At 48.8% G+C, this 70,958-nt stretch overlaps 2 protein-coding genes across 3 annotated transcripts; both read right to left on the minus strand.

Moving 5' to 3' along the window:
- Positions 1 to 19,595: 19,595 nt before the first annotated feature.
- KCNJ8 (potassium inwardly rectifying channel subfamily J member 8) lies at positions 19,596 to 32,258 on the minus strand. Its single transcript, XM_072132202.1, has 3 exons — positions 32,033 to 32,258; positions 25,001 to 25,421; positions 19,596 to 20,628 (listed from the first exon to the last, which is right to left on the minus strand). Exons 2-3 carry the CDS (start codon positions 25,351 to 25,353, stop codon positions 19,728 to 19,730), a joined length of 1,254 nt encoding a protein of 417 aa, XP_071988303.1. The 5' UTR covers positions 25,354 to 25,421; positions 32,033 to 32,258; the 3' UTR covers positions 19,596 to 19,727.
- A 25,026-nt stretch (positions 32,259 to 57,284) lies between these two features.
- On the minus strand, positions 57,285 to 59,742 carry LOC140110382 (ATP-binding cassette sub-family C member 8-like). 2 transcript variants are annotated; one of them, XM_072132203.1, is made up of 4 exons: positions 59,602 to 59,742; positions 59,458 to 59,520; positions 59,201 to 59,359; positions 57,285 to 57,525 (listed from the first exon to the last, which is right to left on the minus strand). In XM_072132203.1, the coding sequence occupies exons 1-3, from the start codon at positions 59,728 to 59,730 to the stop codon at positions 59,222 to 59,224; spliced, it is 330 nt and encodes a 109-aa protein (XP_071988304.1). In that variant the 5' UTR covers positions 59,731 to 59,742; the 3' UTR covers positions 57,285 to 57,525; positions 59,201 to 59,221. The 2 variants fall into 2 exon arrangements, with proteins under 2 accessions (XP_071988304.1, XP_071988305.1); XM_072132204.1 differs by lacking the exon at positions 59,201 to 59,359.
- Between the last annotated feature and the right edge of the window lie 11,216 nt (positions 59,743 to 70,958).

Raw genomic sequence — 70,958 nt, forward strand, 5'->3', positions numbered from 1 at the left:
CTTACCTCTTCTCTGCCCAAAATCTACTCCAGTCCTGAGACTTCACCATCACTGACATCTTGTAGTTTGTGTAAGGGTCGGGCGAGCGGTATTTCCCGTGTCTATCGTACTGACACCTCTTCAGCAAGGATTTCACTCTGGAGATGTCCTCACGACTACCTCCAGTCGAGACGAGATGCTGGAGTTTCCTCCTCAGGCCCTGATACAGGCGGTACCTGTCCAGGCTCCTGAGGCTCGAGAGCTGGCGGAAGAATCTCGCCACCCTTTTCTTGAGCATCTCCCACCACTCTGACTTACTGCTACAAAGGCCCAGCAATGGTACCTGGCTCTGAAGAAAGTCCTCAAAGGATTGTCTTATCTCTGCTTCTTCCAGGAGAGACGAATTGAGCTTCCAGTAGCCTCTTCCCATCCGGGGGGTCTCTGTAACATTCAGAGAAAACAAAATTAGACAGTGGTCGGAGAACTCCACCTCAACAACGGACACTGCTGAAGAAATGGCTTCCTCCTTTACATAAAACCTGTCTATTCTAGACCTGCAGCTACCCCTATAATAGGTGAACCCCGCGTGGCCTGGGGTGTGCCGGATGTGGACATCCACCAGGCGAGCCTCACTGGCTATGCTATTAAGAGCGACGCAATCATAAGTCAGCTTGTCTCTGGAACCTCCCCTATCCTGGGACCTCGTGACAGCATTGAAGTCCCCTCCAAAGACCACCTGCCGACTTGTAAAAAGGTAGGGCTTGATCCTCATAAAGAGACACTTCCTGTCCCACTTGGACTGGGGACCATAGATGTTAATTAGGCGAAGTTCTTGTCCCTTCATGAGGACATCCAGGATCAGGCACCTCCCCATTTCTAACTCAATAACTCGTCTGCATTCTACCGGTGCGGTAAATAGGACCGCCACTCCGCTATACGGCTCGGCCGCAAGAGACCAATAGGAAGGCCCGTGTCTCCATTCCCTCCTAGCTTTATACAGCCACTAGGGGGCAGCGCACAGGACCTGCCGGATCGCCCTCACTGTCCGGCCTTCCCTGCACCATCCTTGCTACTACAAGGAGCCTCCTCAGCGCCCCGCCAGCTTCCTTGTACTCACGGAGGTGCTCAGCAATCCGGGAGCCATAGATGGTAGCAGACTCCCAGGCCTTGAGATCACCCCATGCTTTTTGCACACCTCCGTGAGCACCCAGCTTTTCAGCTGAACCACCCAGCTTTCCCGCACAGACATCCAGCTTTCCAGGAGGAGCACTCAGGCTGATGTTACTTGCCTTGATCTTCTGTGTTCCGGAGACCTTGCGGCTTCCCTGGGTGGCAGCCGAGGTCACATCACTGCGTCCTTGGCTCCGGGCAGATCTTCTTACCCCCTCCACTTTGGCCGGTAACTGGCTTCTCCTGCCCCCCGCCGGCCTGGTCCGGGAGGCAGAAGCCTGGGACTTTCCTGCTTCACTCATCCCAGTAACCCCCTCCCTCCCTGGGGAGGAGAGAGCAGGCCTGGGTGGATTGGTCTTCCTCCAGGAGGTGCAGGAGTCAGTCACAGACAGCCGCACCCTCCAGTCCCAGCACACAATGGGGCTCATTTACTTACCCGACCCCTGCGCGAGCCCTGAGGTGTCTGACGAGGATGGAGTCTGCTGCGATGCAACAAGATCCTGCGCCTGATATCTCCTGCATGTGTCGCTTCCCCGAGTTCCGCCGGAGTTCACCTTCTTCTTCCCGCTGCATGTGAGGTCATTGTCTTGCGACACTAATTCAATTTTAAATCCCGCGCTCAGTCCGAATCAGTCGGGTTGTCTGCCGGCCGCGCCCCCCGGTTTGTGTCACATGAAAGTCGTTACAATTGCCCCAAAATCCGATCGTGCGCTCGAAAAACCTTTTAAATGTGGAGCAAAACGGAAATAGTTGGGAAATCCGCCGGAGATGAGCCATGCGGATCCTCAGGCCGGCGCTTTGTCTGTGCTTGCAAACGCAGACAAAGTCGCGCCCACCGGGGCAGGCCGCGGCCCGATCGCATCGGCGTTTAAATTAACGCAAAACACCGGCGGCTCGTTACCAATCGCAGGAGTTTCCATAGAAACGCTGATGTGATCGGTCCGAGGCCTGCCCCGGTGGGCGCAACAAATCGCTACGTGTGGCACCAGCCTTAGTTACGTGCAGGTTTCGGTCTTGTTGGGGGCGGAGCAGCCGCGTTACGTGCAGTTTTCGGTCTTGTTGGGGGCGGAGCGGCCGCGTTACGTTCAGGTTTCGGTCTTGTTGGGCGCAGAGCTGCCGCGTTACGTGCAGTTTTCGGTCTTGTTGGGGGCGGAGCAGCCGCGTTACCTGCAGGTTTCGGTCTTGTTGGGGGCGGAGCAGCCGTGTTACGTTCAGGTTTCGGTCTTGTTGGGGGCGGAGCAGCTGCGTTACCTGCAGGTTTCGGTCTTGTTGGGGGCGGAGCAGCCGCGTTACGTGCAGGTTTCGGTCTTGTTGGGCGCAGACACTGTATAATTACAGGCACCGGCCTTAGTTACATGCAGGTTTCTGTGTTGTTGGGGGCGGAGCAGCCGCGTTACGTGCAGGTTTCGGTCTTGTTGGGCGCAGACACTGTATAATTACAGGCAGCTGCAGATCCGCATGTTCTCCTGCAGAAGACGCTGCGGGACACGTGCAGTGCATATACTGTAGCCTTAGTCCTCGTATATTGCAGTATGCGGTTATTATGGATGCTGGGCAGCGAGGGGTTAAGCGGTGTGTTATAAATAGCCGGTGATAACGCGCGGCTCCATCACGTATAATAACACTAATGCAGAACATCTGGCGGCAGATCCTGCGAACCGCGAGGTCATGGGAAACATTTATCAAAAAGAGCAGAACATCCGCTCCTGCTGCAGCTCCTCAACCCGCAACGACGCTCCACTGCAACCACGCTCCCCTGCAACCACGCTCCCCCGCGACCAGGCTCCCCCGCAACCACTGCACCGCAACCACGCTCCCCCGCAACCACTGCACCGCAACCACGCTCCACCGCAACATCACTGCACCGCAACCACGCTCCACCGCAACCACTGCACCGCAACCACGCTCCCCCGCAACATCACTGCACCGCGACCACGCTCCCCCGCAACATCACTGCACCGCGACCACGCTCCACCGCAACATCACTGCACCGCGACCACGCTCCCCCGCAACATCACTGCACCGCGACCACGCTCCCCCGCAACATCACTGCACCGCGACCACGCTCCCCCGCAACATCACTGCACCGCGACCACGCTCCCCCGCAACATCACTGCACCGCGACCACGCTCCCCCGCAACATCACTGCACCGCGACCACGCTCCACCGCAACATCACTGCACCGCGACCACGCTCCACCGCAACATCACTGCACCGCGACCACGCTCCACCGCAACATCACTGCACCGCGACCACGCTCCACCGCAACATCACTCAACCGCAACCACGCTCCCCCGCAACCACTGCACCGCAACCACGCTCCACCGCAACATCACTGCACCGCAACCACGCTCCCCCGCAACATCACTGCACCGCGACCACGCTCCCCCGCAACATCACTGCACCGCGACCACGCTCCACCGCAACATCACTGCACCGCGACCACGCTCCCCCGCAACATCACTGCACCGCGACCACGCTCCACCGCAACATCACTGCACCGCGACCACGCTCCCCCGCAACATCACTGCACCGCGACCACGCTCCCCCGCAACATCACTGCACCGCGACCACGCTCCCCCGCAACATCACTGCACCGCGACCACGCTCCCCCGCAACATCACTGCACCGCGACCACGCTCCACCGCAACATCACTGCACCGCGACCACGCTCCACCGCAACATCACTCAACCGCAACCACGCTCCACCGCAACCACGTTCCACCGCAACATCACTCAACCGCAACTGCGCCCAAAACAGTGCGAAAAAAACTAAGAGCGACAGCGAGAAAGTTATAACTCACCCGGAGCAGCACAGGATTACCCGAGCGTAACACAGACACTGCATCTACTGCCACATGGAGCACCCGCTATAACCTGGGGATCTCCTGTATATAATGATATATGTACAGCCGGTATAACCTGGGGATCTCCTGTATATAATGATATATGTACAGCCGGTATAACCTGGGGATCTCCTGTATATAATGATATATGTACAGCCGGTATAACCTGGGGGTCTCCTGTATATAATGATATATGTACAGCCGGTATAACCTGGGGATCTCTTGTATATAATGATATATGTACAGCCGGTATAACCTGGGGATCTCCTGTATATAGTGATATATGTACAGCCGCTATAACCTGGGGATCTCCTGTATATAATGATATATGTACAGCCGGTATAACCTGGTGATCTCCTGTATATAGTGATATATGTACAGCCGGTATAACCTGGGGATCTCCTGTATATAATGATATATGTACAGCCGGTATAACCTGGGGATCTCCTGTATATAATGATATATGTACAGCCGCTATAACCTGGGGATCTCCTGTATATAATGATATATGTACAGCCGGTATAACCTGGGGATCTCCTGTATATAATGATATATGTACAGCCGGTATAACCTGGGGATCTCCTGTATATAATGATATATGTACAGCCGGTATAACCTGGGGATCTCCTGTATATAATGATATATGTACAGCCGCTATAACCTGGGGATCTCCTGTATATAATGATATATGTACAGCCGGTATAACCTGGGGATCTCCTGTATATAATGATATATGTACAGCTGGTATAACCTGGGGATCTCCTGTATATAATGATATATGTACAGCTGGTATAACCTGGGGATCTCCCTGTATATAATGATATATGTACAGCCGGTATAACCTGGGGATCTCCTGTATATAATGATATATGTACAGCTGGTATAACCTGGGGATCTCCTGTATATAATGATATATGTACAGCCGGTATAACCTGGGGATTTCCTGTATATAATGATATATGTACAGCCGGTATAACCTGGGGATCTCCTGTATATAATGATATATGTACAGCCGGTATAACCTGGGGATCTCCTGTATATAATGATATATGTACAGCCGGTATAACCTGGGGATGTCCTGTATATAATGATATATGTACAGCCGGTATAACCTGGGGATCTCCTGTATATAATGATATATGTACAGCCGGTATAACCTGGGGATCTCCTGTATATAGTGATATATGTACAGCTGGTATAACCTGGGGATCTCCTGTATATAATGATATATGTACAGCTGGTATAACCTGGGGATCTCCTGTATATAATGATATATGTACAGCCGGTATAACCTGGGGATCTCCTGTATATAATGATATATGTACAGCCGGTATAACCTGGGGATCTCCTGTATATAATGATATATGTACAGCCGGTATAACCTGGGGATCTCCTGTATATAATGATATATGTACAGCCGGTATAACCTGGGGATCTCCTGTATATAATGATATATGTACAGCCGGTATAACCTGGGGATCTCCTGTATATAATGATATATGTACAGCCGGTATAACCTGGGGATCTCCTGTATATAATGATATATGTACAGCCGGTATAACCTGGGGATCTCTTGTATATAATGATATATGTACAGCCGCTATAACCTGGGGATCTCCTGTATATAATGATATATGTACAGCCGCTATAACCTGGGGATCTCCTGTATATAATGATATATGTACAGCCGGTATAACCTGGGGATCTCCTGTATATAATGATATATGTACAGCCGCTATAACCTGGGGATCTCCTGTATATAATGATATATGTACAGCCGGTATAACCTGGGGATCTCCTGTATATAATGATATATGTACAGCCGGTATAACCTGGGGATCTCCTGTATATAATGATATATGTACAGCCGGTATAACCTGGGGATCTCCTGTATATAATGATATATGTACAGCCGGTATAACCTGGGGATCTCCTGTATATAATGATATATGTACAGCCGGTATAACCTGGGGATCTCCTGTATATAATGATATATGTATAGCCGGTATAACCTGGGGATCTCCTGTATATAATGATATATGTACAGCCGGTATAACCTGGGGATCTCCTGTATATAATGATATATGTACAGCCGCTATAACCTGGGGATCTCCTGTATATAGTGATATATGTACAGCCGCTATAACCTGGGGATCTCCTGTATATAATGATATATGTACAGCCGGTATAACCTGGGGATCTCCTGTATATAATGATATATGTACAGCTGGTATAACCTGGGGATCTCCTGTATATAATGATATATGTACAGCCGGTATAACCTGGGGATCTCCTGTATATAATGATATATGTACAGCCGGTATAACCTGGGGATCTCCTGTATATAATGATATATGTATAGCCGGTATAACCTGGGGATCTCCTGTATATAATGATATATGTACAGCCGGTATAACCTGGGGATCTCCTGTATATAATGATATATGTACAGCCGGTATAACCTGGGGATCTCCTGTATATAATGATATATGTACAGCCGCTATAACCTGGGGATCTCCTGTATATAATGATATATGTACAGCCGCTATAACCTGGGGATCTCCTGTATATAATGATATATGTACAGCCGGTATAACATGGGGATCTCCTGTATATAGTGATATATGTACAGCCGGTATAACCTGGGGATCTCCTGTATATAATGATATATGTACAGCCGCTATAACCTGGGGATCTCCTGTATATAATGATATATGTACAGCCGCTATAACCTGGGGATCTCCTGTATATAATGATATATGTACAGCCGGTATAACCTGGGGATCTCCTGTATATAGTGATATATGTACAGCCGGTATAACCTGGGGATCTCCTGTATATAATGATACATGTACAGCCGGTATAACCTGGGGATCTCCTGTATATAATGATATATGTACAGCCGGTACAACCTGGGCATCTTCTGTATATAATGATATATGTACAGCCGGTATAACCTGGGGATCTCCTGTATATAATGATATATGTACAGCCGGTATAACCTGGGGATCTCCTCTATATAATGATATATGTACAGCCGGTATAACCTGGTGATCTCCTGTATATAATGATATATGTACAGCAGGTATAACCCGGGGATCTCCTGTATATAATGATATATGTACAGCTGGTATAACCTGGGGATCTCCTGTATATAATGATATATGTACAGCCGGTATAACCTGGGGATCTCCTGTATATAATGATATATGTACAGCCGGTATAACCTGGGGATCTCCTGTATATAATGATATATGTACAGCTGGTATAACCTGGGGATCTCCTGTATATAATGATATATGTACAGCCGGTATAACCTGGGGATCTCCTGTATATAATGATATATGTACAGCCGCTATAACCTGGGAATCTCCTGTATATAATGATATATGTACAGCCGGTATAACCTGGGGATCTCCTGTATATAGTGATATATGTACAGCCGGTATAACCTGGGGATCTCCTGTATATAATGATATATGTACAGCCGGTATAACCTGGGGATCTCCTGTATATAATGATATATGTACAGCCGGTATAACCTGGGGATCTCCTGTATATAATGATATATGTACAGCCGGTATAACCTGGGGTCTCCTGTATATAATGATATATGTACAGCCGGTATAACCTGGGGATCTCCTGTATATAATGATATATGTACAGCCGGTATAACCTGGGGATCTCCTGTATATAATGATATATGTACAGCCGGTATAACCTGGGGATCTCCTGTATATAATGACATATGTACAGCAGGTATAACCTGGGGATCTCCTGTATATAGTGATATATGTACAGCTGGTATAACCTGGGGATCTCCTGTATATAATGATATATGTACATCCGGTATAACCTGGGGATCTCCTGTATATAATGATATATGTACAGCCGGTATAACCTGGGGATCTCCTGTATATAATGATATATGTACAGCCGGTATAACCTGGGGATCTCCTGTATATAATGATATATGTACAGCTGGTATAACCTGGGGATCTCCTGTATATAATGATATATGTACAGCTGGTATAACCTGGGGATCTCCTGTATATAGTGATATATGTACAGCCGGTATAACCCGGGGATCTCCTGTATATAATGATATATGTACAGCCGGTATAACCTGGGGATCTCCTGTATATAGTGATATATGTACAGCCGGTATAACCTGGGGATCTCCTGTATATAATGATATATGTACAGCCGGTATAACCTGGGGATCTCCTGTATATAATGATATATGTACAGCCGGTATAACCTGGGGATCTCCTGTATATAGTGATATATGTACAGCCGGTATAACCTGGGGATCTCCTGTATATAATGATATATGTACAGCCGGTATAACCTGGGGATCTCCTGTATATAATGATATATGTACAGCCGGTATAACCTGGGGATCTCCTGTATATAATGATATATGTACAGCCGGTATAACCTGGGGATCTCTTGTATATAATGATATATGTACAGCCGGTATAACCTGGGGATCTCCTGTATATAATGATATATGTACAGCCGCTATAACCTGGGGATCTCCTGTATATAATGATATATGTACAGCCGGTATAACCTGGGGATCTCCTGTATATAATGATATATGTACAGCCGGTATAACCTGGGGATCTCCTGTATATAATGATATATGTACAGCCGGTATAACCTGGGGATCTCCTGTATATAATGATATATGTACAGCCGGTATAACCTGGGGATCTCCTGTATATAATGATATATGTACAGCCGGTATAACCTGGGGATCTCCTGTATATAATGATATATGTACAGCCGGTATAACCTGGGGATCTCCTGTATATAATGATATATGTACAGCCGCTATAACCTGGGGATCTCCTGTATATAATGATATATGTACAGCCGCTATAACCTGGGGATCTCCTGTATATAATGATATATGTACAGCCGCTATAACCTGGGGATCTCCTGTATATAATGATATATGTACAGCCGCTATAACCTGGGGATCTCCTGTATATAATGATATATGTACAGCCGCTATAACCTGGAGATCTCCTGTATATAATGATATATGTACAGCCGGTATAACCTGGAGATCTCCTGTATATAATGATATATGTACAGCCGGTATAACCTGGGGATCTCCTGACGCTCTCTTCTTGGCGCGCTCCCGGTGACGCTCTTCTCTTGGCGCGCTCCCGGTGACGCTCTTCTCTTGGCGCGCTCCCGGTGACGCTCTCCTCTTGGCGCGCTCCCGGTGACGCTCTCCTCTTGGCGCGCTCCCGGTGACGCTCTCCTCTTGGCGCGCTCCCGGTGACGCTCTCCTCTTGGCGCGCTCCCGGTGACGCTCTCCTCTTGGCGCGCTCCCGGTGACGCTCTCCTCTTGGCGCGCTCCCGGTGACGCTCTCCTCTTGGCGCGCTCCCGGTGACGCTCTCCTCTTGGCGCGCTCCCGGTGACGCTCTCCTCTTGGCGCGCTCCCGGTGACGCTCTCCTCTTGGCGCGCTCCCGGTGACGCTCTCCTCTTGGCGCGCTCCCGGTGACGCTCTCCTCTTGGCGCGCTCCCGGTGACGCTCTCCTCTTGGCGCGCTCCCGGTGACGCTCTCCTCTTGGCGCGCTCCCGGTGACGCTCTCCTCTTGGCGCGCTCTCGGTGACGCTCTCCTCCTGGCACGCTCTCGGTGACGCTCTCCTCCTGGCACGCTCTCGGTGACGCTCTCCTCTTGGCACGCTCCCGGTGACGCTCTCCTCTTGGCACGCTCTCGGTGACGCTCTCCTCTTGGCACGCTCCCGGTGACGCTCTCCTCTTGGCACGTTCCCGGTGACGCTCTCCTCCTGGCACGCTCTCGGTGACGCTCTCCTCTTGGCACGCTCCCGGTGACGCTCTCCTCTTGGCACGCTCTCGGTGACGCTCTCCTCCTGGCACGCTCTCGGTGACGCTCTCCTCTTGGCACGCTCCCGGTGACGCTCTCCTCCTGGCACGCTCTCGGTGACGCTCTCCTCTTGGCACGCTCCCGGTGACGCTCTCCTCCTGGCACGCTCTCGGTGACGCTCTCCTCCTGGCACGCTCTCGGTGACGCTCTCCTCTTGGCACGCTCTCGGTGACGCTCTCCTCCTGGCACGCTCTCGGTGACGCTCTCCTCTTGGCACGTTCCCGGTGACGCTCTCCTCCTGGCACGCTCTCGGTGACGCTCTCCTCCTGGCACGCTCTCGGTGACGCTCTCCTCCTGGCACGCTCTCGGTGACGCTCTCCTCCTGGCACGCTCTCGGTGACGCTCTCCTCTTGGCACGCTCCCGGTGACGCTCTCCTCTTGGCACGCTCCCGGTGACGCTCTCCTCTTGGCACGCTCCCGGTGACGCTCTCCTCTTGGCACGCTCTCGGTGACGCTCTCCTCCTGGCACGCTCTCGGTGACGCTCTCCTCCTGGCACGCTCTCGGTGACGCTCTCCTCTTGGCACGCTCTCGGTGACGCTCTCCTCCTGGCACGCTCTCGGTGACGCTCTCCTCTTGGCACGTTCCCGGTGACGCTCTCCTCCTGGCACGCTCTCGGTGACGCTCTCCTCCTGGCACGCTCTCGGTGACGCTCTCCTCCTGGCACGCTCTCGGTGACGCTCTCCTCCTGGCACGCTCTCGGTGACGCTCTCCTCTTGGCACGCTCCCGGTGACGCTCTCCTCTTGGCACGCTCCCGGTGACGCTCTCCTCTTGGCACGCTCCCGGTGACGCTCTCCTCTTGGCACGCTCTCGGTGACGCTCTCCTCCTGGCACGCTCTCGGTGACGCTCTCCTCTTGGCACGCTCTCGGTGACGCTCTCCTCTTGGCATCCGTGGTCGTTGCATTTTGTCGCATGTTTACAATAGAAGATTTACTTCTTACAATAGTTTGTTTGGAAACAACCACCGTTACCATGGAGAGCGGTCGCCGGTGACTACAGATCATCACATGTCATCGCTGCCCCCTGCTCCACTCACAGTCAGAGCTGCATCATCTTATACTCGTGTCACATCCAGAGCTGTCTCCTGCTCCACTCACAGTCAGAGCTGCATCATCTTATACTCCTGTCACATCCAGAGCTGTCTCCTACTCCACTCACTCTCACAGCTGCTGCAGCACTGTCATGGTGCAGTGCATGATGGTTCTTGTATAAGCACAGGCTCTACACCAGGTGCCAACAGGTGGGGACAACAGCTCTGGATGTAACTAGAGTATAAGATAGGATGTAACACAGCAGAAATGTGACTGCAGCTCTGGATGTAACTAGAGTATAGGACATGATATGAATGCAGCTTTAGATGTGACTGCAGCGTTACCCTGACCCTCCGGCACCAGTGGGGGGCGCACCCCTGGTTATTATCACATCCTCAGGTAACAGGTAGGGGGGTCCTCAGGCAGCGTCACCTGCAGGGCAATCACTGAGCAGAAGAGGGCGACCCGCAGTTTGTAACTCAGGATCCTGGGAAAGCTGGGTAACTATTCCAGGGATAAATGAAGCAACCTGAAATCTATGTACCCCCCATCCCCCCCATGTCAGCGGAGCGCCGTGCTCCAGGGGGAATGTAATGAGACGCTCCAGGATCCAGAAATTCTCCTTATAAGGAAATGTGTGAAGCCCTGGGGGTGATCATCCGCCCGTCCTGCCGCAGATCATCGCACCCCAGCAGGGACAATGTTCTGCAAGCGAAGCAGCCGTGTCCTCTGCACTGATACACTGTAACATCCAGTCTGTACAATGCTCTGTGAGATGATAAATGATTCCTGCACTGATACACTGTAACATCCAGTCTGTACAATGCTCTGTGAGCTGATACCTGCACTGATACACTGTAACATCCAGTCTGTACAATGCTCTGTGAGCTGATACCTGCACTGATACACTGTAACATCCAGTCTGTACAATGCTCTGTGAGCTGATACCTGCACTGATACACTGTAACATCCAGTCTGTACAATCCTCTGTGAGCTGATACCTGCACTGATACACTGTAACATCCAGTCTGTACAATGCTCTGTGAGCTGATACCTGCACTGATACACTGTAACATCCAGTCTGTACAATCCCCTGTGAGCTGATTCCTGCACTGATACACTGTAACATCCAGTCTGTACAATCCCCTGTGAGCTGATTCCTGCACTGATACACTGTAACATCCAGTCTGTACAATGCTCTGTGAGCTGATACCTGCACTGATACACTGTAACATCCAGTCTGTACAATGCTCTGTGAGCTGATTCCTGCACTGATACACTGTAACATCCAGTCTGTACAATGCTCTGTGAGCTGATACCTGCACTGATACACTGTAACATCCAGTCTGTACAATCCCCTGTGAGCTGATACCTGCACTGATACACTGTAACATCCAGTCTGTACAATGCTCTGTGAGCTGATTCCTGCACTGATACACTGTAACATCCAGTCTGTACAATGCTCTGTGAGCTGATACCTGCACTGACACACTGTAACATCCAGTCTGTACAATGCTCTGTGAGATGATACATGATTCCTGCACTGATACACTGTAACATCCAGTCTGTACAATGCTCTGTGAGCTGATACCTGCACTGATACACTGTAACATCCAGTCTGTACAATGCTCTGTGAGATGATACCTGCACTGATACACTGTAACATCCAGTCTGTACAATGCTCTGTGAGCTGATTCCTACACTGATACACTGTAACATCCAGTCTGTACAATCCCCTGTGAGCTGATTCCTTCACTGATACACTGTAACATCCAGTCTGTACAGTCCTCTGTGAGCTGATACCTGCACTGATACACTGTAACATCCAGTCTGTACAGTCCTCTGTGAGCTGATACCTGCACTGATACACTGTAACATCCAGTCTGTACAATGCTCTGTGAGCTGATTCCTGCACTGATACACTGTAACATCCAGTCAGTGCAGGAATCAGCTCACAGAGCATTGTACAGACTGGATGTTACAGTGTATCAGTGCAGGAATCAGCTCACAGAGCATTGTACAGACTGGATGTTACAGTGTATCAGTGCAGGTATCAGCTCACAGAGCATTGTACAGACTGGATGTTACAGTGTATCAGTGCAGGTATCAGCTCACAGAGCATTGTACAGACTGGATGTTACAGTGTATCAGTGCAGGAATCAGCTCACAGAGCATTGTACAGATACACTGTAACATCCAGTCTCTACAATTCTCTGTGAGCTGATACCTGCACTGATACACTGTAACATCCAGTCTGTACAATGCTCTGTGAGCTGATACCTGCACTGATACACTGTAACATCCAGTCTGTACAATGCTCTGTGAGCTGATACCTGCACTGATACACTGTAACATCCAGTCTGTACAATGCTCTGTGAGCTGATTCCTGCACTGATACACTGTAACATCCAGTCTGTACAATGCTCTGTGAGCTGATTCCTGCACTGATACACTGTAACATCCAGTCTGTACAATGCTCTGTGAGCTGATACCTGCACTGATACACTGTAACATCCAGTCTGTACAATCCCATGTGAGCTGATACCTGCACTGATACACTGTAACATCCAGTCTGTACAATGCTCTGTGAGATGATAAATGATTCCTGCACTGATACACTGTAACATCCAGTCTGTACAATGCTCTGTGAGCTGATACCTGCACTGATACACTGTAACATCCAGTCTGTACAATGCTCTGTGAGCTGATACCTGCACTGATACACTGTAACATCCAGTCTGTACAATGCTCTGTGAGCTGATACCTGCACTGATACACTGTAACATCCAGTCTGTACAATCCTCTGTGAGCTGATACCTGCACTGATACACTGTAACATCCAGTCTGTACAATGCTCTGTGAGCTGATACCTGCACTGATACACTGTAACATCCAGTCTGTACAATCCCCTGTGAGCTGATTCCTGCACTGATACACTGTAACATCCAGTCTGTACAATCCCCTGTGAGCTGATTCCTGCACTGATACACTGTAACATCCAGTCTGTACAATGCTCTGTGAGCTGATACCTGCACTGATACACTGTAACATCCAGTCTGTACAATGCTCTGTGAGCTGATTCCTGCACTGATACACTGTAACATCCAGTCTGTACAATGCTCTGTGAGCTGATACCTGCACTGATACACTGTAACATCCAGTCTGTACAATCCCCTGTGAGCTGATACCTGCACTGATACACTGTAACATCCAGTCTGTACAATGCTCTGTGAGCTGATTCCTGCACTGATACACTGTAACATCCAGTCTGTACAATGCTCTGTGAGCTGATACCTGCACTGACACACTGTAACATCCAGTCTGTACAATGCTCTGTGAGATGATACATGATTCCTGCACTGATACACTGTAACATCCAGTCTGTACAATGCTCTGTGAGCTGATACCTGCACTGATACACTGTAACATCCAGTCTGTACAATGCTCTGTGAGATGATACCTGCACTGATACACTGTAACATCCAGTCTGTACAATGCTCTGTGAGCTGATTCCTACACTGATACACTGTAACATCCAGTCTGTACAATCCCCTGTGAGCTGATTCCTTCACTGATACACTGTAACATCCAGTCTGTACAGTCCTCTGTGAGCTGATACCTGCACTGATACACTGTAACATCCAGTCTGTACAGTCCTCTGTGAGCTGATACCTGCACTGATACACTGTAACATCCAGTCTGTACAATGCTCTGTGAGCTGATTCCTGCACTGATACACTGTAACATCCAGTCAGTGCAGGAATCAGCTCACAGAGCATTGTACAGACTGGATGTTACAGTGTATCAGTGCAGGAATCAGCTCACAGAGCATTGTACAGACTGGATGTTACAGTGTATCAGTGCAGGTATCAGCTCACAGAGCATTGTACAGACTGGATGTTACAGTGTATCAGTGCAGGTATCAGCTCACAGAGCATTGTACAGACTGGATGTTACAGTGTATCAGTGCAGGAATCAGCTCACAGAGCATTGTACAGATACACTGTAACATCCAGTCTCTACAATTCTCTGTGAGCTGATACCTGCACTGATACACTGTAACATCCAGTCTGTACAATGCTCTGTGAGCTGATACCTGCACTGATACACTGTAACATCCAGTCTGTACAATGCTCTGTGAGCTGATTCCTGCACTGATACACTGTAACATCCAGTCTGTACAATGCTCTGTGAGCTGATTCCTGCACTGATACACTGTAACATCCAGTCTGTACAATGCTCTGTGAGCTGATACCTGCACTGATACACTGTAACATCCAGTCTGTACAATCCCATGTGAGCTGATACCTGCACTGATACACTGTAACATCCAGTCTGTACAATGCTCTGTGAGATGATACATGATTCCTGCACTGACACACTGTAACATCCAGTCTGTACAATGCTCTGTGAGCTGATACCTGCACTGATACACTGTAACATCCAGTCTGTACAATGCTCTGTGAGCTGATACCTGCACTGATACACTGTAACATCCAGTCTGTACAATGCTCTGTGAGCTGATTCCTACACTGATACACTGTAACATCCAGTCTGTACAATGCTCTGTGAGCTGATACCTGCACTGATACACTGTAACATCCAGTCTGTACAATCCCCTGTGAGCTGATACCTGCACTGATACACTGTAACATCCAGTCTGTACAATGCTCTGTGAGCTGATTCCTGCACTGATACACTGTAACATCCAGTCTGTACAATCCTCTGTGAGCTGATTCCTGCACTGATACACTGTAACATCCAGTCTGTACAATGCTCTGTGAGCTGATACCTGCACTGATACACTGTAACATCCAGTCTGTACAATGCTCTGTGAGATGATAAATGATTCCTGCACTGATACACTGTAACATCCAGTCTGTACAATGCTCTGTGAGCTGATTCCTGCACTGATACACTGTAACATCCAGTCTGTACAATGCTCTGTGAGCTGATACCTGCACTGATACACTGTAACATCCAGTCTGTACAATCCTCTGTGAGCTGATACCTGCACTGATACACTGTAACATCCAGTCTGTACAATGCTCTGTGAGCTGATTCCTACACTGATACTGTAACATCCAGTCTGTACAATGCTCTGTGAGCTGATTCCTGCACTGATACACTGTAACATCCAGTCTGTACAATGCTCTGTGAGATGATACATGATTCCTGCACTGATACACTGTAACATCCAGTCTGTACAATGCTCTGTGAGCTGATTCCTGCACTGATACACTGTAACATCCAGTCTGTACAATGCTCTGTGAGCTGATTCCTGCACTGATACACTGTAACATCCAGTCTGTACAATGCTCTGTGAGATGATACATGATTCCTGCACTGATACACTGTAACATCCAGTCTGTACAATCCTCTGTGAGCTGATTCCTGCACTGATACACTGTAACATCCAGTCTGTACAATGCTCTGTGAGCTGATACCTGCACTGATACACTGTAACATCCAGTCTGTACAATGCTCTGTGAGATGATAAATGATTCCTGCACTGATACACTGTAACATCCAGTCTGTACAATGCTCTGTGAGCTGATACCTGCACTGATACACTGTAACATCCAGTCTGTACAATCCTCTGTGAGCTGATACCTGCACTGATACACTGTAACATCCAGTCTGTACAATGCTCTGTGAGCTGATTCCTACACTGATACTGTAACATCCAGTCTGTACAATGCTCTGTGAGCTGATTCCTGCACTGATACACTGTAACATCCAGTCTGTACAATGCTCTGTGAGATGATACATGATTCCTGCACTGATACACTGTAACATCCAGCCCTTGGATCCGGCACTGTTACACAGTTTAATTTTGCAGGAGAACAATAGGATTCTGAGTAAAAAATTTATTAACTATTTCCTGTGCACAGAATGAAATTTACAAAATTCTAAAAGTACCGAAAATGCAATAAATAGGAAGAGGAAAGAGGAGGAAAGGATAAGGTAAGAAAAGAAGAGAAGAGGAAGGAAGAGAAGGAAACCAGGAGAGGATGGAGAAAAAGGGAAGAGAGGAAGGAAGAAGAGAACGGAGAATACAACAAACAGGAAGAGAAGGAAGAGGAAATATAAGGAGAAAAAAGACAAGAGGAAGGAAGAAGAGAGGAGAGAAGACAAGAGGAAGGAAGAAGAGAGGAGAGAAGACAAGAGGAAGGAAGAAGAGAGGAGAGAAGACAAGAGGAAGGAAGAAGAGAGGAGAGAAGACAAGAGGAAGGAAGAAGAGAGGAGAGAAGACAAGAGGAAGGAAGAAGACAGGAGAGAAGACAAGAGGAAGGAAGAAGAGAGGAGAGAAGACAAGAGGAAGGAAGAAGAGAGGAGAGAAGACAAGAGGAAGGAAGAAGAGAGGAGAGAAGACAAGAGGAAGGAGAAAGCAGTGAGAAATGAAGGAAGGGCAGAGAAGAGGAAGGAAAAGAAGAGGAAGGAAGTTAAAAGAATGGAAAAGGGGAAAGGAAAGGAGGAAAAAAGAAAGAGAAAGAATGAGGGATGATAAAGATGGAAAATGAGGGAAGAGGAAGTTAATAAAGAAGGATAAGAGGGGAAGGAAGAAGACAGAAAATGATGGAAGAAGAGGATGGAAGGAAATGAAGATCAGAAACGAGCAGGGATGAGGGCAGGAAGAAGAGAGAAGAAAAGTGAGGAGAGCAAAGGCAAAAAGAGGAAGGAAGAGAGGAAATCATCAGAGAAGGGAGGAGAGAAGGCTGGAGGACACCGGAGGAAGATGGAGCAGGGAGGAGAGAGAAGAAAAGTGAGGAGAGCAAAGGCAAAAAGAGGAAGGAAGAGAGGAAATCATCAGAGAAGGGAGGAGAGAAGGCTGGAGGACACCGGAGGAAGATGGAGCAGGGAGGAGAGAGAAGAAAAGTGAGGAGAGCAAAGGCAAAAAGAGGAAGGAAGAAAGGAAGGAAGGAAGAGGATGGAAGAGAGGAAATCATCAGAGAAGAAGGGATTGGAGAAATGAGGAAAGGAGAGGATGGCAGGAGAGAAAGATGGAGCAGGGAGGCGAGAAAGATGGAGCAGGGAGGCGAGAAAGATGGAGCAGGGAGGAGAGAGAAGAAAAGTGAGGAGAGCAAAGGCAAAAAGAGGAAGGAAGAAAGGAAGGAAGGAAGAGGATGGAAGAGAGGAAATCATCAGAGAAGAAGGGATTGGAGAAATGAGGAAAGGAGAGGATGGCAGGAGAGAAAGATGGAGCAGGGAGGCGAGAAAGATGGAGCAGGGAGGCGAGAAAGATGGAGCAGGGAGGCGAGAAAGATGGAGCAGGGAGGCGAGAAAGATGGAGCAGGGAGGCGAGAAAGATGGAGCAGGGAGGAGAGAAAGATGGAGCAGGGAGGAGAGAAAGATGGAGCAGGGAGGAGAGAAAGATGGAGCAGGGAGGAGCGAAAGATGGAGCAGGGAGGAGCGAAAGATGGAGCAGGGAGGAGAGAAAGATGGAGCAGGGAGGAGCGAAAGATGGAGCAGGGAGGAGCGAAAGATGGAGCAGGGAGGAGCGAAAGATGGAGCAGGGAAGAGAGAAAGATGGAGCAGGGAGGAGCGAAAGATGGAGCAGGGAGGAGCGAAAGATGGAGCAGGGAGGGGAGAAAGATGGAGCAGGGAGGGGAGAAAGATGGAGCAGGGAGGAGAGAAAGATGGAGCAGGGAGGAGAGAAGGATGGAGCAGGGAGGAGAGAAGGCTGGAGGACACTGGAGGAAGATGGAGCAGGGAGGAGAGAAGGCTGGAGGACACCAGAGGAAGATGGAGCAGGGAGGAGCGAAAGATGGAGCAGGGAGGAGCGAAAGATGGAGCAGGGAGGGGAGAAAGATGGAGCAGGGAGGGGAGAAAGATGGAGCAGGGAGGGGAGAAAGATGGAGCAGGGAGGAGAGAAAGATGGAGCAGGGAGGAGAGAAAGATGGAGCAGGGGGGAGAGAAGGCTGGAGGACACTGGAGGAAGATGGAGCAGGGAGGAGAGAAGGCTGGAGGACACCAGAGGAAGATGGAGCAGGGAGGAGCGAAAGATGGAGCAGGGAGGAGCGAAAGATGGAGCAGGGAGGAGAGAAAGATGGAGCAGGGAGGAGCGAAAGATGGAGCAGGGAGGAGCGAAAGATGGAGCAGGGAGGAGCGAAAGATGGAGCAGGGAAGAGAGAAAGATGGAGCAGGGAGGAGCGAAAGATGGAGCAGGGAGGAGCGAAAGATGGAGCAGGGAGGGGAGAAAGATGGAGCAGGGAGGGGAGAAAGATGGAGCAGGGAGGAGAGAAAGATGGAGCAGGGGGGAGAGAAGGCTGGAGGACACTGGAGGAAGATGGAGCAGGGAGGAGAGAGGGCTGGAGGACACCAGAGGAAGATGGAGCAGGGAGGAGAGAAGGCTGGAGGACACCAGAGGACGATGGAGCAGGGAGGAGAGAAGGCTGGAGGACACCGGAGGAAGATGGAGCAGGGAGGAGAGAAGGCTGGAGGACACCGGAGGAAGATGGAGCAGGGAGGAGAGAAGGCTGGAGGACACCGGAGGAGGATGGAGCAGGGAGGAGAGAAGGCTGGAGGACACTGGAGGAAGATGGAGCAGGGAGGAGAGAGGGCTGGAGGACACTGGAGGAAGATGGAGCAGGGAGGAGAGAAGGCTGGAGGACACCGGAGGAAGATGGAGCTTCCTGAATGTCACATCCAGCAGGTGACCTGCTCTGCCCTGGAACCTCGTCATGCAGGATCTGGAAGGAAAGGAAGAGAATGACAGAGACAGAGGAAGGAGGACAGAGAAGTGCAGCCAAGAAGACGATGGAAGGGCGTGGAGATGCGTCTCCTCCATCAGGTCTCCCCTGAGGCCTTGCTTTGCTCCGGAGCCATGAACTGCACCTTGGGCACGATGAGCCCGGAGTTGTTGCGTCTCATGGAGTTGTTGCGGCGCATGGAGTTGTTCCTCCTCATGGAGTTGCGCTTCCTCAGGGAGTTCTGGTGGGACAGCTCACTCTTCTGGAGGGTCTGGATTAATATGGACGGTTTCTCATCCAGTTCGCGAGCGCTGCACCGGGGAGTGGCCACCTTAGTCGTGTTCCCAAACTTGGAATAGTCCACAGAGTAGACGCCTTCCTCCTCCGAGACAATGGGCACAAAGCGGTGACCCCACAGGATCTCCTCCGCAACGTAGGAGGTCCGAGCCTGAGTGGTGATCCCCGTGGTCTCCACCACCCCCTCCAGGAGGACAATGACCTCCAGGTCCTGAGTAGTCAGGTCAGATGCAGAGACATCATACAGTGGACTCCGCTTGTCTATCACGTGACTGATGATCAGCGGCGCCACCAGGAAGATGTTGTTGCTGTCGATGGAGTTGTCCACGGGGACATCGATTTGATGGATTGGGATGATCTCGCCTTCTGGAGTCACCGTCTTCCTGACCACCTGGACCCTCACCGAGGCGCTGATGATCATGCTCTTCCGGAGGTCACCTACCCGGAACATGAGGCACAGCTTTCCGTTCCTCACGGCTATGACCGCGTGGCGGCTGAAGATGAGGGTCTCGGCCCGGCGGTGGGACTGTGCTGTCTTCATGAAGATGCAGCCCAACATGACAGCATTGACTATGAGTCCTACTATGTTCTGTATGATGAGGAGGGAGATGGCCAGGGGACACTCTTCTGTCATCATCCGACCTCCGAATCCTATCGTCACCTGCACCTCAATGGAGAAGAGAAAGGCGGCTGTGAACGACCTGCAAGAGGGGAACATGGTGGTCACTGGGCGAGGCCACTGCAGAGGTCACTGGGCGGGGCCACTGCAGAGGTCACTGGTATGGGGGCACTGCAGAGGTCATTGGTATGGGGGCACTGGAGAGGTCACTGGTATGGGGGCGCTGCAGAGGTCACTGGTATGGGGGCGCTGCAGAGGTCACTGGTATGGGGGCGCTGCCGAGGTCACTGGTATGGGGGCGCTGCCGAGGTCACTGGTATGGGGGCGCTGCCGAGGTCACTGGTATGGGGGCGCTGCCGAGGTCACTGGTATGGGGGCGCTGCCGAGGTCACTGGTATGGGGGCGCTGCCGAGGTCACTGGTATGGGGGCGCTGCCGAGGTCACTGGTACGGGGGCGCTGCCGAGGTCACTGGTACGGGGGCGCTGCCGAGGTCACTGGTACGGGGGCGCTGCCGAGGTCACTGGTATGGGGGGCGCTGCCGAGGTCACTGGTACGGGGGCGCTGCCGAGGTCACTGGTACGGGGGCGCTGCCGAGGTCACTGGTACGGGGGCGCTGCCGAGGTCACTGGTACGGGGGCGCTGCCGAGGTCACTGGTATGGGGGGCGCTGCCGAGGTCACTGGTATGGGGGGCGCTGCCGAGGTCACTGGTACGGGGGCGCTGCCGAGGTCACTGGTACGGGGGCGCTGCCGAGGTCACTGGTACGGGGGCGCTGCCGAGGTCACTGGTACGGGGGCGCTGCCGAGGTCACTGGTACGGGGGCGCTGCCGAGGTCACTGGTACGGGGGCGCTGCCGAGGTCACTGGTACGGGGGCGCTGCCGAGGTCACTGGTACGGGGGCGCTGCCGAGGTCACTGGTACGGGGGCGCTGCCGAGGTCACTGGTACGGGGGCGCTGCCGAGGTCACTGGTATGGGGCTGGAATGGTAAGTACTTGTAAGTTGTACTGTACTGCTCCTGGCACAGCTCTGTGGATGTCACTGTTATGGGGGCTGTGGGGGTCAGTGTGATGGGGGGGCTGTGGAGGTCACTCTCCAACTCCACCACAATGGTCAGCAACTCTGACTCCACAGCCCTGTTTTCTGGGTCACATTCCTCTGATCTATAGTGGAGGAGCTTCACCGCCGAGCATGTACATAAAGTGCAGCCACAAACATTTCAACTAAAAGGAGAATTAGAGGTGCACAACCCGCACCCTGGTGACAGTAAGAGTCCTATAATCTCTCCCATAACTGATGGAGGAGGACAGGTGGTGGTGAGGAAGTCTGAGAAGTTCTCACTTCTCCAAGGTCCTGATGCTGGACAAAGTGCGGCACATAGAGCAGAGAGGTCTCCACTATTATTATCTCCTCTGGGGTCTCCACTATTATTATCTGCTCTGGGGTCTCCACTATTATCGTCTGCTCTGGGGTCTCCACTATTATTGTCTGCTCTGGGGTCTCCACTATTATTATCTCCTCTGGGGTCTCCACTATTATTATCTCCTCTGGGGTCTCCACTATTATTATCTGCTCTGGGGTCTCCACTATTATTATCTGCTCTGGGGTCTCCACTATTATTATCTGCTCTGGGGTCTCCACTATTATTATCTCCTCTGGGGTCTCCACTATTATCATCTCCTCTGGGGTCTCCACTATTATCATCTGCTCTGGGGTCTCCACTATTATCATCTGCTCTGGGGTCTCCACTATTATCGTCTCCTCTGGGGTCTCCACTATTATCATCTCCTCTGGGGTCTCCACTATTATCGTCTGCTCTGGGGTCTCCACTATTATTATCTCCTCTGGGGTCTCCACTATTATTATCTCCTCTGGGGTCTCCACTATTATTATCTCCTCTGGGGTCTCCACTATTATCATCTGCTCTGGGGTCTCCACTATTATTATCTCCTCTGGGGTCTCCACTATTATTATCTCCTCTGGGGTCTCCACTATTATTATCTGCTCTGGGGTCTCCACTATTATTATCTGCTCTGGGGTCTCCACTATTATTATCTCCTCTGGGGTCTCCACTATTATCATCTGCTCTGGGGTCTCCACTATTATCATCTGCTCTGGGGTCTCCACTATTATCGTCTCCTCTGGGGTCTCCACTATTATCATCTCCTCTGGGGTCTCCACTATTATTATCTGCTCTGGGGTCTCCACTATTATTGTCTGCTCTGGGGTCTCCACTATTATTATCTCCTCTGGGGTCTCCACTATTATTATCTCCTCTGGGGTCTCCACTATTATTATCTCCTCTGGGGTCTCCACTATTATCATCTGCTCTGGGGTCTCCACTATTATTATCTCCTCTGGGGTCTCCACTATTATTATCTCCTCTGGGGTCTCCACTATTATTATCTGCTCTGGGGTCTCCACTATTATCATCTGCTCTGGGGTCTCCACTATTATTATCTGCTCTGGGGTCTCCACTATTATCATCTGCTCTGGGGTCTCCACTATTATCATCTGCTCTGGGGTCTCCACTATTATCGTCTGCTCTGGGGTCTCCACTATTATCGTCTGCTCTGGGGTCTCCAGTATTATCATCTCCCCTGGGGTCTCCACTATTATTATCTGCTCTATGGTCTCCACTATTATTATCTCCTCTGGGGTCTCCACTATTATTATCTGCTCTGGGGTCTCCACTATTATTATCTCCTCTGGGGTCTCCACTATTATCATGTGCTCTGGGGTCACCACTATTATCATGTGCTCTGGGGTCACCACTATTATCATGTGCTCTGGGGTCTCCACTATTATCATCTGCTCTGGGGTCACCACTATTATCATGTGCTCTGGGGTCTCCACTATTATGATCTGCTCTGGGGGTCTCCACTATTATTGTCTGCTCTGGGGTCTCCACTATTATCATCTGCTCTGGGGTCACCACTATTATCATGTGCTCTGGGGTCTCCACTATTATCGTCTGCTCTGGGGTCTCCACTATTATCGTCTGCTCTGGGGTCTCCACTATTATCTGCTCTGGGGTCTCCACTATTATCATCTGCTCTGGGGTCACCACTATTATCATGTGCTCTGGGGTCTCCACTATTATCATCTGCTCTGGGGTCACCACTATTATCATGTGCTCTGGGGTCTCCACTATTATCATGTGCTCTGGGGTCTCCACTATTATCATGTGCTCTGGGGTCTCCACTATTATCATGTGCTCTGGGGTCTCCACTATTATCATGTGCTCTGGGGTCTCCACTATTATTATCTCCTCTGGGGTCTACATTATTATTATCGTCTGCTCTGGGGTCTCCACTATTATCATCTGCTCTGGGGTCTCCACTATTATCGTCTGCTCTGGGGTCTCCACTATTATCATCTGCTCTGGGGTCACCACTATTATCATGTGCTCTGGGGTCTCCACTATTATGATCTGCTCTGGGGGTCACCACTATTATCATGTGCTCTGGGGTCTCCACTATTATCGTCTGCTCTGGGGTCTCCACTATTATCGTCTGCTCTGGGGTCTCCACTATTATCATCTGCTCTGGGGTCACCACTATTATCATGTGCTCTGGGGTCTCCACTATTATCATGTGCTCTGGGGTCTCCACTATTATCATGTGCTCTGGGGTCTCCACTATTATCATGTGCTCTGGGGTCTCCACTATTATCATGTGCTCTGGGGTCTCCACTATTATCATGTGCTCTGGGGTCTCCACTATTATTATCTCCTCTGGGGTCTACATTATTATTATCGTCTGCTCTGGGGTCTCCACTATTATCATGTGCTCTGGGGTCTCCACTATTATTATCTCCTCTGGGGTCTACATTATTATTATCGTCTGCTCTGGGGTCTCCACTATTATCGTCTGCTCTGGGGTCTCCACTATTATCATCTGCTCTGGGGTCTCCACTATTATCATGTGCTCTGGGGTCTCCACTATTATCATCTGCTCTGGGGTCTCCACTATTAACATCTGCTCTGGGGTCTCCACTATTATGATCTGCTCTGGGGTCACCACTATTATCATGTGCTCTGGGGTCTCCACTATTATCATGTGCTCTGGGGTCTCCACTATTATCATGTGCTCTGGGGTCTCCACTATTATTATCTCCTCTGGGGTCTACATTATTATTATCGTCTGCTCTGGGGTCTCCACTATTATCATGTGCTCTGGGGTCTCCACTATTATCATGTGCTCTGGGGTCTCCACTATTATTGTCTCCTCTGGGGTCTACATTATTATTATCGTCTGCTCTGGGGTCTCCACTATTATCGTCTGCTCTGGGGTCTCCACTATTATCATCTGCTCTGGGGTCTCCACTATTATCATGTGCTCTGGGGTCTCCACTATTATCATCTGCTCTGGGGTCTCCGCTATTATCGTCTGCTCTGGGGTCTCCACTATTATCGTCCCCTCTGGGGTCTCCACTATTATTGTTTGTCACTTACTTGACATTGGCCACGCAGGGCTCTCGGCTCAGGATGTCCTCTCTGATGTCCATGTCACCGTGGGCGAAGGCCACCAACCACCACATCATGGCGAAGAGCAGCCAGCTGCAGAGGAAGGACATGGTGAAGATGACCAGCGTGTGGCGCCACTTCAGGTCCACCAGGGTGGTGAATACGTCCTGCAGGAAGCGGCCCTGCTCGCGGATATTCTTGTGCGCCACGTTACATGCGCCATTCTTTGCTACGAAACGCGCTTTTCTCAGGCGGTCGCGGATTCTTGGCTTCCGTAGATTTTCGGCTGCGATTCTGGCCAAGACGTATTCTTCTGGAATGATGCTCTTCCGCGCCAACATTCTCCAATCAGTAACAAAGGAGGTACAGGGGCAAGAAGGCGAATCCTGCTACCTCCAGGGGGTGCGGTCTACAGGGGCAAAAGACAGAAAACATCCATGACAGCAATAGAGAGCAGCGCTGCCATCACTGAGAATACAGCCTATCCATCACTAGAGAGCAGCGGTGCCATCACTGAGAATACAGCCTATCCATCACTAGAGAGCAGCGGTGCCATCACTGAGAATACAGCCTATCCATCACTAGAGAGCAGCGGTGCCATCACTGAGAATACAGCCTATCCATCACTAGAGAGCAGCGGTGCCATCACTGAGAATACAGCCTATCCATCACTAGAGAGCAGCGGTGCCATCACTGAGAATACAGCCTATCCATCACTAGAGAGCAGCGGCGCCATCACTGAGAATACAGCCTATCCATCACTAGAGAGCAGCGGTGCCATCACTGAGAATACAGCCTATCCATCACTAGAGAGCAGCGGTGCCATCACTGAGAATACAGCCTATCCATCACTAGAGAGCAGCGGCGCCATCACTGAGAATACAGCCTATCCATCACTAGAGAGCAGCGGCGCCATCACTGAGAATACAGCCTATCCATCACTAGAGAGGAGCGGTGCCATCACTGAGAATACAGCCTATCCATCACTAGAGAGCAGCGGTGTCATCACTGAGAATACAGCCTATCCATCACTAGAGATCAGCGGTGCCATCACTGAGAATACAGCCTATCCATCACTAGAGAGCAGCGGTGCCATCACTGAGAATACAGCCTATCCATCACTAGAGAGCAGCGCTGCCATCACTGAGAATACAGCCTATCCATCACTAGAGAGCAGCGGAGCCATCACTGAGAATACAGCCTATCCATCACTAGAGAGCAGCGGTGCCATCACTGAGAATACAGCCTATCCATCACTAGAGAGCAGCGGTGCCATCACTGAGAATACAGCCTATCCATCACTAGAGAGCAGCGGCGCCATCACTGAGAATACAGCCTATCCATCACTAGAGAGCAGCGGTGCCATCACTGAGAATACAGCCTATCCATCACTAGAGAGCAGCGGTGCCATCACTGAGAATACAGCCTATCCATCACTAGAGAGCAGCGGTGCCATCACTGAGAATACAGCCTATCCATCACTAGAGAGCAGCGGTGTCATCACTGAGAATACAGCCTATCCATCACTAGAGAGCAGCGGTGCCATAACTGAGAATACAGCCTATCCATCACTAGAGAGCAGCGGTGCCATCACTGAGAATACAGCCTATCCATCACTAGAGAGCAGCGGTGCCATGACTGAGAATACAGCCTATCCATCACTAGAGAGCAGCGGTGCCATCACTGAGAATACAGCCTATCCATCACTAGAGAGCAGCGGTGCCATCACTGAGAATACAGCCTATCCATCACTAGAGAGCAGCGGTGCCATCACTGAGAATACAGCCTATCCATCACTAGAGAGCAGCGGTGCCATCACTGAGAATACAGCCTATCCCTCACTAGAGAGCAGCGGTGCCATCACTGAGAATACAGCCTATCCCTCACTAGAGAGCAGCGGTGCCATCACTGAGAATACAGCCTATCCATCACTAGAGAGCAGCGGTGCCATCACTGAGAATACAGCCTATCCATCACTAGAGAGCAGCGGTGCCATCACTGAGAATACAGCCTATCCATCACTAGAGAGCAGCGGTGCCATCACTGAGAATACAGCCTATCCATCACTAGAGAGCAGCGGTGCCATCACTGAGAATACAGCCTATCCATCACTAGAGAGCAGCGGTGCCATCACTGAGAATACAGCCTATCCATCACTAGAGAGCAGCGGTGCCATCACTGAGAATACAGCCTATCCATCACTAGAGAGCAGCGGTGCCATCACTGAGAATACAGCCTATCCATCACTAGAGAGCAGCGGTGCCATCACTGAGAATACAGCCTATCCATCACTAGAGAGCAGCGGTGCCATCACTGAGAATACAGCCTATCCATCACTAGAGAGCAGCGGTGTCATCACTGAGAATACAGCCTATCCATCACTACAGAGCAGCGGCCCCATCACTGAGAATACAGCCTATCCATCACTAGAGAGCAGCGGTGTCATCACTGAGAATACAGCCTATCCATCACTACAGAGCAGCGGCCCCATCACTGAGAATACAGCCTATCCATCACTAGGGAGCAGCGGTGCCATCACTGAGAATACAGCCTATCCCTCACTAGAGAGCAGCGGTGCCATCACTGAGAATACAGCCTATCCATCACTAGATTCTCAGCGGTGCCATCACTGAGAATACAGCCTATCCATCACTAGAGAGCAGCGGTGCCATCACTGAGAATACAGCCTATCCATCACTAGAGAGCAGCGGTGCCATGACTGAGAATACAGCCTATCCATCACTAGAGAGCAGCAGTGCCATCACTGAGAATACAGCCTATCCATCACTAGAGAGCAGCGGTGCCATCACTGAGAATACAGCCTATCCATCACTAGAGAGCAGCGGTGCCATCACTGAGAATACAGCCTATCCATCACTAGAGAGCAGCGGTGCCATCACTGAGAATACAGCCTATCCATCACTAGAGAGCAGCGGTGCCATCACTGAGAATACAGCCTATCCATCACTAGAGAGCAGAGGTGCCATCACTGAGAATACAGCCTATCCATCACTAGAGAGCAGCGGCGCCATCACTGAGAATACAGCCTATCCATCACTAGAGAGCAGCGGTGCCATCACTGAGAATACAGCCTATCCATCACTAGAGAGCAGCGGTGCCATCACTGAGAATACAGCCTATCCATCACTAGAGAGCAGCGGCGCCATCACTGAGAATACAGCCTATCCATCACTAGAGAGCAGCGGCGCCATCACTGAGAATACAGCCTATCCATCACTAGAGAGCAGCGGAGCCATCACTGAGAATACAGCCTATCCATCACTAGAGAGCAGCAGTGCCATCACTGAGAATACAGCCTATCCATCACTAGAGAGGAGCGGTGCCATCACTGAGAATACAGCCTATCCATCACTAGAGAGCAGCGGTGTCATCACTGAGAATACAGCCTATCCATCACTAGAGATCAGCGGTGCCACAACTGAGAATACAGCCTATCCATCACTAGAGAGCAGCGGTGCCATCACTGAGAATACAGCCTATCCATCACTAGAGAGCAGCGCTGCCATCACTGAGAATACAGCCTATCCATCACTAGAGAGCAGCGGAGCCATCACTGAGAATACAGCCTATCCATCACTAGAGAGCAGCGGTGCCATCACTGAGAATACAGCCTATCCATCACTAGAGAGCAGCGGTGCCATCACTGAGAATACAGCCTATCCATCACTAGAGAGCAGCGGCGCCATCACTGAGAATACAGCCTATCCCTCACTAGAGAGCAGCGGTGCCATCACTGAGAATACAGCCTATCCATCACTAGAGAGCAGCGGTGCCATCACTGAGAATACAGCCTATCCATCACTAGAGAGCAGCGGTGCCATCACTGAGAATACAGCCTATCCATCACTAGAGAGCAGCGGTGTCATCACTGAGAATACAGCCTATCCATCACTAGAGAGCAGCGGTGCCATAACTGAGAATACAGCCTATCCATCACTAGAGAGCAGCGGTGCCATCACTGAGAATACAGCCTATCCATCACTAGAGAGCAGCGGTGCCATGACTGAGAATACAGCCTATCCATCACTAGAGAGCAGCGGTGCCATCACTGAGAATACAGCCTATCCATCACTAGAGAGCAGCGGTGCCATCACTGAGAATACAGCCTATCCATCACTAGAGAGCAGCGGTGCCATCACTGAGAATACAGCCTATCCATCACTAGAGAGCAGCGGTGCCATCACTGAGAATACAGCCTATCCCTCACTAGAGAGCAGCGGTGCCATCACTGAGAATACAGCCTATCCATCACTAGAGAGCAGCGGTGCCATCACTGAGAATACAGCCTATCCATCACTAGAGAGCAGCGGTGCCATCACTGAGAATACAGCCTATCCATCACTAGAGAGCAGCGGTGCCATCACTGAGAATACAGCCTATCCATCACTAGAGAGCAGCGGTGCCATCACTGAGAATACAGCCTATCCATCACTAGAGAGCAGCGGTGCCATCACTGAGAATACAGCCTATCCATCACTAGAGAGCAGCGGTGCCATCACTGAGAATACAGCCTATCCATCACTAGAGAGCAGCGGTGCCATCACTGAGAATACAGCCTATCCATCACTAGAGAGCAGCGGTGCCATCACTGAGAATACAGCCTATCCATCACTAGAGAGCAGCGGTGCCATCACTGAGAATACAGCCTATCCATCACTAGAGAGCAGCGGTGCCATCACTGAGAATACAGCCTATCCATCACTAGAGAGCAGCGGTGTCATCACTGAGAATACAGCCTATCCATCACTAGAGAGCAGCGGTGCCATCACTGAGAATACAGCCTATCCATCACTAGAGAGCAGCGGTGCCATCACTGAGAATACAGCCTATCCATCACTAGAGAGCAGCGGCGCCATCACTGAGAATACAGCCTATCCATCACTAGAGAGCAGCGGTGTCATCACTGAGAATACAGCCTATCCATCACTAGAGAGCAGCGGTGTCATCACTGAGAATACAGCCTATCCATCACTACAGAGCAGCGGCCCCATCACTGAGAATACAGCCTATCCATCACTAGGGAGCAGCGGTGCCATCACTGAGAATACAGCCTATCCCTCACTAGAGAGCAGCGGTGCCATCACTGAGAATACAGCCTATCCATCACTAGATTCTCAGCGGTGCCATCACTGAGAATACAGCCTATCCATCACTAGAGAGCAGCGGCGCCATCACTGAGAATACAGCCTATCCATCACTAGAGAGCAGCGGTGCCATCACTGAGAATACAGCCTATCCATCACTAGAGAGCAGCGGTGCCATCACTGAGAATACAGCCTATTCATCACTAGAGAGCAGCGGTGCCATCACTGAGAATACAGCCTATCCATCACTAGAGAGCAGCGGTGCCATCACTGAGAATACAGCCTATCCATCACTAGAGAGCAGCGGTGCCATCACTGAGAATACAGCCTATTCATCACTAGAGAGCAGCGGTGCCATCACTGAGAATACAGCCTATCCATCACTAGAGAGCAGCGGTGCCATCACTGAGAATACAGCCTATCCATCACTAGAGAGCAGCGGTGCCATCACTGAGAATACAGCCTATTCATCACTAGAGAGCAGCGGTGCCATCACTGAGAATACAGCCTATCCATCACTAGAGAGCAGCGGTGCCATCACTGAGAATACAGCCTATCCATCACTAGAGAGCAGCGGTGCCATCACTGAGAATACAGCCTATCCATCACTAGAGAGCAGCGGTGCCATCACTGAGAATACAGCCTATCCATCACTAGAGAGCAGCGGTGCCATCACTGAGAATACAGCCTATCCATCACTAGAGAGCAGCGGTGCCATCAGTGAGAATACAGCCTATCCATCACTAGAGAGCAGCGGTGCCATCACTGAGAATACAGCCGATCCATCACTAGAGAGCAGCGGTGCCATCACTGAGAATACAGCCTATCCATCACTAGAGAGCAGCGGTGCCATCACTGAGAATACAGCCTATCCATCACTAGAGAGCAGCGGTGCCATCACTGAGAATACAGCCGATCCATCACTAGAGAGCAGCGGTGCCATCACTGAGAATACAGCCTATCCATCACTAGAGAGCATCGGTGGCATCACTGAGAATACAGCCTATCCTTCACTAGAGAGCAGCGGTGCCATCACTGAGAATACAGCCTATCCATCACTAGAGAGCAGCGGTGCCATCACTGAGAATACAGCCTATCCATCACTAGAGAGCAGCGGTGCCATCACTGAGAATACAGCCTATCCATCACTAGAGAGCAGCGGTGCCATCACTGAGAATACAGCCTATCCATCACTAGAGAGCAGCGGTGCCATCACTGAGAATACAGCCTATCCATCACTAGAGAGCAGCGGTGCCATCACTGAGAATACAGCCTATCCATCACTAGAGAGCAGCGGTGCCATCACTGAGAATACAGCCTATCCATCACTAGGGAGCAGCGGTGCCATCACTGAGAATACAGCCTATCCATCACTAGAGAGCAGCGGTGCCATCACTGAGAATACAGCCTATCCATCACTAGAGAGCAGCGGTGCCATCACTGAGAATACAGCCTATCCATCACTAGAGAGCAGCGGTGCCATCACTGAGAATACAGCCTATCCATCACTAGAGAGCAGCGGTGCCATCACTGAGAATACAGCCTATCCATCACTAGAGAGCAGCGGTGCCATCACTGAGAATACAGCCTATCCATCACTAGAGAGCAGCGGTGCCATCACTGAGAATACAGCCTATCCATCACTAGAGAGCAGCGGTGCCATCACTGAGAATACAGCCTATCCATCACTAGAGAGCAGCGGTGTCATCACTGAGAATACAGCCTATCCATCACTAGAGATCAGCGGTGCCATCACTGAGAATACAGCCTATCCATCACTAGAGAGCAGCGGTGCCATCACTGAGAATACAGCCTATCCATCACTAGAGAGCAGCGGTGCCATCACTGAGAATACAGCCTATCCATCACTAGAGAGCAGCGGTGCCATCACTGGGATATGTTTGCAGTCACTTACCATTAGTCCACATTGTCCACGGTCTCTCGGCTTCAGTTTCTGCTGGGAGCGGAGCTGAGTTCTGCAGATGTGGTGGGATCACTGCTCCCTACTTGTCGCCCCTGTCCTGGGCAGAGACTTCTCACTCGCTTCCTGCTCCTCGTCCTCCTCCTGCTGCTCCGGGCTCTCGCCTTGTGGCTCTTACTTCTCCTCCGCAGCTCAGAGCCGGGACGTTTCCTGCAGCAGAAGCGACATGTGACGTGCGGGAGGGAGGGAGGGTCCTGTGCAGGGACTGAGGGTCCCGGGAGCCCCGGGCACTGCCCCCCGAGGCTAATGTGCCCAGGTACAGCCAGCAGGAACAACAAACAGGAGCCGCGACCCCTGACAGCTGCCAGTGACCCCAGGTCTGACCCCAGGACTATGGATGTTTACATACTGAACCCAGAGAGAACATCAAGTACCTGCAACTGGGACCAGAACAAACCCACCAGGGACAAACAAGGCATGAAATATACACCACCACTAGGGGGAGCTCACTACATACACATTATACACCACCACTAGGAGGAGATCACTACATACACATTATACACCACCACTAGGAGGAGATCACTACATACACATTATACACCACCACTAGGGGGAGATCACTACATACACATTATACACCACCACTAGGAGGAGATCACTACATACACATTATACACCACCACTAGGGGGAGATCACTACATACACATTATACACCACCACTAGGGGGAGATCACTACATACAGATTATACACCACCACTAGGAGGAGATCACTACATACACATTATACACCACCACTAGGAGGAGATCACTACATACACATTATACACCACCACTAGGAGGAGATCACTACATACACATTATACACCACCACTAGGAGGAGATCACTACATACACATTATACACCACCACTAGGAGGAGATCACTACATACACATTATACACCACCACTAGGGGGAGATCACTACATACAGATTATACACCACCACTAGGGGGAGATCACTACATACACATTATACACCACCACTAGGGGGAGATCACTACATACAGATTATACACCACCACTAGGGGGAGATCACTACATACACATTATACACCACCACTAGGGGGAGATCACTACATACACATTATACATCACCACTAGGGGGAGATCACTACATACAGATTATACACCACCACTAGGAGGAGATCACTACATACACATTATACACCACCACTAGGGGGAGATCACTACATACACATTATACACCACCACTAGGGGGAGATCACTACATACACATTATACACCACCACTAGGAGGAGATCACTACATACACATTATACACCACCACTAGGAGGAGATCACTACATACACATTATACACCACCACTAGGGGGAGATCACTACATACAGATTATACACCACCACTAGGGGGAGATCACTACATACACATTATACACCACCACTAGGGGGAGATCACTACATACAGATTATACACCACCACTAGGAGGAGATCACTACATACACATTATACACCACCACTAGGGGGAGCTCACTACATACACATTATACACCACCACTAGGGGGAGATCACTACATACAGATTATACACCACCACTAGGGGGAGATCACTACATACACATTATACACCACCACTAGGAGGAGATCACTACATACACATTATACACCACCACTAGGAGGAGATCACTACATACACATTATACACCACCACTAGGGGGAGATCACTACATACACATTATACACCACCACTAGGAGGAGATCACTACATACAGATTATACACCACCACTAGGAGGAGATCACTACATACACATTATACACCACCACTAGGAGATCACTACATACACATTATACACCACCACTAGGAGGAGCTCACTACATACACATTATACACCACCACTAGGAGGAGATCACTACATACACATTATACACCACCACTAGGGGGAGATCACTACATACACATTATACACCACCACTAGGGGGAGATCACTACATACACATTATACACCACCACTAGGAGGAGATCACTACATACACATTATACACCACCACTAGGGGGAGATCACTACATACACATTATACACCACCACTAGGGGGAGATCACTACATACACATTATACACCACCACTAGGGGGAGATCACTACATACACATTATACACCACCACTAGGAGGAGCTCACTACATACACATTATACACCACCACTAGGGGGAGCTCACTACATACACATTATACACCACCACTAGGGGGAGATCACTACATACAGATTATACACCACCGCTAGGGGGAGATCACTACATACACATTATACACCACCACTAGGGGGAGATCACTACATACACATTATACACCACCACTAGGGGGAGATCACTACATACATATTATACACCACCACTAGGGGGAGATCACTACATACACATTATACACCACCACTAGGAGGAGATCACTACATACACATTATACACCACCACTAGGGGGAGATCACTACATACACATTATACACCACCACTAGGGGGAGATCACTACATACACATTATACACCACCACTAGGGGGAGATCACTACATACACATTATACACCACCACTAGGAGGAGATCACTACATACAGATTATACACCACCACTAGGGGGAGATCACTACATACACATTATACACCACCACTAGGAGGAGATCACTACATACAGATTATACACCACCACTAGGAGGAGATCACTACATACAGATTATACATCACCACTAGGGGGAGATCACTACATACACATTATACACCACCACTAGGAGGAGATCACTACATACACATTATACACCACCACTAGGGGGAGATCACTACATACACATTATACATCACCACTAGGAGGAGATCACTACATACACATTATACACCACCACTAGGGGGAGATCACTACATACACATTATACACCACCACTAGGAGGAGATCACTACATACACATTATACACCACCACTAGGGGGAGATCACTACATACACATTATACACCACCACTAGGAGGAGATCACTACATACAGATTATACACCACCACTAGGGGGAGATCACTACATACACATTATACACCACCACTAGGGGGAGATCACTACATACACATTATACACCACCACTAGGAGGAGATCACTACATACACATTATACATCACCACTAGGAGGAGATCACTACATACACATTATACACCACCACTAGGAGGAGATCACTACATACAGATTATACACCACCACTAGGAGGAGATCACTACATACACATCATACACCACCACTAGGAGGAGATCACTACATACACATTATACACCACCACTAGGAGGAGATCACTACATACACATTATACACCACCACTAGGAGGAGATCACTACATACACATTATACACCACCACTAGGAGGAGATCACTACATACACATTATACACCACCACTAGGGGGAGATCACTACATACACATTATACATCACCACTAGGAGGAGATCACTACATACACATTATACACCACCACTAGGAGGAGATCACTACATACACATTATACACCACCACTAGGAGGAGATCACTACATACACATTATACATCACCACTAGGGAGAGATCACTACATACACATTATACACCACCACTAGGAGGAGATCACTACATACAGATTATACACCACCACTAGGGGGAGATCACTACATACACATTATACACCACCACTAGGGGGAGATCACTACATACACATTATACACCACCACTAGGAGGAGATCACTACATACACATTATACACCACCACTAGGGGGAGATCACTACATACACATTATACACCACCACTAGGAGGAGATCACTACATACACATTATACACCACCACTAGGGGGAGATCACTACATACACATTATACATCACCACTAGGAGGAGATCACTACATACACATTATACACCACCACTAGGGGGAGATCACTACATACACATTATACATCACCACTAGGAGGAGATCACTACATACACATTATACACCACCACTAGGGGGAGATCACTACATACACATTATACACCACCACTAGGAGGAGATCACTACATACACATTATACACCACCACTAGGGGGAGATCACTACATACACATTATACACCACCACTAGGAGGAGATCACTACATACAGATTATACACCACCACTAGGAGGAGATCACTACATACACATCATACACCACCACTAGGAGGAGATCACTACATACACATTATACACCACCACTAGGAGGAGATCACTACATACACATTATACACCACCACTAGGAGGAGATCACTACATACACATTATACACCACCACTAGGGAGAGATCACTACATACACATTATACACCACCACTAGGAGGAGATCACTACATACAGATTATACACCACCACTAGGGGGAGATCACTACATACACATTATACACCACCACTAGGGGGAGATCACTACATACATATTATACACCACCACTAGGAGGAGATCACTACATACACATTATACACCACCACTAGGAGGAGATCACTACATACACATTATACACCACCACTAGGGGGAGATCACTACATACAGATTATACACCACCACTAGGGAGAGATCACTACATACACATTATACACCACCACTAGGGGGAGATCACTACATACACATTATACACCACCACTAGGAGGAGATCACTACATACACATTATACACCACCACTAGGAGGAGATCACTACATACACATTATACACCACCACTAGGAGGAGATCACTACATACACATTATACACCACCACTAGGAGGAGATCACTACATACACATTATACACCACCACTAGGAGGAGATCACTACATACACATTATACATCACCACTAGGGGGAGATCACTACATACACATTATACACCACCACTAGGGGGAGATCACTACATACACATTATACACCACCACTAGGGGGAGATCACTACATACACATTATACACCACCACTAGGGGGAGATCACTACATACACATTATACACCACCACTAGGGGGAGATCACTACATACACATTATACACCACCACTAGGAGGAGATCACTACATACACATTATACACCACCACTAGGGGGAGATCACTACATACACATTATACACCACCACTAGGGGGAGATCAATACATACACATTATACACCTCCACTAGGGGGAGATCACTACATACACATTATACACCACCACTAGGGGGAGATCACTACATACACATTATACACCACCACTAGGGGGAGATCACTACATACACATTATACACCACCACTAGGGGGAGATCACTACATACACATTATACACCACCACTAGGAGGAGATCACTACATACACATTATACACCACCACTAGGGGGAGATCACTACATACAGATTATACACCACCACTAGGGGGAGATCACTACATACACATTATACACCACCACTAGGAGGAGATCACTACATACACATTATACACCACCACTAGGGGGAGATCACTACATACACATTATACACCACCACTAGGGGGAGATCACTACATACACATTATACACTACCACTAGGAGGAGATCACTACATACACATTATACACCACCACTAGGGGGAGATCACTACATACACATTATACACCACCACTAGGAGGAGATCACTACATACAAATTATACACCACCACTAGGGGGAGCTCACTACATACATATTATACACCACCACTAGGGGGAGATCACTACATACACATTATACACCACCACTAGGGGGAGATCACTACATACAGATTATACACCACCACTAGGGGGAGATCACTACATACAGTTTATACACCACCACTAGGGGGAGATCACTACATACACATTATACACCACCACTAGGAGGAGATCACTACATACACATTATACACCACCACTAGGAGGAGATCACTACATACAGATTATACACCACCTCTAGGGGGAGATCACTACATACAGATTATACACCACCACTAGGGGGAGATCACTACATACACATTATACACCACCACTAGGAGGAGATCAATACATACACATTATACACCTCCACTAGGGGGAGATCACTACATACACATTATACACCACCACAAGGGGGAGATCACTACATACACATTATACACTACCACTAGGAGGAGATCACTACATACACATTATACACCACCACTAGGGGGAGCTCACTACATACAGATTATACACCACCACTAGGGGGAGATCACTACATACACATTATACACCACCACTAGGAGGAGATCACTACATACAAATTATACACCACCACTAGGGGGAGATCACTACATACACATTATACACCACCACTAGGGGGAGCTCACTACATACATATTATACACCACCACTAGGGGGAGATCACTACATACACATTATACACCACCACTAGGGGGAGATCACTACATACAGATTATACACCACCACTAGGGGGAGATCACTACATACAGATTATACACCACCACTAGGGGGAGATCACTACATACACATTATACACCACCACTAGGAGGAGATCACTACATACAGATTATACACCACCACTAGAGGGAGATCACTACATACACATTATACACCACCACTAGGGGGAGATCACTACATACACATTATACACCACCACTAGGAGGAGCTCACTACATACACATTATACACCACCACTAGGAGGAGATCACTACATACACATTATACACCACCACTAGGAGGAGATCACTACATACACATTATACACCACCACTAGGGGGAGCTCACTACATACACATTATACACCACCACTAGGGGGAGATCACTACATACACATTATACACCACCACTAGGAGGAGATCACTACATACACATTATACACCACCACTAGGAGGAGATCACTACATACACATTATACATCACCACTAGGAGGAGATCACTACATACACATTATACACCACCACTAGGGGGAGATGACTACATACACATTATACACCACCACTAGGGGGAGATCACTACATACACATTATACACCACCACTAGGGGGAGATCACTACATACACATTATACACTACCACTAGGAGGAGATCACTACATACACATTATACACCACCACTAGGGGGAGATCACTACATACAGATTATACACCACCACTAGGGGGAGATCACTACATACACATTATACACCACCACTAGGGGGAGCTCACTACATACATATTATACACCACCACTAGGGGGAGATCACTACATACACATTATACACCACCACTAGGGGGAGATCACTACATACAGATTATACACCACCACTAGGGGGAGATCACTACATACAGATTATACACCACCACTAGGGGGCGATCACTACATACACATTATACACCACCACTAGGAGGAGATCACTACATACAGATTATACACCACCACTAGGGGGAGATCACTACATACAGATTATACACCACCACTAGGGGGAGATCACTACATACACATTATACACCACCACTAGGAGGAGCTCACTACATACACATTATACACCACCACTAGGAGGAGATCACTACATACACATTATACACCACCACTAGGGGGAGATCACTACATACACATTATACACCACCACTAGGAGGAGATCACTACATACACATTATACACCTCCACTAGGAGGAGATCACTACATACACATTATACACCACCACTAGGGGGAGATCACTACATACACATTATACACCACCACTAGGAGGAGATCACTACATACACATTATACACCTCCACTAGGAGGAGATCACTACATACACATTATACACCACCACTAGGGGGAGATCACTACATACACATTATACACCACCACTAGGGGGAGCTCACTACATACACATTATACACCACCACTAGGGGGAGATCACTACATACACATTATACACCACCACTAGGGGAGATCACTACATACACATTATACACCACCACTAGGGGGAGATCACTACATACACATTATACACCACCACTAGGGGGAGATCACTACATACACATTATACACCACCACTAGGAGGAGATCACTACATACAGATTATACACCACCACTAGGAGGAGATCACTACATACAGATTATACACCACCACTAGGGGGAGATCACTACATACACATTATACACCACCACTAGGGGGAGATCACTACATACACATTATACACCACCACTAGGAGGAGATCACTACATACAGATTATACACCACCACTAGGGGGAGATCACTACATACACATTATACACCACCACTAGGGGGAGCTCACTACATACAGATTATACACCACCACTAGGAGGAGATTACTACATACAGATTATACACCACCACTAGGGGGAGATCACTACATACACATTATACACCACCACTAGGAGGAGATCACTACATACACATTATACACCACCACTAGGGGGAGCTCACTACATACAGATTATACACCACCACTAGGGGGAGCTCACTACATACAGATTATACACCACCACTATGGGGAGATCACTACATACAGATTATACACCACCACTAGGAGGAGATCACTACATACACATTATACACCACCACTAGGAGGAGATCACTACATACACATTATACACCACCACTAGGGGGAGATCACTACATACACATTATACACCACCACTAGGGGGAGATCACTACACACACATTATACACCACCACTAGGGGGAGATCACTACATACACATTACACATCACCACTAGGGGGAGATCACTACATACACATTATACACCACCACTAGGGGGAGATCACTACATACAGATTATACACCACCACTAGGAGGAGATCACTACATACACATTATACACCACCACTAGGGGGAGATCACTACATACACATTATACACAAGCACTAGGGGGAGATCACTACATACACATTATACACCACCACTAGGAGGAGATCACTACATACACATTATATACCACCACTAGGAGGAGATCACTACATACACATTATACACCAGCACTAGGGGGAGATCACTACATACACATTATACACCACCACTAGGGGGAGATCACTACATACAAATTATACACCACCACTAGGGGGAGATCACTACATACACATTATACACCACCACTAGGAGAAGATCACTACATACACATTATACACCACCACTAGGAGGAGATCACTACATACACATTATACACCACCACTAGGGGGAGATCACTACATACACATTATACACCACCACTAGGGGGAGATCACTACATACACATTATACACCACCACTAGGAGGAGATCACTACATACACATTATACACCACCACTAGGGGGAGATCACTACATACACATTATACACCACCACTAGGGGGAGATCACTACATACAGATTATACACCACCACTAGGGGGAGATCACTACATACACATTATACACCACCACTAGGGGGAGCTCACTACATACAGATTATACACCACCACTAGGGGGAGATCACTACATACACATTATACACCACCACTAGGAGGAGATCACTACATACAGATTATACACCACCACTAGGAGGAGATCACTACATACAGATTATACACCACCACTAGGAGGAGATCACTACATACACATTATACACCACCACTAGGGGGAGATCACTACATACAGATTATACACCACCACTAGGGGGAGATCACTACATACACATTATACACCACCACTAGGAGGAGATCACTACATACACATTATACACCACCACTAGGGGGAGATCACTACATACACATTATACACCACCACTAGGGGGAGATCACTACATACACATTATACACCACCACTAGGAGGAGATCACTACATACACATTATACACCACCACTAGGGGGAGATCACTACATACACATTATACACCACCACTAGGGGGAGATCACTACATACAGATTATACACCACCACTAGGGGGAGATCACTACATACACATTATACACCACCACTAGGGGGAGCTCACTACATACAGATTATACACCACCACTAGGGGGAGATCACTACATACACATTATACACCACCACTAGGAGGAGATCACTACATACAGATTATACACCACCACTAGGAGGAGATCACTACATACAGATTATACACCACCACTAGGAGGAGATCACTACATACACATTATACACCACCACTAGGGGGAGATCACTACATACAGATTATACACCACCACTAGGGGGAGATCACTACATACACATTATACACCACCACTAGGAGGAGATCACTACATACACATTATACACCACCACTAGGGGGAGATCACTACATACACATTATACACCACCACTAGGGGGAGATCACTACATACACATTATACACCACCACTAGGGGGAGATCACTACATACACATTATACACCACCACTAGGGGGAGATCACTACATACACATTATACACCACCACTAGGAGGAGATCACTACATACACATTATACACCACCACTAGGAGGAGATCACTACATACACATTATACACCACCACTAGGGGGAGATCACTACATACACATTATACACCACCACTAGGGGGAGATCACTACATACAGATTATACACCACCACTAGGGGGAGATCACTACATACACATTATACACCACCACTAGGGGGAGATCACTACATACACATTATACACCACCACTAGGAGGAGATCACTACATACAGATTATACACCACCACTAGGAGGAGATCACTACATACAGATTATACACCACCACTAGGAGGAGATCACTACATACAGATTATACACCACCACTAGGAGGAGATCACTACATACACATTATACACCACCACTAGGAGGAGATCACTACATACACATTATACACCAGCACTAGGGGGAGATCACTACATACACATTATACACCACCACTAGGGGGAGATCACTACATACACATTATACACCACCACTAGGGGGAGATCACTACATACAGATTATACACCACCACTAGGGGGAGATCACTACATACACATTATACACCACCACTAGGGGGAGATCACTACATACACATTATACACCACCACTAGGGGGAGATCACTACATACACATTATACACCACCACTAGGGGGAGATCACTACATACACATTATACACCACCACTAGGGGGAGATCACTACATACACATTATACACCACCACTAGGGGGAGATCACTACATACACATTATACACCACCACTAGGGGGAGATCACTACATACACATTATACACCACCACTAGGGGGAGATCACTACATACACATTATACACCACCACTAGGGGGAGCTCACTACATACACATTATACACCACCACTAGGAGGAGATCACTACATACACATTATACACCACCACTAGGGGGAGATCACTACATACACATTATACACCACCACTAGGAAGAGATCACTACATACACATTATACACCACCACTAGGGGGAGATCACTACATACACATTATACACCACCACTAGGGGGAGATCACTACATACACATTATACACCACCACTAGGGGGAGATCACTACATACACATTATACACCACCACTAGGGGGAGCTCACTACATACAGAGTATACACCACCACTAGGGGGAGATCACTACATACACATTATACACCACCACTAGGGGGAGATCACTACATACACATTATACACCACCACTAGGAGGAGATCACTACATACACATTATACACCACCACTAGGGGGAGATCACTACATACACATTATACATCACCACTAGGAGGAGATCACTACATACACATTATACACCACCACTAGGAGGAGATCACTACATACACATTATACACCACCACTAGGAGGAGATCACTACATACAGATTATACACCACCACTAGGAGGAGATCACTACATACACATTATACACCACCACTAGGGGGAGATCACTGCATACACATTATACACCACCACTAGGAGGAGATCACTACATACACATTATACACCACCACTAGGAGGAGCTCACTACATACACATTATACACCACCACTAGGAGGAGATCACTGCATACACATTATACACCACCACTAGGAGGAGATCACTACATACACATTATACACCACCACTAGGGGGAGATCACTACATACACATTATACACCACCACTAGGGGGAGATCACTACATACACATTATACACCACCACTAGGGGGAGATCACTACATACACATTATACACCACCACTAGGGGGAGATCACTACATACACATTATACACCACCACTAGGAGGAGATCACTACATACACATTATACACCACCACTAGGGGGAGATCACTACATACACATTATACACCACCACTAGGGGGAGATCACTACATACAGATTATACACCACCACTAGGGGGAGATCACTACATACACATTATACACCACCACTAGGGGGAGATCACTACATACACATTATACACCACCACTAGGAGGAGATCACTACATACACATTATACACCACCACTAGGGGGAGATCACTACATACATATTATACACCACCACTAGGGGGAGATCACTACATACACATTATACACCACCACTAGGGGGAGATCACTACATACACATTATACACCACCACTAGGGGGAGATCACTACATACACATTATACACCACCACTAGGAGGAGATCACTACATACAGATTATACACCACCACTAGGAGGAGATCACTACATACACATTATACACCACCACTAGGGGGAGATCACTACATACACATTATACACCACCACTAGGGGGAGATCACTACATACAGATTATACACCACCACTAGGGGGAGATCACTACATACACATTATACACCACCACTAGGGGGAGATCACTACATACAGATTATACACCACCACTAGGAGGAGATCACTACATACAGATTATACACCACCACTAGGAGGAGATCACTACATACACATTATACACCACCACTAGGAGGAGATCACTACATACACATTATACACCACCACTAGGAGGAGATCACTACATACACATTATACACCACCACTAGGAGGAGATCACTACATACACATTATACACCACCACTAGGGGGAGATCACTACATACAGATTATACACCACCACTAGGAGGAGATCACTACATACACATTATACACCACCACTAGGAGGAGATCACTACATACACATTATACACCACCACTAGGAGGAGATCACTACATACACATTATACACCACCACTAGGAGGAGATCACTACATACACATTATACACCACCACTAGGAGGAGATCACTGCATACACATTATACACCACCACTAGGAGGAGATCACTGCATACACATTATACACCACCACTAGGGGGAGATCACTGCATACACATTATACACCACCACTAGGGGGAGATCACTACATACACATTATACACCACCACTAGGGGGAGATTACTACATACACATTATACACCACCACTAGGAGGAGATCACTACATACACATTATACACCACCACTAGGAGGAGATCACTACATACACATTATACACCACCACTAGGGGGAGATCACTACATACACATTATACACCACCACTAGGAGGAGATCACTACATACAGATTATACACCACCACTAGGAGGAGATCACTACATACACATTATACACCACCACTAGGGGGGGATCACTACATACAGAATATACACCACCACTAGGGGGAGATCACTACATACACATTATACACCACCACTAGGGGGGGATCACTACATACAGAATATACACCACCACTAGGAGGAGATCACTACATACACATTATACACCACCACTAGGGGGAGATCACTACATACACATTATACATCACCACTAGGAGGAGATCACTACATACACATTATACACCACCACTAGGAGGAGATCACTACATACACATTATACACCACCACTAGGGGGAGATCACTACATACAGATTATACACCACCACTAGGGGGAGATCACTACATACACATTATACACCACCACTAGGAGGAGATCACTACATACAGATTATACACCACCACTAGGGGGAGATCACTACATACACATTATACACCACCACTAGGAGGAGATCACTACATACAGATTATACACCACCACTAGGAGGAGATCACTACATACAGATTATACATCACCACTAGGGGGAGATCACTACATACACATTATACACCACCACTAGGAGGAGATCACTACATACACATTATACACCACCACTAGGGGGAGATCACTACATACACATTATACATCACCACTAGGAGGAGATCACTACATACACATTATACACCACCACTAGGGGGAGATCACTACATACACATTATACACCACCACTAGGAGGAGATCACTACATACACATTATACACCACCACTAGGGGGAGATCACTACATACACATTATACACCACCACTAGGGGGAGATCACTACATACAGATTATACACCACCACTAGGGGGAGATCACTACATACACATTATACACCATCACTAGGGGGAGATCACTACATACACATTATACACCACCACTAGGGGGAGATCACTACATACACATTATACACCACCACTAGGAGGAGATCACTACATACACATTATACATCACCACTAGGAGGAGATCACTACATACACATTATACACCACCACTAGGAGGAGATCACTACATACAGATTATACACCACCACTAGGAGGAGATCACTACATACACATCATACACCACCACTAGGAGGAGATCACTACATACACATTATACACCACCACTAGGAGGAGATCACTACATACACATTATACACCACCACTAGGAGGAGATCACTACATACACATTATACACCACCACTAGGAGGAGATCACTACATACACATTATACACCACCACTAGGGGGAGATCACTACATACACATTATACATCACCACTAGGAGGAGATCACTACATACACATTATACACCACCACTAGGAGGAGATCACTACATACACATTATACACCACCACTAGGAGGAGATCACTACATACACATTATACATCACCACTAGGGAGAGATCACTACATACAGATTATACACCACCACTAGGGGGAGATCACTACATACACATTATACACCACCACTAGGGGGAGATCACTACATACACATTATACACCACCACTAGGAGGAGATCACTACATACACATTATACACCACCACTAGGGGGAGATCACTACATACACATTATACACCACCACTAGGAGGAGATCACTACATACACATTATACACCACCACTAGGGGGAGATCACTACATACACATTATACACCACCACTAGGGGGAGATCACTACATACACATTATACACCACCACTAGGAGGAGATCACTACATACACATTATACACCACCACTAGGGGGAGATCACTACATACACATTATACATCACCACTAGGAGGAGATCACTACATACACATTATACACCACCACTAGGGGGAGATCACTACATACACATTATACACCACCACTAGGAGGAGATCACTACATACACATTATACACCACCACTAGGGGGAGATCACTACATACACATTATACACCACCACTAGGAGGAGATCACTACATACAGATTATACACCACCACTAGGAGGAGATCACTACATACACATCATACACCACCACTAGGAGGAGATCACTACATACACATTATACACCACCACTAGGAGGAGATCACTACATACACATTATACACCACCACTAGGAGGAGATCACTACATACACATTATACACCACCACTAGGGAGAGATCACTACATACACATTATACACCACCACTAGGAGGAGATCACTACATACAGATTATACACCACCACTAGGGGGAGATCACTACATACACATTATACACCACCACTAGGGGGAGATCACTACATACATATTATACACCACCACTAGGAGGAGATCACTACATACACATTATACACCACCACTAGGGGGAGATCACTACATACACATTATACACCACCACTAGGGGGAGATCACTACATACAGATTATACACCACCACTAGGAGGAGATCACTACATACACATTATACACCACCACTAGGGGGAGATCACTACATACACATTATACACCACCACTAGGAGGAGATCACTACATACACATTATACACCACCACTAGGAGGAGATCACTACATACACATTATACACCACCACTAGGAGGAGATCACTACATACACATTATACACCACCACTAGGAGGAGATCACTACATACACATTATACACCTCCACTAGGGGGAGATCACTACATACACATTATACACCACCACTAGGGGGAGATCACTACATACACATTATACACCACCACTAGGGGGAGATCACTACATACACATTATACACCACCACTAGGGGGAGATCACTACATACACATTATACACCACCACTAGGAGGAGATCACTACATACACATTATACACCACCACTAGGGGGAGATCACTACATACAGATTATACACCACCACTAGGGGGAGATCACTACATACACATTATACACCACCACTAGGAGGAGATCACTACATACACATTATACACCACCACTAGGGGGAGATCACTACATACACATTATACACCACCACTAGGGGGAGATCACTACATACACATTATACACTACCACTAGGAGGAGATCACTACATACACATTATACACCACCACTAGGGGGAGATCACTACATACACATTATACACCACCACTAGGAGGAGATCACTACATACAAATTATACACCACCACTAGGGGGAGCTCACTACATACATATTATACACCACCACTAGGGGGAGATCACTACATACACATTATACACCACCACTAGGGGGAGATCACTACATACAGATTATACACCACCACTAGGGGGAGATCACTACATACAGTTTATACACCACCACTAGGGGGAGATCACTACATACACATTATACACCACCACTAGGAGGAGATCACTACATACACATTATACACCACCACTAGGAGGAGATCACTACATACAGATTATACACCACCTCTAGGGGGAGATCACTACATACAGATTATACACCACCACTAGGGGGAGATCACTACATACACATTATACACCACCACTAGGAGGAGATCAATACATACACATTATACACCTCCACTAGGGGGAGATCACTACATACACATTATACACCACCACAAGGGGGAGATCACTACATACACATTATACACTACCACTAGGAGGAGATCACTACATACACATTATACACCACCACTAGGGGGAGCTCACTACATACAGATTATACACCACCACTAGGGGGAGATCACTACATACACATTATACACCACCACTAGGAGGAGATCACTACATACAAATTATACACCACCACTAGGGGGAGATCACTACATACACATTATACACCACCACTAGGGGGAGCTCACTACATACACATTATACACCACCACTAGGGGGAGATCACTACATACACATTATACACCACCACTAGGGGGAGATCACTACATACAGATTATACACCACCACTAGGGGGAGATCACTACATACAGATTATACACCACCACTAGGGGGAGATCACTACATACACATTATACACCACCACTAGGAGGAGATCACTACATACAGATTATACACCACCACTAGGGGGAGATCACTACATACAGATTATACACCACCACTAGGGGGAGATCACTACATACACATTATACACCACCACTAGGAGGAGCTCACTACATACACATTATACACCACCACTAGGAGGAGATCACTACATACACATTATACACCACCACTAGGAGGAGATCACTACATACACATTATACACCACCACTAGGGGGAGCTCACTACATACACATTATACACCACCACTAGGGGGAGATCACTACATACACATTATACACCACCACTAGGAGGAGATCACTACATACACATTATACACCACCACTAGGAGGAGATCACTACATACACATTATACATCACCACTAGGAGGAGATCACTACATACACATTATACACCACCACTAGGGGGAGATGACTACATACACATTATACACCACCACTAGGGGGAGATCACTACATACACATTATACACCACCACTAGGGGGAGATCACTACATACACATTATACACTACCACTAGGAGGAGATCACTACATACACATTATACACCACCACTAGGGGGAGATCACTACATACAGATTATACACCACCACTAGGGGGAGATCACTACATACACATTATACACCACCACTAGGGGGAGCTCACTACATACATATTATACACCACCACTAGGGGGAGATCACTACATACACATTATACACCACCACTAGGGGGAGATCACTACATACAGATTATACACCACCACTAGGGGGAGATCACTACATACAGATTATACACCACCACTAGGGGGCGATCACTACATACACATTATACACCACCACTAGGAGGAGATCACTACATACAGATTATACACCACCACTAGGGGGAGATCACTACATACAGATTATACACCACCACTAGGGGGAGATCACTACATACACATTATACACCACCACTAGGAGGAGCTCACTACATACACATTATACACCACCACTAGGAGGAGATCACTACATACACATTATACACCACCACTAGGGGGAGATCACTACATACACATTATACACCACCACTAGGAGGAGATCACTACATACACATTATACACCTCCACTAGGAGGAGATCACTACATACACATTATACACCACCACTAGGGGGAGATCACTACATACACATTATACACCACCACTAGGAGGAGATCACTACATACACATTATACACCTCCACTAGGAGGAGATCACTACATACACATTATACACCACCACTAGGGGGAGATCACTACATACACATTATACACCACCACTAGGGGGAGCTCACTACATACACATTATACACCACCACTAGGGGGAGATCACTACATACACATTATACACCACCACTAGGGGAGATCACTACATACACATTATACACCACCACTAGGGGGAGATCACTACATACACATTATACACCACCACTAGGGGGAGATCACTACATACACATTATACACCACCACTAGGAGGAGATCACTACATACAGATTATACACCACCACTAGGAGGAGATCACTACATACAGATTATACACCACCACTAGGGGGAGATCACTACATACACATTATACACCACCACTAGGGGGAGATCACTACATACACATTATACACCACCACTAGGAGGAGATCACTACATACAGATTATACACCACCACTAGGGGGAGATCACTACATACACATTATACACCACCACTAGGGGGAGCTCACTACATACAGATTATACACCACCACTAGGAGGAGATTACTACATACAGATTATACACCACCACTAGGGGGAGATCACTACATACACATTATACACCACCACTAGGAGGAGATCACTACATACACATTATACACCACCACTAGGGGGAGCTCACTACATACAGATTATACACCACCACTAGGGGGAGCTCACTACATACAGATTATACACCACCACTATGGGGAGATCACTACATACAGATTATACACCACCACTAGGAGGAGATCACTACATACACATTATACACCACCACTAGGAGGAGATCACTACATACACATTATACACCACCACTAGGGGGAGATCACTACATACACATTATACACCACCACTAGGGGGAGATCACTACACACACATTATACACCACCACTAGGGGGAGATCACTACATACACATTACACATCACCACTAGGAGGAGATCACTACATACACATTATACACCACCACTAGGGGGAGATCACTACATACAGATTATACACCACCACTAGGAGGAGATCACTACATACACATTATACACCACCACTAGGGGGAGATCACTACATACACATTATACACAAGCACTAGGGGGAGATCACTACATACACATTATACACCACCACTAGGAGGAGATCACTACATACACATTATACACCAGCACTAGGGGGAGATCACTACATACACATTATACACCACCACTAGGGGGAGATCACTACATACAAATTATACACCACCACTAGGGGGAGATCACTACATACACATTATACACCACCACTAGGAGAAGATCACTACATACACATTATACACCACCACTAGGAGGAGATCACTACATACACATTATACACCACCACTAGGGGGAGATCACTACATACACATTATACACCACCACTAGGGGGAGATCACTACATACACATTATACACCACCACTAGGAGGAGATCACTACATACACATTATACACCACCACTAGGGGGAGATCACTACATACACATTATACACCACCACTAGGGGGAGATCACTACATACAGATTATACACCACCACTAGGGGGAGATCACTACATACACATTATACACCACCACTAGGGGGAGCTCACTACATACAGATTATACACCACCACTAGGGGGAGATCACTACATACACATTATACACCACCACTAGGAGGAGATCACTACATACAGATTATACACCACCACTAGGAGGAGATCACTACATACAGATTATACACCACCACTAGGAGGAGATCACTACATACACATTATACACCACCACTAGGGGGAGATCACTACATACAGATTATACACCACCACTAGGGGGAGATCACTACATACACATTATACACCACCACTAGGAGGAGATCACTACATACACATTATACACCACCACTAGGGGGAGATCACTACATACACATTATACACCACCACTAGGGGGAGATCACTACATACACATTATACACCACCACTAGGAGGAGATCACTACATACACATTATACACCACCACTAGGGGGAGATCACTACATACACATTATACACCACCACTAGGGGGAGATCACTACATACACATTATACACCACCACTAGGAGGAGATCACTACATACACATTATACACCACCACTAGGGGGAGATCACTACATACACATTATACACCACCACTAGGGGGAGATCACTACATACAGATTATACACCACCACTAGGGGGAGATCACTACATACACATTATACACCACCACTAGGGGGAGCTCACTACATACAGATTATACACCACCACTAGGGGGAGATCACTACATACACATTATACACCACCACTAGGAGGAGATCACTACATACAGATTATACACCACCACTAGGAGGAGATCACTACATACAGATTATACACCACCACTAGGAGGAGATCACTACATACACATTATACACCACCACTAGGGGGAGATCACTACATACAGATTATACACCACCACTAGGGGGAGATCACTACATACACATTATACACCACCACTAGGAGGAGATCACTACATACACATTATACACCACCACTAGGGGGAGATCACTACATACACATTATACACCACCACTAGGGGGAGATCACTACATACACATTATACACCACCACTAGGGGGAGATCACTACATACACATTATACACCACCACTAGGGGGAGATCACTACATACACATTATACACCACCACTAGGAGGAGATCACTACATACACATTATACACCACCACTAGGAGGAGATCACTACATACACATTATACACCACCACTAGGGGGAGATCACTACATACACATTATACACCACCACTAGGGGGAGATCACTACATACAGATTATACACCACCACTAGGGGGAGATCACTACATACACATTATACACCACCACTAGGGGGAGATCACTACATACACATTATACACCACCACTAGGAGGAGATCACTACATACAGATTATACACCACCACTAGGAGGAGATCACTACATACAGATTATACACCACCACTAGGAGGAGATCACTACATACACATTATACACCACCACTAGGAGGAGATCACTACATACACATTATACACCAGCACTAGGGGGAGATCACTACATACACATTATACACCACCACTAGGGGGAGATCACTACATACACATTATACACCACCACTAGGGGGAGATCACTACATACAGATTATACACCACCACTAGGGGGAGATCACTACATACACATTATACACCACCACTAGGGGGAGATCACTACATACACATTATACACCACCACTAGGGGGAGATCACTACATACACATTATACACCACCACTAGGGGGAGATCACTACATACACATTATACACCACCACTAGGGGGAGATCACTACATACACATTATACACCACCACTAGGGGGAGATCACTACATACACATTATACACCACCACTAGGGGGAGATCACTACATACACATTATACACCACCACTAGGGGGAGATCACTACATACACATTATACACCACCACTAGGGGGAGCTCACTACATACACATTATACACCACCACTAGGAGGAGATCACTACATACACATTATACACCACCACTAGGGGGAGATCACTACATACACATTATACACCACCACTAGGAAGAGATCACTACATACACATTATACACCACCACTAGGGGGAGATCACTACATACACATTATACACCACCACTAGGGGGAGATCACTACATACACATTATACACCACCACTAGGGGGAGATCACTACATACACATTATACACCACCACTAGGGGGAGCTCACTACATACAGAGTATACACCACCACTAGGGGGAGATCACTACATACACATTATACACCACCACTAGGGGGAGATCACTACATACACATTATACACCACCACTAGGAGGAGATCACTACATACACATTATACACCACCACTAGGGGGAGATCACTACATACACATTATACATCACCACTAGGAGGAGATCACTACATACACATTATACACCACCACTAGGAGGAGATCACTACATACACATTATACACCACCACTAGGAGGAGATCACTACATACAGATTATACACCACCACTAGGAGGAGATCACTACATACACATTATACACCACCACTAGGGGGAGATCACTGCATACACATTATACACCACCACTAGGAGGAGATCACTACATACACATTATACACCACCACTAGGAGGAGCTCACTACATACACATTATACACCACCACTAGGAGGAGATCACTGCATACACATTATACACCACCACTAGGAGGAGATCACTACATACACATTATACACCACCACTAGGGGGAGATCACTACATACACATTATACACCACCACTAGGGGGAGATCACTACATACACATTATACACCACCACTAGGGGGAGATCACTACATACACATTATACACCACCACTAGGGGGAGATCACTACATACACATTATACACCACCACTAGGAGGAGATCACTACATACACATTATACACCACCACTAGGGGGAGATCACTACATACACATTATACACCACCACTAGGGGGAGATCACTACATACAGATTATACACCACCACTAGGGGGAGATCACTACATACACATTATACACCACCACTAGGGGGAGATCACTACATACACATTATACACCACCACTAGGAGGAGATCACTACATACACATTATACACCACCACTAGGGGGAGATCACTACATACATATTATACACCACCACTAGGGGGAGATCACTACATACACATTATACACCACCACTAGGGGGAGATCACTACATACACATTATACACCACCACTAGGGGGAGATCACTACATACACATTATACACCACCACTAGGAGGAGATCACTACATACAGATTATACACCACCACTAGGAGGAGATCACTACATACACATTATACACCACCACTAGGGGGAGATCACTACATACACATTATACACCACCACTAGGGGGAGATCACTACATACAGATTATACACCACCACTAGGAGGAGATCACTACATACACATTATACACCACCACTAGGAGGAGATCACTACATACACATTATACACCACCACTAGGGGGAGATCACTACATACAGATTATACACCACCACTAGGAGGAGATCACTACATACACATTATACACCACCACTAGGAGGAGATCACTACATACACATTATACACCACCACTAGGAGGAGATCACTACATACACATTATACACCACCACTAGGGGGAGATCACTACATACACATTATACACCACCACTAGGAGGAGATCACTGCATACACATTATACACCACCACTAGGGGGAGATCACTGCATACACATTATACACCACCACTAGGGGGAGATCACTACATACACATTATACACCACCACTAGGGGGAGATCACTACATACACATTATACACCACCACTAGGGGGAGATTACTACATACACATTATACACCACCACTAGGAGGAGATCACTACATACACATTATACACCACCACTAGGAGGAGATCACTACATACACATTATACACCACCACTAGGGGGAGATCACTACATACACATTATACACCACCACTAGGAGGAGATCACTACATACAGATTATACACCACCACTAGGAGGAGATCACTACATACACATTATACACCACCACTAGGGGGGGATCACTACATACAGAATATACACCACCACTAGGGGGAGATCACTACATACACATTATACACCACCACTAGGGGGGGATCACTACATACAGAATATACACCACCACTAGGAGGAGATCACTACATACAGATTATACATCACCACTAGGAGGAGATCACTACATACACATTATACACCACCACTAGGAGGAGATCACTACATACACATTATACACCACCACTAGGAGGAGATCACTACATACAGATTATACACCACCACTAGGAGGAGATCACTACATACACATTATACACCACCACTAGGGGGAGATCACTACATACACATTATACACCACCACTAGGAGGAGATCACTACATACACATTATACACCACCACTAGGAGGAGATCACTACATACAGATTATACACCACCACTAGGGGGAGATCACTACATACACATTATACACCACCACTAGGAGGAGATCACTACATACAGATTATACACCACCACTAGGAGGAGATCACTACATACACATTATACACCACCACTAGGAGGAGATCACTACATACACATTATACACCACCACTAGGGGGAGATCACTACATACACATTATACACCACCACTAGGGGGAGATCACTACATACACATTATACACCACCACTAGGAGGAGATCACTACATACACATTATACACCACCACTAGGGGGAGATCACTACATACACATTATACACCACCACTAGGAGGAGATCACTACATACACATTATACACCACCACTAGGAGGAGATCACTACATACACATTATACACCACCACTAGGAGGAGATCACTACATACAGATTATACACCACCACTAGGGGGAGCTCACTACATACACATTATACACCACCACTAGGGGGAGATCACTACATACACATTATACACCACCACTAGGAGGAGATCACTACATACACATTATACACCACCACTAGGGGGAGCTCACTACATACACATTATACACCACCACTAGGGGGAGCTCTCTCTGGGCCGTGCACACAGTAAGATACGGGACACGTCGGTGTTCATTCCTTTATTGTCAGTGCGGTAGAAATTCTTCTCATATTTTATAAATATAAACACTTCATTTCATATAAAAATCTAAAAAAATATTTCTCGCTGATGACGTCACATGTCGGCCCGGACGAAGGAAGCGAAGATCCCGTCCTCCTGCGCCAGGAGACTCTCCGGAGTGTCGTATTCCAGGATGTTCCCTCGACGCATAACAATCACCAGGTCCGCGGTGAGGATGGTGTGCACCCGGTGCTGCAGAGGAGAAGGAGAAAGGTAAGTATTGGTCTACGGGGCGCGCCTCTGTCCGGGTCTACGGGGCGCGCCTCTGTCCGGGTCTGCGGGGCGCGCCTCTGTCCGGGTCTGCGGGCCGTCCCTTTGTCCGGGTCTGCGGGGCGTGCCTCTGTCCGGGTCTACGGGCCGCCCCTTTGTCCGGGTCTGCGGGGCGCGCCTCTGTCCGGGTCTACGGGGCGCGCCTCTGTCCGGGTCTACGGGCCGCCCCTTTGTCCGGGTCTGCGGGGCGCGCCTCTGTCCGGGTCTACGGGGCGCGCCTCTGTCCGGGTCTACGGGGCGCGCCTCTGTCCGGGTCTACGGGGCGCGCCTCTGTCCGGGTCTACGGGCCGCCCCTTTGTCCGGGTCTGCGGGGCGTGCCTCTGTCCGGGTCTACGGGCCGCGCCTCTGTCCGGTGCTACGGGGCGCGCCTCTGTCCGGTGCTACGGGCCGCGCCTCTGTCCGGTGCTACGGGCCGCGCCTCTGTCCGGTGCTACGGGCCGCGCCTCTGTCCGGTGCTACGGGCCGCGCCTCTGTCCGGTGCTACGGGCCGCGCCTCTGTCCGGTGCTACGGGCCGCGCCTCTGTCCGGTGCTACGGGCCGCGCCTCTGTCCGGTGCTACGGGCCGCGCCTCTGTCCGGTGCTACGGGCCGCGCCTCTGTCCGGTGCTACGGGCCGCGCCTCTGTCCGGTGCTACGGGCCGCGCCTCTGTCCGGTGCTACGGGCCGCGCCTCTGTCCGGTGCTACGGGCCGCGCCTCTGTCCGGTGCTACGGGGCGCGCCTCTGTCCGGTGCTACGGGGCGCGCCTCTGTCCGGTGCTACGGGGCGCGCCTCTGTCCGGGTCTACGGGGCGCGCCTCTGTCCGGGTCTACGGGGCTCGTCTCTGTCCGGGTCTACGGGGCGCGCCTCTGTCCGGGTCTACGGGGCGCGCCTCTGTCCGGGTCTACGGGGCGCGCAAAGAATAGATTTAGTAAAAGAAATCTTAATAAAGAACTTGGGGGGGAAAGTGAGAGGAAGAGGAAAACATGCAGGACGAGGTGATACATCTGTATCTCAGCCCTGTATCTCATCCATGGGGGGGTCAGTGCAGGACGAGGGTGATACATCTGTATCTCAGCCCTGTATCTCATCCATGGGGGGGTCAGTGCAGGACGAGGGTGATACATCTGTAACTCAGCCCTGTATCTCATCCATGGGGGGGGTCAGTGCAGGAGGAGGTGATACATCTGTATCTCAGCCCTGTATCTCATCTATGGCGGGGGGGGGGGGGTCAGTGCAGGACGAGGTGATACATCTGTATCTCAGCCCTGTATCTCATCCATGGGGGGGGGGGGGTCAGTGCAGGAGGAGGTGATACATCTGTATCTCAGCCCTGTATCTCATCCATGGGGGGGGTCAGTGCAGGACGAGGGTGATACATCTGTATCTCAGCCCTGTATCTCATCCACGGGGAGGGGGGGGGGGTCAGTGCAGGACGAGGGTGATACATCTGTATCTCAGCCCTGTATCTCATCCATGGGGGGGTCAGTGCAGGAGGAGGGTGATACATCTGTATCTCAGCCCTGTATCTCATCCATGGGGGGGTCAGTGCAGGAGGAGGGTGATACATCTGTATCTCAGCCCTGTATCTCATCCATGGGGGGGGTCAGGTGTATCGTACCGGCAGCGAGCCCCGGACTCTCTACTTGTGACTCCTGACCAGGAAGGTAAAGAGCCCGTCCGGGTTGGAGAGGAGAGCGGAGGCCGAGTCGCTCTCTATGAGGATTCCCTCCGAAAAGACTAAGACCAGGTCTGCATCCAAGATGGAGGACACGCGGTGCTAGAGCGCGGAGGAGAGAGACAGAGAGGAGAGAAGTGAGAGAGAAGAGACAGCCGGGGGTCAGGGTGGTCCCGGTCCTGGTCCTGGTCCGTACTTACAGCTATAGTGACCACCGTGCGGTCCGCGAACGCCGTCATCACCACCTTCTGCAGAATATTCTCCTGCGCGGAGAGAAGAATACGGACAATCAGAGGGAGCGGCGGAGGAGGAGGAGGATGTGCACCATATGGCGGGTCACTCACTGTCGCCATGTCGATGGAGGCCGTGGCCTCGTCCATGATGAGGATGCTGCTCTTACGGACGAAGGCTCGGGCCAGGCAGAAGAGTTGTCTCTGTCCCACGCTGAAATTCTCACCGCCCTCCGTCACCATCGCGTCTGCGCCACCGGGAGGGAGGAGAGATACAGGAGTTATAGGAGATTATAGAGTCCATATGGCTGGGGGGGGCTGTGTATACAGGGAGGGAGGAGACATACAGGAGTTATAGGAGATTATAGAGTCCATATGGCTGGGGGGGGCTGTGTATACAGGGGGGGAGGAGAGATACAGGAGTTATAGGAGATTATAGAGTCCATATGGCTGGGGGGGGGCTGTGTATACAGGGAGGGAGGAGAGATACAGGAGTTATAGGAGATTATAGAGTCCATATGGCTGGGGGGGCTGTGTATACAGGGGGGGAGGAGAGATACAGGAGATATAGGAGATTAAAGAGTCCATATGGCTGGGGGGGGCTGTGTATACAGGGGGGGAGGAGAGATACAGGAGTTATAGGAGATTATAGAGTCCATATGGCTGGGGGGGGCTGTGTATACAGGGAGGGAGGAGAGATACAGGAGTTATAGGAGATTATAGAGTCCATATGGCTGGGGGGGGGCTGTGTATACAGGGGGGGAGGAGAGATACAGGAGTTATAGGAGATTATAGAGTCCATATGGCTGGGGGGGGGGCTGTGTATACAGGGAGGGAGGAGAGATACAGGAGTTATAGGAGATTATAGAGTCCATATGGCTGGGGGGGCTGTGTATACAGGGGGGGAGGAGAGATACAGGAGATATAGGAGATTAAAGAGTCCATATGGCTGGGGGGGGCTGTGTATACAGGGGGGGAGGAGAGATACAGGAGTTATAGGAGATTATAGAGTCCATATGGCTGGGGGGGGGCTGTGTATACAGGGAGGGAGGAGACATACAGGAGTTATAGGAGATTATAGAGTCCATATGGCTGGGGGGGCTGTGTATACAGGGAGGGAGGAGACATACAGGAGTTATAGGAGATTATAGAGTCCATATGGCTGGGGGGGCTGTGTATACAGGGAGGGAGGAGAGATACAGGAGTTATAGGAGATTATAGAGTCCATATGGCTGGGGGGGGCTGTGTATACAGGGAGGGAGGAGAGATACAGGAGTTATAGGAGATTATAGAGTCCATATGGCTGGGGGGGGCTGTGTATACAGGGAGGGAGGAGAGATACAGGAGTTATAGGAGATTATAGAGTCCATATGGCTGGGGGGGGAGTGTATACAGGGAGGGAGGAGAGATACAGGAGTTATAGAAGATTATAGAGTCCATATGGCTGGGGGGGCTGTGTATACAGGGAGGGAGGAGACATACAGGAGTTATAGGAGATTATAGAGTCCATATGGCTGGGGGGGGCTGTGTATACAGGGAGGGAGGAGACATACAGGAGTTATAGGAGATTATAGAGTCCATATGGCTGGGGGGGGGGGGCGTGTATACAGGGAGGGAGGAGAGATACAGGAGTTATAGGAGATTATAGAGTCCATATGGCTGGGGGGGCTGTGTATACAGGGGGGGAGGAGACATACAGGAGTTATAGGAGATTATAGAGTCCATATGGCTGGGGGGGGGGGCTGTGTATACAGGGAGGGAGGAGAGATACAGGAGTTATAGGAGATTATAGAGTCCATATGGCTGGGGGAGGCTGTGTATACAGGGAGGGAGGAGAGATACAGGAGTTATAGGAGATTATAGAGTCCATATGGCTGGGGGGGCTGTGTATACAGGGGGGGAGGAGAGATACAGGAGTTATAGGAGATTATAGAGTCCATATGGCTGGGGGGGGCTGTGTATACAGGGAGGGAGGAGACATACAGGAGTTATAGGAGATTATAGAGTCCATATGGCTGGGGGGGCTGTGTATACAGGGAGGGAGGAGACATACAGGAGTTATAGGAGATTATAGAGTCCATATGGCTGGGGGGGCTGTGTATACAGGGAGGGAGGAGAGATACAGGAGTTATAGGAGATTATAGAGTCCATATGGCTGGGGGGGGCTGTGTATACAGGGAGGGAGGAGAGATACAGGAGTTATAGGAGATTATAGAGTCCATATGGCTGGGGGGGGCTGTGTATACAGGGAGGGAGGAGAGATACAGGAGTTATAGGAGATTATAGAGTCCATATGGCTGGGGGGGAGTGTATACAGGGAGGGAGGAGAGATACAGGAGTTATAGAAGATTATAGAGTCCATATGGCTGGGGGGGCTGTGTATACAGGGAGGGAGGAGACATACAGGAGTTATAGGAGATTATAGAGTCCATATGGCTGGGGGGGGCTGTGTATACAGGGAGGGAGGAGACATACAGGAGTTATAGGAGATTATAGAGTCCATATGGCTGGGGGGGGGGGCGTGTATACAGGGAGGGAGGAGAGATACAGGAGTTATAGGAGATTATAGAGTCCATATGGCTGGGGGGGCTGTGTATACAGGGGGGGAGGAGACATACAGGAGTTATAGGAGATTATAGAGTCCATATGGCTGGGGGGGGGGCTGTGTATACAGGGAGGGAGGAGAGATACAGGAGTTATAGGAGATTATAGAGTCCATATGGCTGGGGGGGGCTGTGTATACAGGGAGGGAGGAGAGATACAGGAGTTATAGGAGATTATAGAGTCCATATGGCTGGGGGGGGCTGTGTATACAGGGAGGGAGGAGAGATACAGGAGTTATAGGAGATTATAGAGTCCATATGGCTGGGGGGGGCTGTGTATACAGGGAGGGAGGAGAGATACAGGAGTTATAGGAGATTATAGAGTCCATATGGCTGGGGGGGCTGTGTATACAGGGGGGGAGGAGAGATACAGGAGTTATAGGAGATTATAGAGTCCATATGGCTGGGGGGGGCTGTGTATACAGGGAGGGAGGAGAGATACAGGAGTTATAGGAGATTATAGAGTCCATATGGCTGGGGGGGCTGTGTATACAGGGAGGGAGGAGAGATACAGGAGTTATAGGAGATTATAGAGTCCATATGGCTGGGGGGGGGGGCTGTGTATACAGGGGGGGAGGAGAGATACAGGAGTTATAGGAGATTATAGAGTCCATATGGCTGGGGGGGGGCTGTGTATACAGGGAGGGAGGAGAGATACAGGAGTTATAGGAGATTATAGAGTCCATATGGCTGGGGGGGGGGGGGGCTGTGTATACAGGGAGGGAGGAGAGATACAGGAGTTATAGGAGATTATAGAGTCCATATGGCTGGGGGGGGGGCTGTGTATACAGGGAGGGAGGAGAGATACAGGAGTTATAGGAGATTATAGAGTCCATATGGCTGGGGGGGGGGCTGTGTATACAGGGAGGGAGGAGAGATACAGGAGTTATAGGAGATTATAGAGTCCATATGGCTGGGGGGGGGCTGTGTATACAGGGAGGGAGGAGAGATACAGGAGTTATAGGAGATTATAGAGTCCATATGGCTGGGGGGGCTGTGTATACAGGGGGGGAGGAGACATACAGGAGTTATAGGAGATTATAGAGTCCATATGGCTGGGGGGGCTGTGTATACAGGGAGGGAGGAGAGATACAGGAGTTATAGGAGATTATAGAGTCCATATGGCTGGGGGGGGGGCTGTGTATACAGGGAGGGAGGAGAGATACAGGAGTTATAGGAGATTATAGAGTCCATATGGCTGGGGGGGGGGGCTGTGTATACAGGGAGGGAGGAGAGATACAGGAGTTATAGGAGATTATAGAGTCCATATGGCTGGGGGGGGGCTGTGTATACAGGGAGGGAGGAGAGATACAGGAGTTATAGGAGATTATAGAGTCCATATGGCTGGGGGGGCTGTGTATACAGGGGGGGAGGAGAGATACAGGAGTTATAGGAGATTATAGAGTCCATATGGCTGGGGGGGGGGCTGTGTATACAGGGAGGGAGGAGAGATACAGGAGTTATAGGAGATTATAGAGTCCATATGGCTGGGGGGGCTGTGTATACAGGGGGGGAGGAGAGATACAGGAGTTATAGGAGATTATAGAGTCCATATGGCTGGGGGGGGGGCTGTGTATACAGGGAGGGAGGAGAGATACAGGAGTTATAGGAGATTATAGAGTCCATATGGCTGGGGGGTGTGTGTATACAGGGGGGGAGGAGAGATACAGGAGTTATAGGAGATTATAGAGTCCATATGGCTGGGGGGGCTGTGTATACAGGGGGGGAGGAGAGATACAGGAGTTATAGGAGATTATAGAGTCCATATGGCTGGGGGGGGCTGTGTATACAGGGAGGGAGGAGAGATACATGAGTTATAGGAGATTATAGAGTCCATATGGCTGGGGGGGGCTGTGTATACAGGGAGGGAGGAGAGATACAGGAGTTATAGGAGATTATAGAGTCCATATGGCTGGGGGGGGCTGTGTATACAGGGAGGGAGGAGACATACAGGAGTTATAGGAGATTATAGAGTCCATATGGCTGGGGGGGGGCTGTGTATACAGGGAGGGAGGAGACATACAGGAGTTATAGGAGATTATAGAGTCCATATGGCTGGGGGGGGCTGTGTATACAGTGAGGGAGGAGAGATACAGGAGTTATAGGAGATTATAGAGTCCATATGGCTGGGGGGGGGCTGTGTATACAGGGAGGGAGGAGAGATACAGGAGTTATAGGAGATTATAGAGTCCATATGGCTGGGGGGGGGGCTGTGTATACAGGGAGGGAGGAGAGATACAGGAGTTATAGGAGATTATAGAGTCCATATGGCTGGGGGGGGGCTGTGTATACAGGGAGGGAGGAGAGATACAGGAGTTATAGGAGATTATAGAGTCCATATGGCTGGGGGGGCTGTGTATACAGGGAGGGAGGAGAGATACAGGAGTTATAGGAGATTATAGAGTCCATATGGCTGGGGGGGCTGTGTATACAGGGGGGGAGGAGAGATACAGGAGTTATAGGAGATTATAGAGTCCATATGGCTGGGGGGGGGGGCGTGTATACAGGGAGGGAGGAGAGATACAGGAGTTATAGGAGATTATAGAGTCCATATGGCTGGGGGGGGGCTGTGTATACAGGGAGGGAGGAGAGATACAGGAGTTATAGGAGATTATAGAGTCCATATGGCTGGGGGGGGGCTGTGTATACAGGGAGGGAGGAGAGATACAGGAGTTATAGGAGATTATAGAGTCCATATGGCTGGGGGGGGGCTGTGTATACAGGGAGGGAGGAGACATACAGGAGTTATAGGAGATTATAGAGTCCATATGGCTGGGGGGGGGCTGTGTATACAGGGAGGGAGGAGAGATACAGGAGTTATAGGAGATTATAGAGTCCATATGGCTGGGGGGGCTGTGTATACAGGGAGGGAGGAGAGATACAGGAGTTATAGGAGATTATAGAGTCCATATGGCTGGGGGGGGGCTGTGTATACAGGGAGGGAGGAGAGATACAGGAGTTATAGGAGATTATAGAGTCCATATGGCTGGGGGGGGCTGTGTATACAGGGAGGGAGGAGAGATACAGGAGTTATAGGAGATTATAGAGTCCATATGGCTGGGGGGGGGCTGTGTATACAGGGAGGGAGGAGAGATACAGGAGTTATAGGAGATTATAGAGTCCATATGGCTGGGGGGGGTGTGTGTATACAGGGAGGGAGGAGAGATACAGGAGTTATAGGAGATTATAGAGTCCATATGGCTGGGGGGGGCTGTGTATACAGGGAGGGAGGAGAGATACAGGAGTTATAGGAGATTATAGAGTCCATATGGCTGGGGGGGGGCTGTGTATACAGGGAGGGAGGAGAGATACAGGAGTTATAGGAGATTATAGAGTCCATATGGCTGGGGGGGGGCTGTGTATACAGGGAGGGAGGAGAGATACAGGAGTTATAGGAGATTATAGAGTCCATATGGCTGGGGGGGGCTGTGTATACAGGGAGGGAGGAGAGATACAGGAGTTATAGGAGATTATAGAGTCCATATGGCTGGGGGGGCTGTGTATACAGGGAGGGAGGAGAGATACAGGAGTTATAGGAGATTATAGAGTCCATATGGCTGGGGGGGGCTGTGTATACAGGGAGGGAGGAGAGATACAGGAGTTATAGGAGATTATAGAGTCCATATGGCTGGGGGGGGGCTGTGTATACAGGGAGGGAGGAGAGATACAGGAGTTATAGGAGATTATAGAGTCCATATGGCTGGGGGGGGGCTGTGTATACAGGGAGGGAGGAGAGATACAGGAGTTATAGGAGATTATAGAGTCCATATGGCTGGGGGGGGGGGGCTGTGTATACAGGGAGGGAGGAGAGATACAGGAGTTATAGGAGATTATAGAGTCCATATGGCTGGGGGGGGGCTGTGTATACAGGGAGGGAGGAGAGATACAGGAGTTATAGGAGATTATAGAGTCCATATGGCTGGGGGGGGCTGTGTATACAGGGAGGGAGGAGAGATACAGGAGTTATAGGAGATTATAGAGTCCATATGGCTGGGGGGGGGGGCTGTGTATACAGGGAGGGAGGAGAGATACAGGAGTTATAGGAGATTATAGAGTCCATATGGCTGGGGGGGGCTGTGTATACAGGGAGGGAGGAGAGATACAGGAGTTATAGGAGATTATAGAGTCCATATGGCTGGGGGGGCTGTGTATACAGGGAGGGAGGAGAGATACAGGAGTTATAGGAGATTATAGAGTCCATATGGCGGGGGGAGGGCCGTGTATACAGGGAGGGAGGAGACATACAGGAGTTATAGGAGATTATAGAGTCCATATGGCTGGGGGGGGGGCTGTGTATACAGGGAGGGAGGAGAGATACAGGAGTTATAGGAGATTATAGAGTCCATATGGCTGGGGGGGGGGCTGTGTATACAGGGGGGGAGGAGAGATACAGGAGTTATAGGAGATTATAGAGTCCATATGGCTGGGGGGGGGCTGTGTATACAGGGAGGGAGGAGAGATACAGGAGTTATAGGAGATTATAGAGTCCATATGGCTGGGGGGTGTGTGTATACAGGGGGGGAGGAGAGATACAGGAGTTATAGGAGATTATAGAGTCCATATGGCTGGGGGGGGCTGTGTATACAGGGAGGGAGGAGAGATACAGGAGTTATAGGAGATTATAGAGTCCATATGGCTGGGGGGGGGCGTGTATACAGGGAGGGAGGAGACATACAGGAGTTATAGGAGATTATAGAGTCCATATGGCTGGGGGGGGGCTGTGTATACAGGGAGGGAGGAGACACACAGGAGTTATAGGAGATTATAGAGTCCATATGGCTGGGGGGGGGCTGTGTATACAGGGGGGGAGGAGAGATACAGGAGTTATAGGAGATTATAGAGTCCATATGGCTGGGGGGGCTGTGTATACAGGGAGGGAGGAGACATACAGGAGTTATAGGAGATTATAGAGTCCATATGGCTGGGGGGGGGCTGTGTATACAGGGAGGGAGGAGAGATACAGGAGTTATAGGAGATTATAGAGTCCATATGGCTGGGGGGGGGCTGTGTATACAGGGAGGGAGGATACATACAGGAGTTATAGGAGATTATAGAGTCCATATGGCTGGGGGGGGCTGTGCATACAGGGAGGGAGGAGAGATACAGGAGTTATAGGAGATTATAGAGTCCATATGGCTGGGGGGGGGCTGTGTATACAGGGAGGGAGGAGAGATACAGGAGTTATAGGAGATTATAGAGTCCATATGGCTGGGGGGGGCTGTGTATACAGGGAGGGAGGAGAGATACAGGAGTTATAGGAGATTATAGAGTCCATATGGCTGGGGGGGGGGGCTGTGTATACAGGGAGGGAGGAGACATACAGGAGTTATAGGAGATTATAGAGTCCATATGGCTGGGGGGGGGCGTGTATACAGGGAGGGAGGAGAGATACAGGAGTTATAGGAGATTATAGAGTCCATATGGCTGGGGGGGCTGTGTATACAGGGAGGGAGGAGAGATACAGGAGTTATAGGAGATTATAGAGTCCATATGGCTGGGGGGGGCTGTGTATAAAGGGAGGGAGAAGAGATACAGGAGTTATAGGAGATTATAGAGTCCATATGGCTGGGGGGGGCCGTGTATACAGGGAGGGAGGAGAGATACAGGAGTTATAGGAGATTATAGAGTCCATATGGCTGGGGAGGCTGTGTATACAGGGGGGAGGAGAGATACAGGAGATATAGGAGATTATAGAGTCCATATGGCTGGGGGGGGCCGTGTATACAGGGAGGGAGGAGAGATACAGGAGTTATAGGAGATTATAGAGTCCATATGGCTGGGGAGGCTGTGTATACAGGGAGGGAGGAGAGATACAGGAGTTATAGGAGGTTATAGAGTCCATATGGCTGGGGGGGGGGCTGTGTATACAGGGAGGGAGGAGAGATACAGGAGTTATAGGAGATTATAGAGTCCATATGGCTGAGGGGGGGTGTATACAGGGAGGGAGGAGAGATACAGGAGTTATAGGAGATTATAGAGTCCATATGGCTGGGGGGGGCTGTGTATACAGGGAGGGAGGAGAGATACAGGAGTTATAGGAGATTATAGAGTCCATATGGCTGGGGGGGCTGTGTATACAGGGAGGGAGGAGAGATACAGGAGTTATAGGAGATTATAGAGTCCATATGGCTGGGGGGGGCGTGTATACAGGGAGGGAGGAGACATACAGGAGTTATAGGAGATTATAGAGTCCATATGGCTGGGGGGGGGCTGTGTATACAGGGGGGAGGAGACATACAGGAGTTATAGGAGATTATAGAGTCCATATGGCTGGGGGGGGGGCTGTGTATACAGGGAGGGAGGAGAGATACAGGAGTTATAGGAGATTATAGAGTCCATATGGCTGGGGGGGGGGCTGTGTATACAGGGAGGGAGGAGAGATACAGGAGTTATAGGAGATTATAGAGTCCATATGGCTGGGGGGGGGCTGTGTATACAGGGAGGGAGGAGACATACAGGAGTTATAGGAGATTATAGAGTCCATATGGCTGGGGGGGGCTGTGTATACAGGGGGGGAGGAGAGATACAGGAGTTATAGGAGATTATAGAGTCCATATGGCTGGGGGGGGCCGTGTATACAGGGAGGGAGGAGAGATACAGGAGTTATAGGAGATTATAGAGTCCATATGGCTGGGGGGGGGGCTGTGTATACAGGGAGGGAGGAGAGATACAGGAGTTATAGGAGATTATAGAGTCCATATGGCTGGGGGGGCTGTGTATACAGGGAGGGAGGAGAGATACAGGAGTTATAGGAGATTATAGAGTCCATATGGCTGGGGGGGGCTGTGTATACAGGGAGGGAGGAGAGATACAGGAGTTATAGGAGATTATAGAGTCCATATGGCTGGGGGGGGCTGTGTATACAGGGAGGGAGGAGAGATACAGGAGTTATAGGAGATTATAGAGTCCATATGGCTGGGGGGGGCTGTGTATACAGCGAGGGAGGAGAGATACAGGAGTTATAGGAGATTATAGAGTCCATATGGCTGGGGGGGCTGTGTATACAGGGAGGGAGGAGAGATACAGGAGTTATAGGAGATTATAGAGTCCATATGGCTGGGGGGGGGGCTGTGTATACAGGGGGGGAGGAGAGATACAGGAGTTATAGGAGATTATAGAGTCCATATGGCTGGGGGGGCTGTGTATACAGGGAGGGAGGAGAGATACAGGAGTTATAGGAGATTATAGAGTCCATATGGCTGGGGGGGCTGTGTATACAGGGAGGGAGGAGACATACAGGAGTTATAGGAGATTATAGAGTCCATATGGCTGGGGGGGGGCTGTGTATACAGGGAGGGAGGAGACATACAGGAGTTATAGGAGATTATAGAGTCCATATGGCTGGGGGGGCTGTGTATACAGGGAGGGAGGAGAGATACAGGAGTTATAGGAGATTATAGAGTCCATATGGCTGGGGGGGCCGTGTATACAGGGAGGGAGGAGAGATACAGGAGTTATAGGAGATTATAGAGTCCATATGGCTGGGGGGGGGCTGTGTATACAGGGAGGGAGGAGAGATACAGGAGTTATAGGAGATTATAGAGTCCATATGGCTGGGGGGGGACCGTGTATACAGTGAGGGAGGAGAGATACAGGAGTTATAGGAGATTATAGAGTCCATATGGCTGGGGGGGGCTGTGTATACAGGGAGGGAGGAGAGATACAGGAGTTATAGGAGATTATAGAGTCCATATGGCTGGGGGGGGCTGTGTATACAGGGAGGGAGGAGAGATACAGGAGTTATAGGAGATTATAGAGTCCATATGGCTGGGGGGGGCCGTGTATACAGGGAGGGAGGAGACATACAGGAGTTATAGGAGATTATAGAGTCCATATGGCTGGGGGGGCTGTGTATACAGGGAGGGAGGAGAGATACAGGAGTTATAGGAGATTATAGAGTCCATATGGCTGGGGGGGGACCGTGTATACAGGGAGGGAGGAGAGATACAGGAGTTATAGGAGATTATAGAGTCCATATGGCTGGGGGGGCTGTGTATACAGGGAGGGAGGAGACATACAGGAGTTATAGGAGATTATAAAGTCCATATGGCTGGGGGGGGGGGCTGTGTATACAGGGAGGGAGGAGAGATACAGGAGTTATAGGAGATTATAGAGTCCATATGGCTGGGGGGGCTGTGTATACAGGGAGGGAGGAGAGATACAGGAGTTATAGGAGATTATAGAGTCCATATGGCTGGGGGGGGGCTGTGTATACAGGAAGGGAGGAGAGATATAGGAGTTATAGGAGATTATAGAGTCCATATGGCTGGGGGGGGCTGTGTATACAGGAAGGGAGGAGAGATATAGGAGTTATAGGAGATTATAGAGTCCATATGGCTGGGGGGGCTGTGTATACAGGGAGGGAGGAGACATACAGGAGTTATAGGAGATTATAGAGTCCATATGGCTGGGGGGGGGCTGTGTATACAGGGAGGGAGGAGAGATACAGGAGTTAAAGGAGATTATAGAGTCCATATGGCAGGGGGGGGCTGTGTATACAGGGAGGGAGGAGAGATACAGGAGTTATAGGAGGTTATAGAGTCCATATGGCTGGGGGGGGGCTGTGTATACAGGGAGGGAGGAGACATACAGGAGTTATAGGAGATTATAGAGTCCATATGGCTGGGGGGGGGCTGTGTATACAGGGAGGGAGGAGACATACAGGAGTTATAGGAGATTATAGAGTCCATATGGCTGGGGGGGGCTGTGTATACAGGGAGGGAGGAGAGATACAGGAGTTATAGGAGATTATAGAGTCCATATGGCTGGGGGGGCTGTGTATACAGGGAGGGAGGAGAGATACAGGAGTTATAGGAGATTATAGAGTCCATATGGCTGGGGGGGGGGCTGTGTATACAGGGAGGGAGG

The sequence above is a fragment of the Engystomops pustulosus genome, unplaced genomic scaffold (assembly GCF_040894005.1).
Source record: "Engystomops pustulosus unplaced genomic scaffold, aEngPut4.maternal MAT_SCAFFOLD_268, whole genome shotgun sequence".
NCBI classification, from domain to species: domain Eukaryota; kingdom Metazoa; phylum Chordata; class Amphibia; order Anura; family Leptodactylidae; genus Engystomops; species Engystomops pustulosus.

Excerpts from the sequence above, each read along its gene's own strand:
- KCNJ8 (XM_072132202.1), bottom strand. The coding sequence starts at position 25,353 with ATGTTGGCGCGGAAGAGCATCATTCCAGAAGAATACGTCTTGGCCAGA. Across the intron at positions 20,629-25,000 it reads CCCTGCGTGGCCAATGTCAA|GTCGTTCACAGCCGCCTTTC; the intron begins GTAAGTGACAAA and ends CCCCTCTTGCAG.
- LOC140110382 (XM_072132204.1), bottom strand. The coding sequence starts at position 59,730 with ATGGTGACGGAGGGCGGTGAGAATTTCAGCGTGGGACAGAGACAACTC. Across the intron at positions 59,521-59,601 it reads CCTCCATCGACATGGCGACA|GAGAATATTCTGCAGAAGGT; the intron begins GTGAGTGACCCG and ends CTCTCCGCGCAG. Across the intron at positions 57,526-59,457 it reads GCACGGTGGTCACTATAGCT|CACCGGGTGCACACCATCCT; the intron begins GTAAGTACGGAC and ends TCTCCTCTGCAG.